Source organism: Helianthus annuus, chromosome 16, assembly GCF_002127325.2.
Source record: "Helianthus annuus cultivar XRQ/B chromosome 16, HanXRQr2.0-SUNRISE, whole genome shotgun sequence".
NCBI classification, from domain to species: domain Eukaryota; kingdom Viridiplantae; phylum Streptophyta; class Magnoliopsida; order Asterales; family Asteraceae; genus Helianthus; species Helianthus annuus.
In genome coordinates, this window is record NC_035448.2 from 160,868,661 (window position 1) to 160,940,749 (window position 72,089).

At 35.8% G+C, this 72,089-nt stretch overlaps 3 protein-coding genes across 3 annotated transcripts; 2 read left to right on the plus strand and 1 right to left on the minus strand.

Annotated features, from left to right (window-relative positions):
- The first annotated feature begins 20,627 nt into the window (after positions 1-20,627).
- LOC110919851 lies at positions 20,628-24,116 on the plus strand. The gene is made up of 7 exons (XM_035985611.1): positions 20,628-20,807; positions 20,953-21,363; positions 21,465-21,885; positions 21,940-22,283; positions 22,428-23,075; positions 23,293-23,372; positions 23,465-24,116. Exons 1-7 carry the CDS (start codon positions 20,628-20,630, stop codon positions 24,114-24,116), a joined length of 2,736 nt encoding a protein of 911 aa, XP_035841504.1.
- A 322-nt stretch (positions 24,117-24,438) lies between these two features.
- Positions 24,439-25,050, plus strand: LOC118488288 (ATP-dependent DNA helicase PIF1-like). The gene has a single exon (XM_035985612.1). The coding sequence runs from the start codon at positions 24,439-24,441 to the stop codon at positions 25,048-25,050; it is 612 nt and encodes a 203-aa protein (XP_035841505.1).
- Positions 25,051-32,661: 7,611 nt separating this feature from the next.
- LOC110918306 (GDSL esterase/lipase At1g29670) lies at positions 32,662-42,186 on the minus strand. Its single transcript, XM_022162641.2, has 5 exons — positions 41,918-42,186; positions 39,215-39,339; positions 36,149-36,394; positions 35,822-36,059; positions 32,662-33,069 (listed from the first exon to the last, which is right to left on the minus strand). The coding sequence occupies exons 1-5, from the start codon at positions 42,165-42,167 to the stop codon at positions 32,789-32,791; spliced, it is 1,140 nt and encodes a 379-aa protein (XP_022018333.1). The 5' UTR covers positions 42,168-42,186; the 3' UTR covers positions 32,662-32,788.
- Between the last annotated feature and the right edge of the window lie 29,903 nt (positions 42,187-72,089).

A 72,089-nucleotide genomic window follows, 5' to 3' on the forward strand; every position in this document is an offset into this window, starting at 1 on the left:
ATGTCATGTGTACATGTATCATGTATAACCAAATGTCATGCATAGCAAGTAGAAAGTGTCTACTCAAACTACGTGATATGTCAATGTGAAAACAAATGTCATGTATGGTGAATACCTAGTAGCTACTCAATGTCACACCCTGGCTTTGCGGAAGCGTGGTTATTTTGGTGTGACTTCTTAATACCATAGCTTAACCATAACAAAGCTATATGAAATAAAACCATGCAAGATCATCCATTTAATTAAGTTTTAAAAACCAAATACAACAACACTGTCTCAATGGAAACACATCCTAACGACATTGTTCAACAACACAAACATTAACATGACATAAACACAGTTTAAGGACTGTGACTTGTCCAGGAAAGAGTCACATTCCCCAAACCAGGATGACCTCGTAACTAGTGCAGCGGGAAAACGTGTCATACCGCGCCAGATCCTTTAATTCCCTGAAATACATGTAGGTTGAAAAATCAACAACAATGTTGAGCGAGTTCATGCGTTTAGTATGTGCGCGCGAATAAACCTTTATAATCATTGTAAGTGTGAATATTTTGTAAACTCTGGTATGAAAGCAAATAAGGAAACATATCAGTTAATGTGTAACCACATGGTCCAACCTGCGGGCGCATGGGAGGGGATAGGACAAGGTCACCACATGGTCCAACCTGCGGGCGCATGGGTGGTGTTACGACAAGGTCACCACATGGTCCAACCTGCGGGCGCATGGGTGGTGTTAAGACAAGGTCACCACATGGTCCAACCTTAGGGCGCATGGGTGGGGTTTTGTTATGCTCAAATAGGCCTATCACTTGTATCCCTCGATCGTACTACGAGGACTAATGTTCTTAAGGTTTCACCTACCCAAATCACATAACCTAACAGTTCCTTCCTTAGCTGACCATACCATGTAAGAAATATTCGTAATCATAGTAACATGTATTTCACCCCCGCAGTTTAGAAAACTGAAAACAGTTATGAGAAAAGGGGGACATGAACTCATAGTCGGTGCGTCTCTACCAAGTACTCCAAATCAGGCAGCTGTGCAACGACCTACATGTGCTAATTCTATTAGACGGACGGCCGTGCCTTAGCTTTATAGTTTAAGTTTTTGGGAAATAGTTAGACAACTATTTCGGGTTTACTTTTCGTATATACTTGGTAGTTAATCTCCTTCCCAAGGATGGGGGATTTAATACATGTGTGTTCGAATTATATCATTAAGTCTCACTTAATATATATTTATTTCTAATTCCAAAATATAAATATTTTTCTCAAAAATATTATATTTTCTTTTCACATAACTTTTCCCCAAAAATAATACGTTGATAAAATACGCGTTCGTAAATATTTCCGCATAATGCGTAAGTTACGTTTTATCATTCGGGTGGTAATAAATATTACCGGTGTAACTTATATGTTTATTGTGTAAGCGTTCGTATTATTTTGGATCTGTTAACGTTTGAAAATATTATTTTTACTCTAAAAATAATATTTATGTATTTTTCACAAAATAATCATAAACAATGTTGTGAAAATATATATTTACCAAATATATATTTATCGCGTTTAATTCTGTGAAAATCCCACCTCCGAATATTTGTAAATAAAGTCGTGGCGAAATATATATTTTGAAAACATGTCGAAAAGATAGTTCTAACACTTATAGTGAAAATAATTCTAAGTGTTAGGTTTTTAAGAAAATTTCGTCAGAGTTTCCTCTGTAACTGGAGGTGGCCACGCTTTCAAGCGTATCATTTTCTTTTACAAAATCAATTTCAACAACTTCTTTAGTCAATCAAACAATTTCCGACACAACAAACTAGTCGACAAGTATGTAAATCGCATAATTACATGAACTTGTAGTTTTTCCGAAACTGTAGTGTAAATCCCATTATATTTTGTGGATCTTTATATAAAGTAATTTGATCTCGTAAAAACCTTGGTTTTAAAGTAAATCCTTCTTTACAACTTCCCGTCATCTTTTTCAAAGATTGTTATTTTGTCGAAACTTTTCATTTCACAAGTGTTTACACACTTGTGGTTTATAAAAATCATGCTTGTTAATGTAAGATCTATTTTTAGAAAACATGATTTTCTTTGACGCTTGGTCCTTTGAAAATACCACTTGCAGATACGTAGATCGGCTAGTTTTAAACATTATTCCACAAGTAAAACATTTTTACACAAGTTCATGATTCGCGTGTGGTAGAGTTTCACCTTTTAACCCTTGTACCATTCAAAACAAGCTTATGTCAAGATCCATGACCTTAACCAAACCGGGTTAAATGATGATCCGAGCTACCACAACATAGATCGGGTCTAGATAATCACAAATTTCAATTACTACAACATTTACACAACTAGTGATCTTTTAACCATCATTTTTCATGTTTTTAGTAGACTTTAATGCTTCAAATTGTAAGATTCCGAGTTTTAACCGTTACACATTGCATTAACCACTTTAGATTAGTTCAAGAGAGTGTTTTAAGCATTATACCTCTAGCTCGAGGCTAGGGAAGAATCTAGACGTAAATCGGGTGGATAAAAGCTAGAGAGTGAGGTCCTTCGCCTTTCGTTTGCTCCGAGCTTCCTAATACGTGACCCTTGACACTTGTAGAGCTTGGAACTTGCAAGATAAAAATCGAAAATGGATGGTTGGGCCAAGGGGGTGTTCGGCCGTGATATGTAGAGAGGAGAGGGAGAGAGTTTGGTGGATGTTGTATGGAGTGTAAGTTCTAATGTGCCATCACTAGTACTTATAGACAATCTCAACATGTTTATCCAATGGACTTTGTGTCTAATTGATTTTAGACAAGTTAGATTATTATAATCTACAAAGTACAAGGGGTGTCCCCCTACATGGGGACGGTTTGTAATTGTGGGGGGGGGGGGGTACCTAGTTCGAATCCAACCATTTGTTAGGTTATCTAGTTAGGTTAAGTAGGTTAGTTAAGCACTTAACTTGGTTAGTGGTGTGTTGTGTTTTAACGCGGGTGTTAGGGTGTTCAGGGCCCCTAACTGGCTCAGAAAAAGATAAATAATGTTAATGTCAATATTTTTGTGTTCCGGGTAAAGTCCGGTTGTTCGGTTGGATAGCAATCCGTTAAAGCGCTTAACAAAGCTTTTAAGTGTCGTTAATACCATTTTTAGTGACACAACTTATTCCCGACACTTTGGAAAGTGTCTAGTAATATTTTTCTCATGTTTTGGCACTTTATTAGCCAGCTAGAAGCTGAATTGTAAATTAAAGTGCTGTGTTTTGTGCTCAGTGTACGTTTTAGGCACATCCAGTCATCGTAACTTTTTCCTAGAGACGCAGTTCTACAACCCTTGTATCCCTACACTCACTATGGGTGTAGTAAAATATTTCTGGCTCATACAGGCCTTAGAGGCAGTATCTGCCTGATGCTGGCTTTATCAGCATGTTCAATAGGTTATCCGTTCATAGTGCTACTGTGCTTTTGTGCATCATGTTTGTCACTAGAGTTCAGTATGTAAATAATGTCGTGACGGTATGTAAAGTATGATGCAGATATGTACAAGTATCAGAAGTCAAGTAGCAGTTCATCAGTAAATTCAGTTAAGCACAGTAATCAAGCAGTAATTAATTATTAATTAAGTTGTACGGATACCTGGTTTAGTGAGGGTTGTCACATTCTCCCCCCGTTAGAAAAATTTCGTCCCGAAATTTTATGTTCTGCTTGTAGAAGCAGGGTTCTTAGGAAATAAGTGAGGGTATTTCTCTTTCATTCGGTCCTCACGCTCCCAGGTGAATTCAGGACCATGCCGGGCATTCCAACGAACCTTGACGAGCTTGACTCTGCTCCGGCGGGTCTTGTTCACTTTCCAGTCCGTGACCTCAACAGGTTCTTCAACGAAGTGGAGCGTGTCGTCCAAATGAATTTCGTCGATGGGAATGGCAACGATATCTTGCGTTGGACTTCTCTTTAGGTTGGATACGTGAAATGTATCGTGAACTGAATGGAGTTCAGCAGGTAAGTCCAGCTTGTATGCTACTAGTCCTATTCTTTCCAAAACTCTGAAAGGACCAATGTAGCGCGGATTTAACTTTTCACGCTTTCCGAAGCGTGCCACACCCTTCCAGGGTGAAACCTTCAATAAAACCATATCACCAACCTCAAACTCTAGAGGTTTCCTGCTTCGATCCGCGTAGGCTTTCTGCCGGTCACGAGCCGCACTGATGCGATCTCGTATCTGTGCAATCTTGTCGGTGGTTTCCTGGACTACATCAGGCCCAACCAACTGTCTATCACTGGCGTCAGACCAACAGAGCGGTGATCTGCACTTGCGCCCATATAAAGCTTCGAATGGCGCGGCACCAATACTGGTATGGTAGCTGTTGTTGTATGAAAACTCAACTAGGGGTAAATGCTTATCCCAGTTACCGCCCAAATCCATACACACGCTCTCAGCATGTCCTCCCACGTCTGAATCGTCCGCTCGCTTTGACCGTCGGTCTGCGGGTGAAACGCGGTGCTCATATTTAGCTTTGAGCCAAAAGCTTCTTGGAAGGATTGCCATGTCCTTGAGACAAACCTACCATCTCTATCGGAGATGATTGAGAGGGGTACTCCATGGCGCGTAACAATCTCTCTTATGTATATTTCAGTCAGCTTGCTCGTATCATCCTTTTCTCGGATATGTAAAAAGTGTGCTGACTTTGTTAATCGATCCACTATTACCCAAATAGTGTCATGGCCTCTTGGCGTTCTTGGCAATTTTGTAACAAAATCCATGGAGATTTGTTCCCACTTCCACTTGGGAATCTCTAGTTGTTGCAGAAGTCCTGAAGGCTTCTGGTATTCGGCTTTAACCTTAGCGCATGTTAAACATTTGCTCACATAGACCGCCACATCGCCTTTCATCCTAGGCCACCAATAATAATCCTTAAGATCATGGTACATCTTATCCGCTCCAGGATGGATAGAGTACCATGATTTGTGGGCTTCAACGAAGATAACCTTCCTTAAACCTCCAAACAAAGGAACCCAAATCCTTTTCTCCAAACACAACGTTCCTTCCTTGTTTGGTACCAATAACTTCTCCATCCCACGGAGATACTCTTCTTCAAGGTTTCTTTCCTTGAGAGCTTCTTTCTGCGCGGCACGAATGCGCAGAGGAAAATCGGTTCGAATAACCATCTCCAAAGCCCTAACCCTTATGGGCTTGATCCTTTCCTTTCGACTTAGGGCATCGGCGACCACGTTCGCCTTCCCTGGATGATACTTTATCTCGCAGTCGTAGTCGTTCAACAACTCGACCCATCGTCTTTACCTCATATTCAACTCCTTCTGGTTGAATATATGTTGTAGGCTCTTGTGATCTGTGAAAATTGTACACTTCGTACCATAAAGGTAGTGTCTCCAGATCTTTAAAGCAAAAATTACTGCGCCAAGCTCCAAATCAGGTGTGGTATAGTTCTTTTCATGTATCTTCAGCTGACGTGACGCGTAAGCAATAACTTTTTGGCGTTGCATCAACACGCAACCCAATCCTTGACGCGAAGCATCGCAATATACCACAAAATCATCTGTACCTTCCGGTAGTGCTAAGATTGGCGCGTTGCAAAGCTTATCTTTCAATATCTGAAACGCTTCTTCCTGTTTGATTCCCCAATCAAACTTCTTATCCTTCTGTGTGAGTAGCGTTAATGGTTGAGCGATCTTTGAAAAATTCTCAATGAATCTTTGGTAATAGCCAGCCAAACCCAAGAATTGCCGAATCTCAGTTGGCGTCTTTGGCGTTTCCCAATCCTTGATCGCCTCGATCTTGGTTGGATCCACGTGGATTCCATCTCCATTTACCACGTGTCCAAGGAATTGCGCTTCTCGTAGCCAAAACTCGCACTTAGGGAACTTGGCATACAACTGTTCCTTCTTTAGCAGCTCCAGAATGGCTCTTAAACGCTGCTCGTGCTCAGCCTTCGTCTTTGAATAAATCAAAATATCATCAATGAATACAATCACGAACTTATCCAAGTACGACTTACAAACTCGATTCATTAGATCATGAATACTGCAGGTGCGTTTGTCAACCCAAACGGCATAACCAGAAACTCGTAGTGCCCATAACGAGTTCTGAAAGCTGTCTTTGGGATACTCTCCTCTTGTATCCTTAACTGATGGTTTCCAGATCGCAAGTCGATCTTTGAGTAAAAGCTTGAAGCTTGCAGTTGATCAAACAGATCATCAATTCTTGGCAGAGGGTATCTATTCTTGATCGTCAGCTTGTTCAGCTCCCGGTAGATGATGTTTATTTGAAAATCATCATCCTTCTTTTTGACGAGTAGTAATGGGGTTACCCCAAAAGGGAATTTTGGTCTGTTATCTTCCTTCTCTATTCACTGCTAAAACTTCTCTGTCAATCCTTGCATCTCCGAAAATGTAAGTTGCTACGATGCATTGACTACGGGTGCAGTGCCTGGAATTAAATTGACGCGGGATTCGACTAATCGTTGAGGAGACGATTCCGGCAAGTCTTCGAGGAAGACTTCGGGGTATTCTCCAATCACAGGGATATCTTCGGGTTTTGGTTCTTCGGCTTCTTTTTCCACGACATGAGCCAAGAATGCAACACATCCTTTGTGCGAAAATTTTTGTGTCTTCCTTGCCTGATAATCCGTAGGAGCGTATCCTGCTCCATGAATCACAATCATTTCTCCGTTCGTCGTCAGGGTGCGGATGACAATCTCCGCTGGGTTGTTCGACAACCAGTCCATCCCAATTATCACATCGAAGCTTCCTTTAGGCTTGTTCTATTGAGAACTGGGTATCTAGGTTACTTACTACTAAAACAACCATATTTTCTAAAGCTAAAATTTGACAATACTGTCAAATAGAGCGTAACATTGACTATTATGAGACGTACCGATATCCACGCTTGGATTCTATCCCCGCTGTTGAGCTTTCATCCACGTGCCTGAGTGTTCTTAGAGCAATACTTCCTGAAATGCCCCACATCACCGCAATTAAAACATGCTTGGCCACAGCCTTGATCGTCACCATCCCTGCCTTGATAGTTGTCGTCGTTGTTATTTCCTCTGCGATTTCCGTTACCATCTTGACCTCTATTTCCATGTTCAGTACCTTGCCGACATGTTTCCTTGACATGTCCCACCTTGCCACAGTTACCACATTTTCCATATCTACACCGCCCGTTATGGTGACGTCGACAGTTGTCGCACTTTGGTAGGATACCCGTGTACTCTTTTCTCTTTTTGGCCTTGTCGTCGCTACTCGACTGGGTACCCTGTTTGAAATTTGCCAACTTCCTCTTGTTTTCCCCAGATGACTCTACATGAGTCTCCTTCTTCTCCTCAGTGGCTGAAAATTTGTTCATCCTGATTGCCTCTTCTGTCAGGGCTACACTTAGATTGATGGCCTCAGAGAGTGTTGCAGGCTTTGATGCCGTTACCATGCTCATGATTTGGGGTGCCAATCCCCAAATGAAACGCTCAATCCTTTTAAACTCCGGATCTACCATGTAAGGAACGATACGCGATAGAACTTGGAACTTCTCCACATACTCAGCTATTTTTGGACCTTCCATCTTCAAGTTCCAGAACTCAGTTTCTACCTTCTGGCTTTCTGTTCTCGAACAGTACTTTTTATGCATTAGCTCTTTCAGCTCGTCCCATGATAGAGCATACGCAGCAGCCTCGCCAATTGTCTGAACCTGAAGTTTCCACCATGACAGAGCCCCATCTCGGAACATCCCGGAAATGTACGTGACCTGATCTCTTGGGGCGCATTTGCTTGCACGCAAAACAGTGTTCGTCTTCTCAATCCAGCGTACGAAGGCTACGGCACCCCCAGTGCCGTCGAAATGTAGGGGCTGGCAGCCTAAGAACTGCTTGTAGGTGCAGCCGTTGGGTGGGTTATTTCCTGAGATACCTCCGTTGCGCTCGGAGTGATGGGCCTCGTATTGTGCGATGACTGCAGCAATGATTCCCTGAAGTTCCGCCTCGTTGGTGGGTATGCGTACATCCCGTCTTGGAGGCATCTTCTAAATGATGATCGTATGGGTCAGGTCATAGTAAGTAAAGTGTATGTAAGTATACAACAATATCAACACATAACATCTCATGTTATAAATAAATCAATCACATAACATCTCATGTCATAGAACATAAACAATAGATTACTGCGATTGCATCGCCACAAATCGAGACCAGAATGTAAGGTTTACAGGTACCCAACTGTTTCATACAACATCAATGACTTAGTAGGTGACGACCCTAGGCAAGTCGTGCGATCGCTGGACATGTTCAGGAATCTCTGGTTCGTCCATTTTCAAATTCCAGGACTCCATCTCAAGCTTCTGTTATTCCAGTCTTAGAACCATATTTCTCCTTAATCATTTCCTTGAGCTCGTCCCAGCTCAGTGCATAGGCAGCATCTGTACCAAGGGTCTGAATCTGAAGATCCTATCATGAGAGTGTGCCACCTAGAAATGACCCCGAGGTAAAGGTAACACTCTGTTGGGGCGAACAGTTAGTCATTCTTAGAATGGAGTCAACCTTTTCGGACCAACGAACAATTGCAATGGCGCTTACTGTTTCGTCAAAGTTCCAAGGCTTGCAGTTCAGGAACTGCTTATAGGTGTGGTCAGTTGGGGGGGTTATTTCCAGTAGTGCCATCGCTGTGCCTAAAGCGGAGAGATTCATGTCGTGTAATTGCCTATGAGTTGCGTTTTCGCAGCTCGGCTTCTATCCTTGGGAACGTATTGGTGTTTGTGTCATGCCTGGGTAGCATTCTCTTCTGCCGAAATGGCATGAAGCGGGTTAGACAACATTCTAATTGTCTATGAGATACATGGCACCATAAGCCATCATGTAATCACCCAATTTTACACGTAAATGTACTCAATGTATGGGTGGGGAAAATAAATTTCTGAGCCTTCACATAGGCTTGCCAATTTGGCTTGATGCTTGTAATAGAATGAACTCGAGGCTACATCGCCTTGGTCATTAGTTATTTCCTGCTACATTGGTTTTCATTAGCTTGACTCGCAGAGTCCACCGGAATTTATGTGCACTACAATTCGTTATTACGTGGGCCCCCGTAATAATAAATTATCTTGCACAGTTACCCCACATTTTCTCTCGTCCAAGCAGATGATCAACCAAGGAGCAACAACAGGTGCATTGGCATGAATAGGGTCATGCTCCAATGCGGGGTCAAGAGCAACGCCTGGCTCAGGGCCACGGCTGGCTCCGGATCAACAAACTCCATCTCAAAAATCAGCTGGATCAACCACCACAGGGGGGTTGCAGGATCCTCCCAGGGCTGGTCTAAGTGTATGAACTCAAGGTCATGGTCTGGATCAAAACCATGTTGAAGAACAGGATCACCCTCAATACTGTGATCAAGCTCAAAGCTGTGTGCAGGAAACGGTGCAGCTAATGATGCCGTATCAGGGTCGGCGTCGTGTGAATGGTGCTGCACTCCCTGTATATGCGAAAATGCGGATGTCGGAAACTCAATGAGTCTGCGATAGGGGAATGGGCATGAGTTTCCCCCGCAGGAGCGTCCGCAAGCAGTAGGCTAATACCAGCAGCAATAGGGCCTCGCCCTCGAATGGGTCCTTCTCTAGTAGATCGTTATCGTCGTCAGAGGCCACGTCAGGGGGGGGATATCAACAACAAGATAAGCGGCAAGGGGCACAGGAGCAGGGATCACCGCGAGTGGCAAATTCCCAACAAGATGGCCATCAGTAGGCTCTGCTACGACTTCAGGCAGCGCAAAAGGGCTGAAAGTCGTCATTGTCTGTGCCGGTAGTATCGGAAATGTACACCTCGTGCTTCGATGAAACTATGTCGTCTGATACTATGGTCATGGGATTCGTAGTGCCCATCTTTCTAGTACATGATGAAAGCATAACGTTTGTAACACAAACACATATACGTATGATAATCAATCATATAATTATATAAACATGTTAGTCAATAAGCAATCAAATAATTCTCCTAGTCCCACTAGCCTTCCAGTCTTCCAGTCTCCTAGACTGATACTCCTAGTCCCACTAGCCAAATTCCTCCCAGTCTCTAAGACTGCTATATCATCCACATCGACCTCTTAGATCGAGCCTCGGCCTCCAAGACCGAGCCTCAGCCTCCAAGACTGAGCCTACTCTTCCTAGTCTCACTAGCCATCTACTTCGATCTCTTAGATCGAGCCTCGATCTCCAAGACCGAGCCTCAGCCTCCAAGACCGAGCCTAAAAATAAATAAATAAAATGTGCTCAACATTTGTTTATAAAAAGGTTTTGGATCTGGACTTAAGTGGTATGTAGTAAAAATGTTTTCGTGAGAGCCCTAGTGATCATAGTCTAGGCTCGAGAAGGAATCCTAGTTCGCTATGATCAGAGCTCTGATACCAAGCTGTCACACCCTGGCTTTGCGGAAGCGTGGTTATTTTGGTGTGACTTCTTAATACCATAGCTTAACCATAACAAAGCTATATGAAATAAAACCATGCAAGATCATCCATTTAATTAAGTTTTAAAAACCAAATACAACAACACTGTCTCAATGGAAACACATCCTAACGACATTGTTCTACAACACAAACATTAACATGACATAAACACAGTTTAAGGACTGTGACTTGTCCAGGAAAGAGTCACATTCCCCAAACCAGGATGACCTCGTAACTAGTGCAGCGGGAAAACGTGTCATACCGCGCCAGATCCTTTAATTCCCTGAAATACATGTAGGTTGAAAAATCAACAACAATGTTGAGCGAGTTCATGCGTTTAGTATGTGCGCGCGAATAAACCTTTATAATCATTGTAAGTGTGAATATTTTGTAAACTCTGGTATGAAAGCAAATAAGGAAACATATCAGTTAATGTGTAACCACATGGTCCAACCTGCGGGCGCATGGGAGGGGATAGGACAAGGTCACCACATGGTCCAACCTGCGGGCGCATGGGTGGTGTTACGACAAGGTCACCACATGGTCCAACCTGCGGGCGCATGGGTGGTGTTAAGACAAGGTCACCACATGGTCCAACCTTAGGGCGCATGGGTGGGGTTTTGTTATGCTCAAATAGGCCTATCACTTGTATCCCTCGATCGTACTACGAGGACTAATGTTCTTAAGGTTTCACCTACCCAAATCACATAACCTAACAGTTCCTTCCTTAGCTGACCATACCATGTAAGAAATATTCGTAATCATAGTAACATGTATTTCACCCCCGCAGTTTAGAAAACTGAAAACAGTTATGAGAAAAGGGGGATATGAACTCACAGTCGGTGCGTCTCTACCAAGTACTCCAAATCAGGCAGCTGTGCAACGACCTACATGTGCTAATTCTATTAGACGGACGGCCGTGCCTTAGCTTTATAGTTTAAGTTTTTGGGAAATAGTTAGACAACTATTTCGGGTTTACTTTTCGTATATACTTGGTAGTTAATCTCCTTCCCAAGGATGGGGGATTTAATACATGTGCGTTCGAATTATATCATTAAGTCTCACTTAATATATATTTATTTCTAATTCCAAAATATAAATATTTTTCTCAAAAATATTATATTTTCTTTTCACATAACTTTTCCCCAAAAATAATACGTTGATAAAATACGCGTTCGTAAATATTTCCGCATAATGCGTAAGTTACGTTTTATCATTCGGATGGTAATAAATATTACCGGTGTAACTTATATGTTTATTGTGTAAGCGTTCGTATTATTTTGGATCTGTTAACGTTTGAAAATATTATTTTTACTCTAAAAATAATATTTATGTATTTTTTCACAAAATAATCATAAACAATAAACAATGTTGTGAAAATATATATTTACCAAATATATATTTATCGCGTTTAATTCTGTGAAAATCCCACCTCCGAATATTTGTAAATAAAGTCGTGGCGAAATATATATTTTGAAAACATGTCGAAAAGATAGTTCTAACACTTATAGTGAAAATAATTCTAAGTGTTAGGTTTTTAAGAAAATTTCGCCAGAGTTTCCTCTGTAACTGGAGGTGGCCACGCTTTCAAGCGTATCATTTTCTTTTACAAAATCAATTTCAACAACTTCTTTAGTCAATCAAACAATTTCCGACACAACAAACTAGTCGACAAGTATGTAAATCGCATAATTACATGAACTTGTAGTTTTTCCGAAACTGTAGTGTAAATCCCATTATATTTTGTGGATCTTTATATAAAGTAATTTGATCTCGTAAAAACCTTGGTTTTAAAGTAAATCCGTCTTTACAACTTCCCGTCATCTTTTTCAAAGATTGTTATTTTGTCGAAACTTTTCATTTCACAAGTGTTTACACACTTGTGGTTTATAAAAATCATGCTTGTTAATGTAAGATCTATTTTTAGAAAACATGATTTTCTTTGACGCTTGGTCCTTTGAAAATACCACTTGCAGATACGTAGATCGGCTAGTTTTAAACATTATTCCACAAGTAAAACATTTTTACACAAGTTCATGATTCGCGTGTGGTAGAGTTTCACCTTTTAACCCTTGTACCATTCAAAACAAGCTTATGTCAAGATCCATGACCTTAACCAAACCGGGATAAATGATGATCCGAGCTACCACAACATAGATCGGGTCTAGATAATCACAAATTTCAATTACTACAACATTTACACAACTAGTGATCTTTTAACCATCATTTTTCAAGTTTTTAGTAGACTTTAATGCTTCAAATTGTAAGATTCCGAGTTTTAACCGTTACACATTGCATTAACCACTTTAGATTAGTTCAAGAGAGTGTTTTAAGCATTATACCTCTAGCTCGAGGCTAGGGAAGAATCTAGACGTAAATCGGGTGGATAAAAGCTAGAGAGTGAGGTCCTTCGCCTTTCCTTTGCTCCGAGCTTCCTAATACGTGACCCTTGACACTTGTAGAGCTTGGAACTTGCAAGATAAAAATCGAAAATGGATGGTTGGGCCAAGGGGGTGTTCGGCCGTGATATGTAGAGAGGAGAGGGAGAGAGTTTGGTGGATGTTGTATGGAGTGTAAGTTCTAATGTGCCATCACTAGTACTTATAGACAATCTCAACATGTTTATCCAATGGACTTTGTGTCTAATTGATTTTAGACAAGTTAGATTATTATAATCTACAAAGTACAAGGGGTGTCCCCCTACATGGGGACGGTTTGTAATTGTGGGGGGGGGGTACCTAGTTCGAATCCAACCATTTGTTAGGTTATCTAGTTAGGTTAAGTAGATTAGTTAAGCACTTAACTTGGTTAGTGGTGTGTTGTGTTTTAACGCGGGTGTTAGGGTGTTCAGGGCCCCTAACTGGCTCAGAAAAAGATAAATAATGTTAATGTCAATATTTTTGTGTTCCGGGTAAAGTCCGGTTGTTCGGTTGGATAGCAATCCGTTAAAGCGCTTAACAAAGCTTTTAAGTGTCGTTAATACCATTTTTAGTGACACAACTTATTCCCGACACTTTGGAAAGTGTCTAGTAATATTTTTCTCATGTTTTGGCACTTTATTAGCCAGCTAGAAGCTGAATTGTAAATTAAAGTGCTGTGTTTTGTGCTCAGTGTACGTTTTAGGCACATCCAGTCATCGTAACTTTTTCCTAGAGACGCAGCTCTACAACCCTTGTATCCCTACACTCACTATGGGTGTAGTAAAATATTTCTGGCTCATACAGGCCTTAGAGGCAGTATCTGCCTGATGCTGGCTTTATCAGCATGTTCAATAGGTTATCCGTTCATAGTGCTACTGTGCTTTTGTGCATCATGTTTGTCACTAGAGTTCAGTATGTAAATAATGTCGTGACGGTATGTAAAGTATGATGCAGATATGTACAAGTATCAGAAGTCAAGTAGCAGTTCATCAGTAAATTCAGTTAAGCACAGTAATCAAGCAGTAATTAATTATTAATTAAGTTGTACGGATACCTGGTTTAGTGAGGGTTGTCACATTCTCCCCCCGTTAGAAAAATTTCGTCCCGAAATTTTAAGTTCTGCTTGTAGAAGCAGGGTTCTTAGGAAATAAGTGAGGGTATTTCTCTTTCATTCGGTCCTCACGCTCCCAGGTGAATTCAGGACCATGCCGGGCATTCCAACGAACCTTGACGAGCTTGACTCTGCTCCGGCGGGTCTTGTTCACTTTCCAGTCCGTGACCTCAACAGGTTCTTCAACGAAGTGGAGCGTGTCGTCCACATGAATTTCGTCGATGGGAATGGCAACGATATCTTGCGTTGGACTTCTCTTTAGGTTGGATACGTGAAATGTATCGTGAACTGAATGGAGTTCAGCAGGTAAGTCCAGCTTATATGCTACTAGTCCTATTCTTTCCAAAACTCTGAAAGGACCAATGTAGCGCGGATTTAACTTTTCACGCTTTCTGAAGCGTGCCACACCCTTCCAGGGTGAAACCTTCAATAAAACCATATCACCAACCTCAAACTCTAGAGGTTTCCTGCTTCGATCCGCGTAGGCTTTCTGCCGGTCACGAGCTGCACTGATGCGATCTCGTATCTGTGCAATCTTGTCGGTGGTTTCCTGGACTACATCAGGACCAACCAACTGTCTATCACTGGCGTCAGACCAACAGAGCGGTGATCTGCACTTGCGCCCATATAAAGCTTCGAATGGCGCGGCACCAATACTGGTATGGTAGCTGTTGTTGTATGAAAACTCAACCAGGGGTAAATGCTTATCCCAGCTACCGCCCAAATCCATACACACGCTCTCAGCATGTCCTCCCACGTCTGAATCGTCCGCTCTCTTTGACCGTCGGTCTGCGGGTGAAACGCGGTGCTCATATTTAGCTTTGAGCCAAAAGCTTCTTGGAAGGATTGCCATGTCCTTGAGACAAACCTACCATCTCTATCGGAGATGATTGAGAGGGGTACTCCATGGCGCGTAACAATCTCTCTTATGTATATTTCAGTCAGCTTGCTCGTATCATCCTTTTCTCGGATATGTAAAAAGTGTGCTGACTTTGTTAATCGATCCACTATTACCCAAATAGTGTCATGGCCTCTTGGCGTTCTTGGCAATTTTGTAACAAAATCCATGGAGATTTGTTCCCACTTCCACTTGGGAATCTCTAGTTGTTGCAGAAGTCCTGAAGGCTTCTGGTATTCGGCTTTAACCTTAGCGCATGTTAAACATTTGCTCACATAGACCGACACATCGCCTTTCATCCTAGGCCACCAATAATAATCCTTAAGATCATGGTACATCTTATCCGCTCCAGGATGGATAGAGTACCGTGATTTGTTGGCTTCAACGAAGATAACCTTCCTTAAACCTCCAAACAAAGGAACCCAAATCCTTTTCTCCAAACACAACGTTCCTTCCTTGTTTGGTACCAATAACTTCTCCATCCCACGGAGATACTCTTCTTCAAGGTTTCTTTCCTTGAGAGCTTCTTTCTGCGCGGCACGAATGCGCAGAGGAAAATCGGTTCGAATAACCATCTCCAAAGCCCTAACCCTTATGGGCTTGATCCTTTCCTTTCGACTTAGGGCATCGGCGACCACGTTCGCCTTCCCTGGATGATACTTTATCTCGCAGTCGTAGTCGTTCAACAACTCGACCCATCGTCTTTGCCTCATATTCAACTCCTTCTGGTTGAATATATGTTGTAGGCTCTTGTGATCTGTGAAAATTGTACACTTCGGGTCTAGATAATCACAAATTTCAATTACTACAACATTTACACAACTAGTGATCTTTTAACCATCATTTTTCATGTTTTTAGTAGACTTTAATACTTCAAATTGTAAGATTCCGAGTTTTAACCATTACACATTGCATTAACCACTTTAGATTAGTTCAAGAGAGTGTTTTAAGCATTATACCTCTAGCTCGAGGCTAGGGAAGAATCTAGACGTAAATCGGGTGAATAAAAGCTAGAGAGTGAGGTCCTTCGCCTTTCGTTTGCTCCGAGCTTCCTAATACGTGACCCTTGACACTTGTAGAGCTTGGAACTTGCAAGATAAAAATTGAAAATGGATGGTTGGGCCAAGGGGGTGTTCGGCCGTGATATGTAGAGAGGAGAGGGAGAGAGTTTGGTGGATGTTGTATGGAGTGTAAGTTCTAATGTGCCATCACTAGTACTTATAGACAATCTCAACATGTTTATCCAATGGACTTTGTGTCTAATTGATTTTAGACAAGTTAGATTATTATAATCTACAAAGTACAAGGGGTGTCCCCCTACATGGGGACGGTTTATAATGGGGGGGGGTACCTAGTTCGAATCCAACCATTTGTTAGGTTATCTAGTTAGGTTAAGTAGGTTAGTTAAGCACTTAACTTAGTTAGTGGTGTGTTGTGTTTTAACGCGGGTGTTAGGGTGTTCAGGGCCCCTAACTGGCTCAGAAAAAGATAAATAATGTTAATGTCAATATTTTTGTGTTCCGGGTAAAGTCCGGTTGTTCGGTTGGATAGCAATCCGTTAAAGCGCTTAACAAAGCTTTTAAGTGTTGTTAATACCATTTTTAGTGACACAACTTATTCCCGACACTTTGGAAAATGTCTAGTAATATTTTTCTCATGTTTTGGCACTTTATTAGCCAGCTAGAAGCTGAATTGTAAATTAAAGTGCTGTGTTTTGTGCTCAGTGTACGTTTTAGGCACATCCAGTCATCGTAACTTTTTCCTAGAGACGCAGTTCTACAACCCTTGTATCCCTACACTCACTATGGGTGTAGTAAAATATTTCTGGCTCATACAGGCCTTAGAGGCAGTATCTGCCTGATGCTGGCTTTATCAGCATGTTCAATAGGTTATCCGTTCATAGTGCTACTGTGCTTTTGTGCATCATGTTTGTCACTAGAGTTCAGTATGTAAATAATGTCGTGACGGTATGTAAAGTATGATGCAGATATGTACAAGTATCAGAAGTCAAGTAGCAGTTCATCAGTAAATTCAGTTAAGCACAGTAATCAAGCAGTAATTAATTATTAATTAAGTCGTACGGATACCTGGTTTAGTGAGGGTTGTCACACTCAACCCCATAGAAAAATGTACAAAACAAGGTTTTTGAGTAAACCTAAGTTTAAATCAAATGTTATGTTTTGCAAAAAACAATGCTTTATGATTACAAACATTTAGGCAGTGATGTTAATCGCATACATTCAAGCCTCGCGACTGTGGCAACAAACCTTTAAACAAATTAAAGGTTTATCTAAGTTATGTAGTCGGATTCTGTCATTCCCAACTTCCAAACAAACCTAGGAAGTCGGAAACGGGAGTTGTCAATTCCTATGGTACCATTACATACTACCGAGCGGCGTGATCAATGTTAATGAATGTATTATTGTCCCGATTAAACACACCAAATGTCATAACCAATGTAGCATGTGAAAACCATGTACTAGGAATGCTAAGTAAACATGCCTAGTAGAAATGTTCATGTAAAACAATGTGCTAGCATGCTCAGTAAACATACATAGCAGAAATGTCATGTAAAACAATGTGTACATATTCTAAGTAAACATATGCAGCAAATGTGTAAATAAATCAATGTGCTAGCATGCTTAACATACATAGCAAAACACAATTGAAAGCATGTACTATAAGTGTAGTAGGTGAAACTAGCATGTTTATGTCATAAAAGCATGAACTGCACGAAAGTAACACGTATGTACATGTGTATCACCCCAAAATATTTGAAAACGGTAAAAGAGGGGAACTATGTACTCACTTGGGATTGCCTAATAGTCTTGAGAATAAGACCAAACAAGGCTCCAAGGATCACGAATCAACCGACACCTAGTATAGGTAACTATGTTAATAATCGGTTCCTAAGTCAGGAGATAGGATAAAATGAGGTTCTATAAATCAAATGAGTATATGAACTCAAATGGTATGATTTAATAGGCCCTACATTCTTATTGGAAAGTCTAACTAAGTGCTTTTGACCCGTTTCGACCCATTATGGTAGTATAAGCTACTAAAATGCGTCGTTTGCGTAAAACTATGTTCGGATGGTTAACTATGTGCTATGCCAAGTCTTACATGCCCAATTATCCCTAAACATGTTACTAAATCAGATTATATGTCAAAAATATGTTCACATAGGCAAAATACGGATTTATGTTTCAAAAGGGCGTTTTGGTCATTTCATATGGGCATACAAGCTAACTAGCAAATGACTAACCAATCCTATGTGATCATGAAGTATAACCTCAAAGGTTATTCCCTATGCAACTATGATCACTAAACAAGCTTGGTCGGATCCTAATGATCGACCAAACGGGTCGGGTTCGAAAGTCTAAGCGGTTGTCTAGACCGCTTAACTTACGACCCTAAACAAGCACTAAACTAATAGTGACGAGTTAAACATATCAAAACATGTTTAACCTCCTTAGAAAACTGATTTGGTATCAAAACAAAATGTTTTGATACCTAAAAGTAGTTTAGTGGCAAAATGCGTGCTCAAACGCATTTTGACTGAAACATTGACTCGTTACTAAACCTACTTAACGTGGTAATCAATAGGTATAATCGCTAAGGATTATAACCATCATGATTACAATCACGTTACAAAGTTCAACCGAACTTTGCGTTGACCATTGACTGGCCAAACTGAAAGTCAAACACTGTTTGACTTTTTAAGCTAGGAAAGCAATAAAAGAATGAAGGAAGCTTACAAAGGGTCCTAGCTATCTTTTCTACCAAGAATAAATTTCTAATCAGATTAGAAAGCTCCCCAAATCAGATGTAGAGGGGAAATGAGAAGAATGAGCAATGAATGAATGAAAGGTGATGGCTATTTATAGTTATGGTGAGTTCATGAGATCATGCCAAGTTTTTGTGTAACTTCCAAGCAATAAATCTCCACCATACAAGTGTTGTAAGCAGGTTAAAAGCCTTGGAGAAAGGATAACTTGGTTACCACACAAAGATCTTACAAGAACAGCCCCTGAATTATCAAACAACAGCTGAAATCAACTTTCTGGTCACTGGGCCTGCTTTACGGACCGCAAAGGGTCCCTTACGGTCCGTAAGGACCATGCTGTAGATCAGCAACTTTCAGAAAATGACAGTTTTGGCTCCTGAGCTTATTTTGATGCATATTGGCACTTCTAACACCCGTCAAGCCCATTTTTAAGCTTCATAATGAAGTTAAAGTATAGGGAACATGAAACATGCTTAAAAATATGACGGATGTTGGTTCGTTTGGCTGTACGGTTGCGTTGTTCGGCTAATTACGACGGAAATCGTAACAGGCGCGAAAACGATCCAAATTGCGAAACGAACGAATTTTTTGCATGCCGATCACTAAAATAAAAATATTTTAGTGTGTACAAAAATTTTGGATGTCCATATGTGGTCAGAACGTAAGATATGCGCAAAAATGCAAACTTACGCCATTTTTGACACTTTTAGTCCATGTAAGATCATATAAGCATGTTTTCACACACCGAACCTATAAAAGCTTATTTCTAAGCCATGTTTAGGTTATTTATGGTATGTTTAGCTTATGATCAAGTTTCGGACTATACGTTGCCTTACGAAAAGGCAGACTTTTGCAAGTTGACGCAAATAGTCCCTAAGAGTGAATAAACTTGTTTTTGCCATACCAAAGCCTTTTAAAACTTATTTCTAAGTTATGTAAAGGTTATTTAAGGTATGTTAAGTTTATATTGCTGTCCCGGAGTGTTTGTCGCTTTAAACTGATCGTGTTTACGCACCAGTTTGCGTATAACTCTCCAAAAAGCAATATAGAGTTCAAAATCGATCAAAAATCAACATGTGCATAACATCAACCATAAAATGACAAACATTGGGATCAAAACACACTGTTTTATTAATATTTTATTGTTTAGAGTTTGTACAATGATTACACAAGCACAGATGTCACACAAGCTTCAACAACCAATGTCGAAAGAAGGAATGTGTATCACCTTCCTACTTATGCTACCCCAGATATTAGTAGTAATGTGTGTCACTCATCTACAAAAGAAAAAGGTAAACTTACTGCAGACATTTTTTTCTAATTTAATTATGAATTGTAGTTTTGTTCATTTATTTTATATACTTTTGTCTTATAAGATTCATCAAGAAAAAGCTCATCAAGGAATGTACATCACACTCCCTTTGGAAGTACTAAGCAAACATCCTATTTTGTTGAGAGGACTCTATTATCAGATATTACGTTTTAAATTTTTGAAACAAAATATTTGTTTAGTCTTAGTTTTTATGAATTGTTATATATGTCTTATTTTACAAGCTTCAATATAGGTGTAATATCTAAAATTGAATTACCAATGAGTGAAGAGATGTTAGCAGATTCTGTAGTTAAGAAGATTCATGGAATTTCTAAAGGTATAAGATAAGAATGTAAATTCCTGTTAAGTTTTCAATATGTAGATAACTTATGTTGACTTATAAATTTGCTAAGTCTGTAGATTATATTGATCATGGAGATGCCATCTTTGTGTGTTCTAAATGTGATGCAATGTTATGGGAAGATGAAATGCTTATGGGAAATCAAAAACGTAAGAAAACATCCTATTCTCTTTGTTGTTCAAATGGAGATGTTGAGCTACCACCACCGCCTACACCTCCTCCATTACTATGTCATTTTATATAAAAGTCATACCTCACAGTCTTGAAATTTCATGGATAATATTCGAGCATATAACATGATGTTTTCCTTCACATCTCTTGGTGGGAAGGTTGACAAAAGTTATCAGAGAGGTAAAGGTCCTTATGTATTTAGACTACAAGGTCAAAATTATCATAGAATGGGTAGTCTACTTCCGGACGATGGGGAAGTACCCAAATTCTCACAGCTTTACATATATGATTCACAAAACGAAGTGGTAAATCGTCAAAAAGCAGTAAGATAATTTCTTTATGATAATTGTGGTATTTATGAATATATATTTTTCTTCTCAATATATTTACATTCATTATCGTTTGAAATGAATGTAAATTTTAACATTTTATATTTCTGGTAGTTCTCAGATAGAATCCAAAACTACAAGAAACAACCAGCTTGATAGCACAACCATCAAGGGTCTTAAAGATATGTTGGATTCTTGCAATCCTCTTGTCCAGTCCTTCGGAATAGTAAGAGATTGTTTTCAAGAAAATGAGTTTCAAGATGTAGGCTTGAAGCTTATTGGAACAAGAGATAAGGATGGAAGAGTTCACAATTTGCCAACAACATCAGAAATTGCTGCGTTAATAACTTGTGATTTTGATGGAGCATTTGATAGACGGGACGTTGTTGTTCGAAAGAAGTCTGGTGGTCTTCAAAGAATTAGTGAGCTTCACCCCTCTTACCTTGCTTTGCAATATCCACTTATTTTCCCATATGCAGAAGATGGTTATAGAGTTGGTATTAAACATAGAGGGATTGTGATTGATAATGAGGTACTTAGAACCAATCATACAATTAGAGAATTCTTTTGTTACAAAATTCAAGATAGACAGAATCAGTTTTCGTTGTTACTTAATGCGAAAAACTATTTCAGCAGTTTTTGGTTGATGGATACACGATGATCGAATCTTCCAGGTTGAATTATATAAGGACACAACAACCTAAACTTAGAACACAAAGTCTTAAGAACTTGAATGCTACTATTGAAAGTGGAGAGAATGATGCCTCAAGTTGTGGTAAACCTATACTTTTACCTTCATCATTTACTGGTGGTTCTAGAGATATGATGCAAAAGTACTTGGATGCTATGGCAATTTGCAAGTCTGTTGGATACCCCGATTTATTTATAACGGTGACTTGTAATCCAAACTGGCCTAATATTTACAGGTGTTTGCACGATAAAACTCTTAACGCTGAAGAGAGACCGGATATTATCTCTAGATTATTCAACTGTAAATTGGATCATCTTATAAAATACTTCAAGAAAGATAAATTCTTTGGTGATATACAAGCATGTACCCTTTAGTTATATTTTTTACTTTGAACATCTAATTATATTTATCTGACAGCTCACTGTTTAAAGATTTCAGTTATGTATATAGTGGAATTTCAGAAGCGTGGACTCCCACATGCTCACATATGTTTGTTCTTGAGTGCTGAAAGCAAATTTCCAACTGCATCTGATATTGATCGTGTTATTAGTGCTGAGATACCAGATAAAGAAAGAGATCCTGAATTATATGAGCTTGTCAAGAAATTTATGATTCATGGACCATGTGGTACAGACAACCCACTTTGTCCATGTATGGTTCAGCAAAAATGTTCTAAAAAGTTTCCCAAAAAATATGTAGATGAGACTTATGTTGATTCTGAAGGATATCTTGTCTATCTTCGTCGTAAAACAAGTAATACAGTAATAAAGAATAGTGTGACACTTGATAATAGATTTGTAGTTCCTTACAATGCTCTCCTGCTCAGAAAGTATCACTGCCACGTTAACGTTGAATGGTGCAACTAGTCAGGTTCTATCAAATATTTGTTTAAATATATTAATAAGGGGCCTGATAGAGTCACGACTTCTGTTTTTCAAGCCAATAGCACCAAGAATAATACGGAACAGAATGTAGCTGTAGATGAGATAAAAGCATACCTTGATTGTAGATATATCTCTACTTGTGAAGCTGCTTGGAGAATATTCATGTATGATATACATTATAGATCTCTAGCTATTGAAGTATTACCTTTTCATTGTGAAGATGGTCAGAGTATTGTGTATAACGATCATGATAATTTGTGTGATATTGTTACTGATCCAACTGTGAAAATGACAATGTTCACAGAGTGGATGGCTTGTAATAAAGTCAATGAATTTGCCAGGACATTGAGGTATGTTCAGTTTCCGGGATATTATGTATGGAATGCTAAAAATCGCAAATGGAATCGAAGAAAGCATCCATATGGATCAATTGGGAGGATATATTATGTTCCACCATCACTTGGTGATTGTTATTACCTAAGGATTTTACTGAATCATATTAAGGGACCAACCTGTTTTGAAGATATAAAAACAGTTGATGGGCAGGTTTTTCAAACATTTAAAGATGCATGTTTTGCACGGGGACTGTTGGATGATGATAAGGAATATGTTAATGCTGTCAAAGAAGCTAGCACATGGTCAACCGGAGATTTCTTGAGGACTTTTTTTGTAATGTTGTTGCTATCAAATTCGATATCTCGTCCTTGTGTTTTTTGGTCGGAAACGAAGTCCCTGTTATGTGAAGACATTCTGTATCATCAATGAAACATAACTGGTATTGCAGGTATTGTGATTATTTTATTAAAGTTATATACAACTACATTAAAATTATGCAATAGCTCTGTTATTGGCAAAAAACTAATACTTTTTTCAACATTTGTTTTAGATTTGGATCTTCAACAAGAAGAACTTGAAAATATCTGTCTATTTGAAATTGAAAAGTTGCTACTTACCAATGGAAGTACAGTGAGAAATTTTGATGATATGCCAAGTGTTCCAGACAATTATGTTTCATCGTCGAACAATTTATTGATAATGAAAGAATTATTGTATAACAGACTAGCTCTTCAAAGGGAACATGATGGTTATGTAAAGTGTTTAACTGCCGAACAGGAAAGGATATATAAAATTGTTATGGAAGCGACTGAAAAAGGTAATGGAGGTGTGTTTTTTGTATATGGTTATGGTGGAACTGGAAAGACGTTTCTTTGGAAGACATTCTCAGCTGCATTACGATCAAAAGGTGAAGTTGTATTGAATGTTGCATCCAGTGGAATTGCTTCACTTTTGCTGGATGGTGGTAGAACTGCTCATTCAAGGTTTGTAATTCCAATCAATATTAATGAGAATTCAATATGTTCGATAGAGCCTAATACTGAGTTAGGTGATTTAATTAAAAGAGCAACATTGATTATTTGGGATGAAGCACATATGACTCACAAGCATTGTTTCGAGGCTCTTGATAGAACAATGAGAGACATATCACGTTCCAGTCAACCAAACATGCAATCCAAGCCGTTTGGGGGAAAGGTCATTCTATTTGGTGGTGATTTTAGACAAATTCTTCTGGTCATCCCTAAAGGTACCATAACAATGATAGTCAATGCTTCTTTGAATTCTTCTTATATATGGCGACACTGTCAAGTACTAAAGCTAACTGAGAATATGAGATTAAGAGTTGGTTGTCAGGAAGCAGATTTGAAAGAATAAAGGAATTTGGAGAATGGATTTTAAAGATTGGTGATGGTCTGCTTGGTGAAGAAAATGATGGTGAGATTGATATTTAAATACTAGATGATTTACTTATTCATGACCAAGTCAATCCTATTTCTTCTCTCATTTCATTTATATATTCGGACATGAATAAGTTTTTGTGGGATTTAACGTATTTCCAACAAAGACCGATTCTTGCTCCAACTAATGAAGTGGTGGATTCAATAAATAAAGAGTTGTTAGAGAGTCTGCTTGGTAAAGAAAAGTTTTATTTTAGTTCAGATAGTTTATGCCAACAGAGGAAGAATAAGAGCTTAATATGGCATTGTTTCCTCCTGATGTGTTAAACAATCTTCGTTTATCTAGTTTACCTAACCATAAATTAGTATTGAAACTTGGTGCTCCAGTGATGTTACTCAGAAACATTGATCAGGCAAATGGATTGTGTAATGGTACACGTTTACAAGTCACGAAGCTCGGAAAAGTTGTGATTGAAGCAAAAATAATCACAGGGACTAATATAGATCATCATACTTTGATTTCAAGACTGAAGATGCCACCTTCTGATAAAAGAATACCAGTGAAGATTTCTCGAAGACAATTCCCACTTTCACTGTGTTTTGCTATGACAATAAATAAAAGTCAAGGACAATCATTGGAGCATGTTGGTTTATATCTTCCACGTCCAGTGTTTAGTCATGGCCAGCTCTATGTTGCTGTATCTAGAGTAAAAAGTAGGAAGGGGTTGAAAATTTTGATTTGTGATAAAGAGAAACGAGTCTGTATAACCACTACTAATGTGGTTTACAAAGAAGTTTTACAAAATCTATATAAACATTTGTCAACCTGGCAACGTCTGTTGGATATAATGGAGGAACTGTTGTTAGGAAATGTTTGTTGGAAAGGAATACAACTTTTTGAAAGCATCTGATACTTGCTCTGCATTAAGCCTATCCTGAGAACACATGTGATGAAAAATGTTTATATCTGGCATTGTAGTAACAGGTTTGCAGCTCTCATTTTTAATGAGAGTACTAAATTCTTTATTAATAACATTATTCTCTTAACATCTGTTTACTAACCTTTGTAATTTCTGTTGACCGACCTTTTTAACATGGGTTGACTAAGATCTGATAGTTACTATCTATCCATCTGGCAAGCTCTGTTGGAGATAATGGATGACAGTTCTTAGGAAAGTCTGTTGGAAAGCAACAGAAGTTTTTAGCAGTTAATAGATAACAATGGTTTGCTATCAACATAATGGAATTGCTGTTGAATAAACCTATTGATCATTAATTTATATCAATTTTGTAAGTCTGCACTAATTATTTTTTTACTCTCTGTCAATATATCTTATGCATGGTTTTCTAAGAATCGACCCGTGTTTGCACACGTGTAAGATCGTATTCGGACCCGAACGAGTCGATCAGAAGAGTTTATACTCAGTTTGAAAGGCGGAAACAGACAAACTGAGGTCAATTCAGCAAGATATACACTTTAAACTGTCGTTCTATTGATTTTGATGACAAATACAGCGAGACGACACTTCGGCAGCACTTCGTTGCACAAACCGGAAAGGATTTAAGTAATATCGCATAGACAGGTATTTATAGGGCTGTGATTCCGTGTGAAAGTGTTTTCAAGCGAAATTAAAGTTCCATGCGGAACTTAATTCCGTACGGAATTACACCCACACACTTTCATGCGGAATTAGCTACTCATGCGAAATTACCTAATTTCTCGAACCACGTGCCCTGTTTTATCTATCTACATACAAGACTCGATACAAGACGAAGTCGACAGACGCATGCACTAACAGACTCCCCCTCGAATGTTGACGAGTCTTCAGTGTCGAGTCTCCGCATCTTCAGCCTTTGTCAGTCTTCGGGCTTTTCTTTGAAGTATCTTACACTGTAAATCATCCTCAATATCTATCTCTATCTCTTAGCACTAGCAGACTCTTCTCGAATAAACTCCCCTAAAATGTTGATTTCTTTTCTTCTCTTTCAAACAATCCCAATATCGCAATCTGATTCTATCTTCTTTTGATCAGATCTGTTGATTCCTTAAGTTCTCAGCAGCTTGCGTGAAACACAAGTTTCTAGAAACATAACATGGCTCTTACAGACTCCCCCTTTCAATCAGCTGGGATCGCAGTCTGAATTTCACAGGTTTAAGATTGTCATCTGGCTCTCTCTTAATCACAGAATCTACAGGTATCGGAACCTGGCTAACCTACACAGTCTCTACATCCAACATAAGTTTTATAATACTTAAGATTTATCAATTTCAGACAATACTCGTAAATTTCTGATGAACCACTATCAAGATAGATTTCAAAACCTTTTTATACAAACTCCCCCTCAAAAGATGCTCATCATGCTCAGCACTAGGAATTTTGAAAGTCAACTTTCCAAAAACAGTTGTCGAAAATCTTTTTGGATTTTTCAAAAAATTAATGCTAAAATACACACAAAATCTTTTTGGATTTTTCTATAAATGAAATGCAGAAAAGAAATATTTACAGACAATATTTTTGTGAGTTTGTGTAAGAGGATCATATCAGTTTTTGAGACAAATCACTAACACCGTTAAGCTTTATTTCATTTAAAGTTCTAAACAATTCACTTAGATTGTCAGTATACTTATCCACTAAAATTTTCACACAAAGTTCAACTGTTTCAAGATACGAGATTAATGTCTTAAGCACTTAAACTTATTCGCGTGTCCCACCTCTTGAATATACTCCCGTATCCAGATCCCAATATTCAGTCTTACAGGTGAGTATACCTAGATGATATCTGTTAAATGGTTAAATGCGAAACCGTGAGAGCTCAGGTCAGAACTTCCGTTCAGCAGAGAGATGGCGACTCGACTTTTGTTGTATCCCCTTTAGAGGATCTTTTCTTCAACAACACATGATTAACATTTTTCAATGTTTTATCATTTTTTGTACTGAGGGATGCGCTATGTTTCAAGCATTTTGCAAAGTATTATACGGAGACTAGGCCATTGCTTTCGCAATATCAGAAGTCTCAGGATAATACCCCAGATATCACTGAGTATAAAGACCTAGTATCTCAGAAAGAGGGACCTTTCAAACAAGATTTTGGGGGTTACCCATATATCCAAGAAATGTTCCCCACGATATCCGCAGTGAGATTGTTTGTCACATTTTACTATCCATTTCTTTAGCATGTTGTGATAGTCCACTGATGTACTATCATGTCCTCTTTTATACAACAAAACTCATTTTTGAATTTTATCATGTTTTTGGCTTTTCAAATTTTCTAATGATTTTGGATTTTCTAAAATTTTTACTCCCCCTAAAATGCAAACACTATTAAAGAAATTTGAAAACAAACTATTGTGAATTGCTTCATTTCCTCATCCCCTTGGCATAAACAATCAGAACTCCCCCTTTCAACAAACTATTTTCCCATTAAGATTTCAAAACACTTAAGTTTGTTTAAATCGAAATGGTTTTTCCTGAAAATAAGTTTTGTTAATTTTACAAACCACTTGTAGGTTCGGGGTTCATCATATTGTTTTTCAACCACTTGTAATAGGATTTCATCAAGTTCAAACTAATGACCTTGACTAATCACTTTGTATGACCAAACCTCTGTACTACTTGTAAATTTAACCAAAATACTTGAACAACGAAATCACTTTTCGTGAATTTCTCAAGAAAAATACCACCTGTAGGAAATACAGGTACAACTTAATGTCCCTGATTTACCACTTGTAGGTATTCACAATCAAACCTGTTTATAAAGAATGATGCCGATTCCTGCTTCACTCTTACCAACCTGGAAGCTCCGGCAAGTCAGGTTTTTCATTCAAAGAAAGTATCCACCCAAGCCTGACCAGCCTTGGGTGATATCGAGTTACCAACCCTCGGTTTCTTACCTTCTAACTTCTTTTCGTAGAACTCTTTAACCCCTTTGACTTTTCTGTCTATCATTTTTCCAAAGATGTGTTTCACTTTGGGGTTAAAGGCCTTCTCAACATCAAATTCCTTTTTATCAGAATAAAATTGATTTGAAATTTCAACTTTTCAAATTTTCTTCTTAAAATTTTCAGCCCGAAGTGGTGGAAAATTCTCATCATCCACAGTCAGCACTGATTTTTCACCTTTTACCTCAACATGTGGCTCCTCTGATTTTGTGGAATCAGATTCATCGCCAGAAGATAGCTCCTCTGATTTTGACGAATCAGAATCATTGCTAGAACTATTACTTGATTTCTTAACAACCCACCTTTGGTTGTTAGAAGCCTTTCTCTTGTAAAATCTATTTGAACATTCACCAATTTCAAATTTTGAATTTTTTAAGAGTTTTGTTCTGTCAATTGGTGGTTCAAACTCAATCACTTTTTCTTTCAGTTTACGAGATACTCCCTGTTTTGATTGTATTGCCTTAGAACACTCTCTGGCAATATGTCCAACTGTGTTGCATTGGAAACAGGTTCTCGTTTCCTTCTTTTGTTCAGCAAACTTCATTTCTTCTTGCTTCTTCGCAAGGAATTCCCTATTTGATTGTTTCCAGAAAGGGCTTTTCATCTCTTCCTCTAAGCTTATTCTTGAAACAAAATTCATTTTTGATTTAAAATCTCGAACATATTTTTCATTTTTATAATTTTCTGGTGGAGTAAAACCTAATCCTTTCTTTTTGAAATTACCGTTATGGTTTGGTTTCTTTTGATAACCAGAACCAGAACTGTAACCCTTTTTCTTGTTTAGACGTTGCTGAACTCTTGAGGTGTATTTTTTAGGTTTTTGATTAAGATTTACATCTTTTATTTCAGAAATATTAATTTCTGTTAGTTTGAAAACCTTTTTGATCATTTCAGGTTTAACACCTCTTATTGGAAATTCCTCATCAGAATATAATTTGTCAGAATCATTCAAAGTATATGCAACTTTAAACGTTTCGTCATCCAAATTAGATTTTGATAACAGGAATTCTTTGTTGTAAATTTTTTTGCCCTGTTTTTTGTTTTGACCCGGAGTGCTGGACTCAGACTTTGACTCCTCTGTTTCATCGTTATCTAACACATGATCCACTACTTTCTTCATCAATTGAGATTGTTGATAAGTGTCAGACGATGTGAAAATAACATCAATATTTTCTGGAAAATTGACCGAGGATTTTGACTCCCACTGTAAGTTTGTTGCCTTTTGAACTCTTTCAGAATTTGGATTTCTGGGCAAATATCCATTTTCCAGCGGGGGTGGACACTTGTTATAACTAACACCTTATTTCTTACCAGAATTCTTCTTGTCAGTCTTTTTCTTTGTGTCATTTTTCTTTTCTGGAATCTTTTCAGGAGTCTTTACATCAAATACCGTCTTTTCTTCAGGTACTTCATCTTCTTCAAACACCTTCATTCCTTCAACAGTCAGATAAATCCTATCAATGACATAAGAAGTACATGAGTAACTTTTCAACAAACGATTAACTCTTTCAGTTTCAATTCTTTGTGCTTCCAGTTTTTGTTCAAGAGCAGCACATTTTCAATGTAATTGTTCACAACTTTTTGCTTTATCATGAAAGCTCCTTGAAGTGTCTTCATTGCTGTTGCCTGCTCTTCACTTGTGTCATTGTACATATTCATGGCTTTGTTCAGCACATCATAAGACTCCTTCAATCTGTTCATGTTGTGAATCAACGAACTATTTTGTTTCTTCACTGCTTCATAATTTTCACAAATTACTAGACTTTTCTTTGCAATAAATTCTTCATCAATTTTAAAAGCTGGAACTTCTTTTACTTTTCTTCTCACCACTGGAACATCCTCATCATCACTGCTGACCGGTGTTTTGATCTTTTTCTTTTTCTTTTTAGCTTTTTCATCTTCACTGTCACTTTCTGCCATCATTTTCAAATGTTGTGCCATCCTTTTTGCATAATACTCAGTACCATCATCACTGTCTTCTTCAATTCTAGCAACAAAAGCTTTGTGACTTGATGCTTTGTTAGGATCATAATCATCCCAATTGAAACCTTCCCAGTTAAAACCTTCAGGTAACTTTTCATCATCTTGATCTATCAAACATGCTTTACCATCAGCTGAAACATATTTGTCCCAACTGAAATCTGCTGATGATTTCTTCTCATCCTGATTTACCATACATGCTCTCTTTGAAGATTCTTCAATTACCTTTCTCCCATGTGCAACTTGTGGTTCGTGTTGATTTGGTTGTTGAGCAACTTGATGGTATATGGCTTTCCGGTAGTAATCATTGTTGTTAAACGGATTTTGAGCTCCACTTGCTTCGCGATTAGTGCACCCCCTCTTGAAGTGTCCTTTTTCCCTGCAACGAAAACAAGTGACTTTAGATTTATCAAAGCCTAAAGTAGAAATATTAGCCTCACGGAGATCATCTCTTCCTGTGATCTGCTTAAATTTCTCAGCTCGTCTCAATACACTAGCCAAACACCATTTGATATCCATTAATTCCATCTCTTCAGCATCGATCTGATCGTAATCCTCCTTAGTCAGCATTGGATTCCCGATCCGACCTGCAACAAAACTTCCATATGATTCTAGAACAGTTCCTAACAAAGACATATGGCTTTTTGAAATTTCTTCTGTATAATCTTGATCATCCTCAAGATTTAAAACAATGTTGCACTGAAGCTTCTTTCCATTTTTCTTTGTTGAAATGTTTGGATCAAAAAATGGATATGATGAAAAACTTGTGTTGCTGTTTGACCCTTTTGAGGAACTTCCTGATGAACTCTTTGCATTGAATGCAGTTTCAACCTTTGGAGATAAGTTGGTGGTTTTGTCATTTAACCCTGCTTTGTAATAAAGCCCAATGTCTTGTTCACCATCGAAATCTTTCATTCTTGAGATCTTTCTCTGTTCCATCTCCTGAGCCTCAATCTTTTCAATGAATTTGCTAAGTGTTAGATTGCTAAACCCTTTCTTGTTTCTTAGCATCATGAGATATGTGCCCCAAGTTTCATGTGGCAATGCATCAGCTAGCTTCTCTATCAGCTCTTCATTGTCTTTGTTGATGCTCACTCTCTTCAAGTTAACCAGCAAATTGCAGTATCTTTCGATTATCTGCTTTGTGCTTTCATTTTTCAAACCATGAAATAGATCAAACTCTTTCTTCAGAAGCGATTTTTTTGTTCTCTATCATTTCTTGACTTCCAACAAACTTTGATCTTAAAGCTTTCCAAATCGAATAAAAACTTCCATTATGTTGCAATAAGACCATGATGTCTTCTTTCACAGCTTGTTGTAGAAGACTTAGCATCATTTTTTCATTCTTGTATTTCTTTTTATCATCAGCACTCATATCCTTGATAGCAATCTCCTCTTCATCATCATTTATCGGTCTAACGTATTTTGTCTCAACACATTCCCAAGCATCCAAATAATTTGCTTGAACCCAGTTTTCGAAACGTCCTTCCCAACCCTTATACTCCTCGATGTTCATGAGTTTGGGCGATTTTTGCATAGTGCCCATTTCGTTTTCTAACATTGTCTGCTGAATTATAGAAATCGGAGTAGCGAACGCGTTGTAGAATTCCTCTTCCATGATTCGGTTTTCAAAATTACACAAACTGACTGTTCAAACGAAATTACCCTTCACACGGAATCACTTTCAAACGAAAATACACTGATGCAGAATTACTTGGTTCAAACGAGATCACCTTCAAACGAAATTAACCTCTTGGTGCGGGATTACTAATTCCGCGTGAACCAACCCAAGCAAAATTACCAGCTGATGCGGAATTAGGGAATATCGCGTGAACTTTCAAACGGAATTATCAATCTGGTGCGAAGTTACACCCTAATCTCGTGCGGAATATGCTGATGTCATCATTCTCGATGCGAAATTTGTCAAATTGATCTAGTTCTAGGCCGATTTTAGTTCTGAAACTTTCTAGGGTTTGTTAAAACATAAAAGCGCACATAATGTGTAAAAATCAAGGCATATTGACCGTAAAAATAGTTTCAAATTGAAAAAGAAGGTGTAGAAATCAGAATTCGTAGCTGAATTGGTATGAACTCTTCCTCCTGAGCTCTGATACCACTTGTAGGATCGTATTCGGACCCGAACGAGTCGATCAGAAGAGTTTATACTCAGTTTGAAAGGCAGAAACAGACAAACTGAGGTCAATTCAGCAAGATATACACTTTAAACTGTCGTTCTATTGATTTTGATGACAAATACAGCGAGACGACACTTCAGCAGCACTTCGTTGCACAAACCGGTAAGGATTTAAGTAATATCGCATGGACAGGTATTTATAGGGCTATGATTCCGGTGAAAGTGTTTTCAAGTGAAATTAAAGTTCCATGCGGAACTTAATTCCGTAGGAATTACACCCACACACTTTCATGCGGAATTAGCTACTCATGCGAAATTACCTAATTTCTCGAACTATGTGCCCTGTTCTATCTATCTACATACAAGACTCGATACAAGAAGAAGTCGACTGACGCATGCACTAACAACACGGGTCTTACCGCTAGTAAGCATTATATATGTAAAGTTTCGATCTTACTAACATGCATGTTATTGAAATAAGGGCAATGCATAGTTTCATATTCATGCATAGGCAATACCCAATCGACTTATACCATCTCTTACATAAACAAAAATGCATTTATATCACTTGGTTGTGCTAATTTGGTAGTCTTTCTTAGAGTTTAACTTGAGTTAACCGATGTATATCATATGGGTAAACATCCGTGGGTAAAAGGGCTTTATATGATCTTGTTGCTATGGCAATATTGTTAGGTTCTGTAGGGTGGACTGTATCAAAGTAAGTAGACGATGTCCGAGTAGCGCAAGGAGTTGAGTTCAGAATGCATTGCCAATCATCTGTTACTGGACAACAAGGCCGAGCTTTATATTTATTATAATCAGGTAATTTCTTTTTCTTAGTCGGGATTGGCAAGGAGGGAGGCGTCACAGGGGCACCTACACATAAGTAAAGAGGCAAAATGAGTTTGTAGCCAAAACATAATTGTTTTTCAATCTTGTGAGTGTCATAAGTTTATTGCTATATGGTGATGTTTATTATAACATAGCAATGCATTATTGAAAGAAAAACAAGAAAAATCTAAATCATTTAATAATATTACAAATGTTCCTTTTTAATTTTTTTTTAAATTAAAAAACCATTACACTAGTTTATTTATGTCTTTTTAAATTTTAAACGTTTACCTATGTGTGTGTATATATATATATATATGTGTGTGTATAGTAGAGCGTTGAAGTGAGACTAAATTCTTGGTAACGTTAAAAAAGAAGAAATTTCAACCAACAAAAATGCTTCATTTTGCTTTATTTAATATTTATGTTTAATGTTATTGTAAGAGTATATTGGTAAATTTACACAGATCATTAATCTGTAGTCTTTCCCAACACCATCTCTTAGGCATTATAGTGCCATAAAGAAGGAGAGACATTTCTAGAATAATGCTTAAAAGGAGAAAAAAATGGAAAGTATTCGATGAAAAGGGCATTAAGAGACATTAACTGTTACACATTTTTTGAAGGGGTGTTGTAATGCTATAATGTTGATGTGGCGAAAAATGTATCTTGTGGGGCACTAACCATTACGTATGGTCTAATAGCTAGTTACATTTTGTAGTCTTCCTTTTTAATAGCTAATTACATTAAATTTATAACTTATATTCAAAACATATTTAAAAAAAAAATTAAATTAGAGTGTAGGATAAATTATAATGTGTGTAAGATAAATTACAAGGTGCGTAGGATAAATTTCCACATGTTTGGTATAAAATTCGATAATGTGTAGGATATATGTAGAACAAATTTTATGTGTAGGATAAAATGAAATTGACAAATTAATTAGAGAGAGAAAAATTAATGTAATAAAAAGATATAAACTATTTAACGTAAAAAGTATAAGGGGGTAGGGGCGCTCCACTAGTGATGGAGTTCCATCACTCACAACATCCAATCAAGTTCCGCCACGTTATCGAGATTTATTCCATCACTAGTGATGGATTTTAGTGGAAATGTCTATCACTCACCACACAAACATCTACCTTTGAAAAACAATCGAACATGTGCAGCACCACAAACATCTTCACGCGTAATCATGGCAACGCGTTACCACATCCACGCGTGAACTTTAGGACCGACGGTGGTGTATAACGACATTCAACGTGTGATCATTTCTTCACCACGGGGCGCCCCGAATGACCTAAACTATTTAATATTTTGCCGTTATACCATTACATTTTATTTTTACTTAAATTGATTTATTCTCATTTAATCTCTGCCTATGTTATGTTATATGTATATATAAAAAGATTATTTTAGAAGAGATAAATAATCATTGAATTCTATGTAAACTTAATAAGTTGGCCTTACTGGCCTAAGCTATAATGGGCTCCATACTCGCCCCTTTCTATTGGCTAAAATTTTTTAAACTTAATAATTTCAATGGGGTGTACTTCAAATCTTAGATATAGGTTCTTTTATGGGTGTGTTAGACTACTCGGTGTGGAGGCAAGTCCTTGGAGGATGCCTCTTCACGTCATCACCACGTCAACATCCAAGGATGATGCCCCTCCAAGGATGACCAAGGGAAATGGGGGATGGACCTCATCCCATTTATTTATTTTTTCTTCCCACTTTTGTGAAATCCAACTCTACAACATCCACCGCCTTTGCTCTTGCTCCCCCGTTTATTTAATTTTTCTTCCCCTGCCCTTGCTCCCTTTTTCTGCCCTTGCTCCCCCTTTTTCTTCCTCCAACTCCACCGCAGCCGCCACCACCACCACCGGAAAATCCAACTCATCGGCATCACCTGTTACTCATCCCCTTACCTTCATTTTCTTGTTCTAAAACCATTCTCTCACACCTAATTTTTGCAGGTTCTAGAGAGAGAAACTGAAGAACAGGTTCTAGAGAGAGAAACACCTATTTTTTTTTTTTTAAAAAGTAGCCATTGAACGGCTAAAAGTGATGAGGTGGAGGGCCGGCTGGAACGGCTGGGAGAAGATGCTGAGGAGGACGACGTCCCTGTGGAAATGGTGTTGAGGTCCGGCGATGGGGCTAGACGGTCCAGGGACGTCCCTGTACCGAGTATGTTGAAATATATGTATATTTCCTATTCAATTTCAAACATATGTTGAACTTTAATATTTTCGCTTCTAATATTTTGTGTTTTTTGTTTTGTATGTTGGTCCGTCCCGAGCTTATGAGACCTGGAACAGAGTTGGGCTTGTTTAAGGAGCCTGGAGCTGATATTGGGCTTTAAGATGATGGGCTGGATGTATTGTACTTGGGCTCAGGGCTTGGAATGCGTATAACTGGAGCTGCGTCTAGAAGATTTAGTTTTTTTTGATACACACACCTCTCACTTTCCTCTCTCTTGGGGTTCAGTTTTGAAACTTGATTTAGGGCGTCAAGATCTTGTTACTGTTGGTTAGATCTGTTCATGCCTGTTAAATCGATTGAGAGTCTCGGGTTGTCAGATGATCTGCTGCTAGATTAAGTGTTATGCTTCATTTGTTTCAGTTTAATTTTTGTATAGAATTTGAAGATTTTAGTGAGTTTTGAATCTCTGATTACCAAAAATTGACAGAGTAGCCTTAGTGACAACACTACTTTAAACATAGACCCCCTCATGAGTACAACCATGGCATGAAAAACACAAACTCTTAAATATATATCATGACCTTTTATAGTTTACCTTCTTTTTTCTGTAAAATGCTTGTTGTGTTGATGAAAGTGAATCTAGCATCTGGTTTAAGTTTGTTGAGTCCATCAACAAGAGTTTTTAGCCTATTGTTGAATACATATTCGGCATCATTGACGAGAACTGAGCATGGTTTTCCTACAGCTGACCAACTTTTAACAATAAACGGAGTGCAACCCAATTGAGCTAGACCGAACAAAGCAAACTTCCTACCTCCCAAGTTATACAAAGCCTGTCATACACCAAAAGTTAAAAAAAAAAAACTACAAAAGTGTACGTAAAAGCTAGTGAACAAAGATGTGAGTAACAAGGTGTGTGTACCTTTAGTTGCCGATAATATTGTATAATAAGGATAGTTGCGTAATTTATCTTTGAATATAACAATGATGAGTTGTAGATACGATCAAACCCTGTCCAATAATAGTAGTTGTAGATGTAATCGCTCATGCCAATGTTTACAACATAAATGCATTCTTTAAGGAATGTTGTGTTCTTTTGTATGCGTGAAATGCGTGAAACTGTCGAATTGTGATGAACTATTTGTTGGTGAAAGCTGAATCGGTCACCCTGTGATGAAAATCACAATATAATATAAACTTGTGGTCTATTTGCTAATCAAAACTTAGAAATTGAATGTAACATATTCTATCATTAAAATCTGATGACTGGAACACTAATCACGAAGATTATTATAACATGTTAACATGACCATTTACTATTATAATATCTTAACATGACCAGTTACTATTATGATATGCATATCATGTTTCTAATTTTTGGCCTATTTGAAAGAAGGAGATAGTTAGGGTATACATGGATCTGTAAATTCGTCGTTCAATTCTTTATGATGAAATTTTAAGAACATGTGATGAAAATGTTGATCCAAAGATTAGAGTAAAGCCAAGTAGGGCTAACTCACTTGGTAAAGGCTCTTGCTTTTTAGTGGGAAGTCTTGGGTTCAATTCCAAGTAAGGGTGATTTAGTTGTAAATATAGGAGTTTGGGAGAGTAACATTAGCCATTCAAAAAAAAAAAAAAAGGATTAGAGTAAAACTTGTGAAACAAATTAAACCAGATAGAGCATGCACTTGTCTAACTACCTGAAACGTTTATCCCAATATCAACCTAAGTTAAGAGTCGACGAATCCAAGTTAAATATCAAGCAACAAAGCTCATGAATAGTAAACGCCAAATGCTATATGTTGATCTTTTGAAAAAAATTACAATATCTAAACAAAGTCTTACAAAAGAAATTTTATAAACAAACTTTAACTAAACTCATTCCAGCGACGGTAAAATTGGCTCAGCGAACAATATAATGACACTTCCTTGTATGTCTCCGACTACATTATACTTTTTCTTACAGGTAGTTTGTAGTTTTTTCGAAGATCTCTTTGGATTGCTTATTTGTAGATGTTTTTAATGTTCTTGATATTCTTTTCTATAATTGATTAGACTATGTGAAGTGCATTAACTAAAAATTGTAAAAGTAACTATCACATAGGCGGTAAAAATTTAACTAAATTACACATTCACAAGCGTGTAGCGGGTTAGCCACAAACACAATAACTTTTATTGCTTTCTTTTATTATAAAAATGGGAAGGAGGCTTTGATAGGATAGATTGTGATACCCCAAGCCCTCGTGCTTGTTAATGTGACTAGAGGGGTGCTCGCGTGATATGGCGAGAACACAAACACTAGTAATCACGTAACATGTTAAATTTTTTTAATTTAAAAAACTATAGCAATGTCACACTAAAATTAAAGAGAACAAAGTATATGTTTTTATAATATAATTGACCTATATATTAAAAAGGAAAGCAAATGAACAGCAATCATAAATAAATATTAAAAAGAGTATTAAAAGAAAAGTAAAAAAGTATAAATGAATGAATAGTATTGGGTACTGGTACCGGTATTAAATTTACTAAACTGAGTATATTTTCGGTATTCGCTTGGCATTGGTACTCATCGGGTTTTACTCTCAAATACCGGTGCCGTACCAGTACCGACTGTATCAAGCCGTACTGTACCAGGTATACTCGGTACCGGTACCTATTTCTAGGGATTTCGGTAATGGTATTTTCGGTACCGGTTGGTACCGAGCTCATCAAATCTAGTAGCAACATACCAATGCAAGTAATTGCACAGTTTAGATTACTTTTCATACACACATTAAGTATTAAGTCAACTGTATTTCGTTTGAATGAGGTTTTATATGCACAACAACTTATTTTGCTTTATTTTTTTGTCTTTTTACGTAATGAAAGAATTGTAGCATGTAAAATTAAATTGGATATTTAGATTATTGATGAGCAAATAGTATCAAATCCTGTAATCAAACCGGTATCGTATCGGTATCAAATTTATTATACGAAATCATTTTTGGTACCAATTTGGTACCCACCTTTTCGTGTTTTAAAAATCGTTACTTTCGGTTCGACAACGGTCTAGCACCATACCTATATTTATTGATTTTTACATTCAAATACCATACCATATTGTACCGAACATTTTCGGTGCCGATACCTAATTTCGATGATTTTCCGGATCGGCATTTTCGGTGCCGTTACAGGTACCGAGCTCATCCATATTTTAACGTGTTAGCACCGTAATAACTGAACTGAAAACAACCGAATTTCCAACGTGTATGATGTGTGGGTCCTATTATTATATATTAGGTTATTTAAAATCGTTTTTTAGGACGGATTAACTATCCTTTTCACGACATTTTTATTTATGTCTTGATATTCGGTATCTGCATGTCGTTACTGACACACGTTTTGCAGTCATTGGGTCCCCGCCGCAACGCGCAGACGGAAATTTAACTAGTTAGAAAGAAAAATTAAGTATGAAAAAGTTATGACCGCTTAAAATCATATGGGGCAGTTGGTCTAAGTGTCAACGATATCTTTTAAAGGATTATATTGTATAATTTAAAAATTGTAATTAGCAAAATTAGTAGATATAACTTTTTGTCATCCTTATATAGATAACGAAACCCGGGGTGGGGGGAGGCATTGGCGCCCCTCTGTTTGGTGCTTACAATGGGTTAACGGTGAAATGGTGGTGACGTGGAAGAGGCGTTCACCCCTACTATGGTCAGTCTTATATGTAAAAGTTCTATCATGTTAACTTAATAGAATTTAAATAATGCCCATTTTAGTAAGAAAACCCTAGCTTTATTAATTATTTGCTAATTAGTCTGTTTAAAATATCAAGTTTTATTAGGTTATCAAATTTAGTCTTGTTGTTTCTTCAGGTTTTATCTTTTTAGTTTAACATGAAACCCATATGTTTAGTATATTGCAATGATTCCTTAGTTATGCCTTATCTATCTATAACATTAAGATAAATGATACCAATGTAGTGACAAATGGTGATTACATTATGAAATCCAGTTCTGTCTAGAATACCAGCTCCACCACTAGCGTAGTTTACGCCTTTGCTGATCTGGTCATCGGTTGCGGTAACATACGTTGGAATGAATCCATCAAAGCCAAGATTTTGACCTAAAATCACACAAACGGTATGTTAAGCTGAATGATATAGATGTCCATATTAATGTTAATCGGATGTATAAATTCATATGCAAAAAAATATTAACTAAAATGTTAATCGGATGGTATTAATGGTAAGTTATCCTACAAAGTCTCCTAAATCTAAGAAGTGTACAAAGACAGAATGAATCGCAAAATATAACACAATGTCGAGAAAAACCGACGCAATGAGTCGCACAAAAAAAAACCACAATAATGCAAATATAGAAAAGACACAATGTTAAATAAAAAGACACAATGAGAAAACAAAAATTCTAAAATCTACAAACTATAAATTCAAAAGTGAAAACCTAAAATTTCATATCTTAGAGTTCGAGGAGACGGTTCTAATGCCGCTTGAATGAGGTCAATCGGAATCCATTTGATACCCTTCTTACAACTTCTTGTTTTTAGAAAACTTTATATTCGATCCTAACCGATGATATTAAAATAAGCTTCAACCATATACAAATTCGATAACCCTAGTTGGATACAGAGAGTTAGGGGCTCTTTGTTTACCTCTTAATGGTTTAGACTGTTTGTTTCACGAGTAGATGTCTGAATAGTTCAGACATTTGCCTCTGAATGGTTAAGATTTATACAGAGTCTAAATGGTTAAGATTTATACAGAGTCTAAATGGTTAAGACCTTTAATCTGAATTGGTCAGACATTTGCCTCTGAATGGTTAACCATTATACAAGCTCTTAATAGTTCAGACCTCACCTCTTACTAGTTCAACGCTTAATGGTTCAGACCTCAGACCTCTTATTGGTTCAACACTTAACCATTCAGATGTTACCAAACAACCCCTTAATTTACCAAAGGTGAGAAGATAAAACTAATAAAATTATCAAATCACCTTTATTTATTATTATTATTATTTTGTTTTTGTAAAATACCAATTTAATTAGGGCCTTACATCAGAGTTAATGGAAGGCTTGGTATGTTTACATGGTTCGTTTTTTATCATTAACTATAACCATAACTGCTAACTTCGGTTATGAAGTCAGTTATGGTTCGGTTTCCATTATTTCCAGTTAATTAACCAAGAAAGGTTTGAAAGAAATAGGGATGTTATTAGGGGCGTGCACTGTTAGGACTTAGCTTTGGTCTTTCTTATAGAATAACCAAGACCATACTATTTGGTTAAACTACCGATGTAGGATTCCATTTTAAGTTAAATTTTCAACAAAAAATTATGATCATAATACCTTTGTTCTTCATTAAAATAAAAGGGCCTCTACAACAAGATTATTCTGTTACTTACATACTTTTATCTTATTTCGGTTAACCAAAGCAAGATCATAATACCTTTGTTCTTCATTATAATTATATTTTCGGTTCGGTTTTGGTTATTTCGGTTAACCAAGCATCATAACCGTAATCATAATTGATTAGTCAGTTATACAAAGTTTCATAACCATAACCATCGGTTATCGGTTATTAGTGGTTCGGTTATATCGGTTATGGTTTGGTTATCGGTTATGATGGTTATTTTGCTCACCCAATTTACTTATTCCCTATTTTTTATGGTGATGTGGGAGGATCTTTGGGCCCTAATTCTCTTAGCGGACTGAGTCGAGTTGGGCCAGGGAAGAGTCTATAGGTTGGGTCATGAGATAGGGTCGAAGTCACATTTAGGAGACCATGTCTACGGCGACAAAAAGTTGGTCGAGAGGAGGGAACTAGATTCAAGGGTTGAGTATTAGTTCTATCTTTTAATTATTTGCATTATTATTTTAGTATTTATAAGTAGTTTATTTTCATTTTCCTAGAATTGTGATCCACCATTATTTAAGTGGGAATCAAGATTATGATTATTTTCTTAAACATGATTATTATTTGATACTGAAAACTACTTGTCAAATCATCTGACATTGGAGCTTTCCGTTAACATCGTTTGCCTATCGTTCGTCTGTTCTTGATTACCATTTATTTGTGTTTTCGTTTGCATCATGCGTATAATGAGCTGTTAAAAATATGTAGGGCCCAACAGGATATGGAGGTCCCCTGGCCCTGATGCCTCATGGCTTAAGTCCGGAAAATGCCAAAAAAGAAAGGTAATAGTGAGATTCATACGAAGGTCTCTAGAGGAACATAACTTGTAGTTAAAAGCAGCATATGCCAGTCATTATTTATTCACAAAAGAAGAAGGACCTCACATACATTTAACAAAGGTTTGTGTAACTTTTTTTAAATGGGCTCCAAAAAATTTGAGGCCCAAACCAATAGCTTTACGCCTTTACCTTGTTACACTGACACATATGGGCCGGCCCTACCGTCTTATGTATTTCACATATTAGGATGCATAAGTATTTGTACGTAATGGTTTAAAGATATGTGAAGGAGAAAAAAGAAGAGATAACGGATTATTTATATATGATAATACCTTTCAAACAATACTTTTTTTATATTGTTGATAAAAAGTTAAGGCGTTTTGTTTTCTTTTCAAAATGTTCACTAAAAACACATATACAATGCCATTTTCCGTATATCAGTGATACTTGATCATTAACGTAAAAGCAAGTAAAGCCAAAAGAGACAACATACCGATAATATCAGCAGCGGTTCGACCATTGGTGAACCTGCCTGTGTGACCTTTAGGAAAATCGATTCCATACGGTGGATAATTTGCTTTCCACTTAGTATCAAGTTGATTGTTATTACCGGTATCAAAAAGCGAGTCTCCAAATATAAAGTAACATGGGACTTGTGGTTTACCGGATACAACAAAATTTGGAAAGTACAAAAGCATTATTAAACAAGTGAAATAGTTTAATAAGCCAAAATGGCTACCCATATTTGTTTGTGTATAGAGAATGGTTTGTTGATTGATTATGAATGGGAATTTTCACAAACTTTAAACAGACAATGAGATGTTGGCAAGAGTGTTACGCAAAATGATAGAAAACTAGTAGAATTGTTTCGGTGTAGCGAGAAACACGTATGTAATACAAAGTAAAAAAAATATTTATATTGGTTGTCTCATACATGTGTTTTAAATTGATGAAAAAAACCATAAAATCGAATACTGATGTTCGACCGATATCATTGTAGTTTATTAAAGTACCGGTACTTAATATAGTTTATACCCATGGCATTATAGCCTAATGGTATCTTGATGGTGGGATAAGGCTTATGACCATTAGGTCATGGGTTCGATTCCCACAAAGGGGGTTTTTCCCAGATTTATTGGGTTTCCTCCTGAATTGGTGTATAGGTATTATTGCCTAGTGGAGATGGATATGATTGGGTGGTTCTGCTGGTGGCACGATGATACTCCAATGGTCCGTCAGTGATCCAAATTTACCGTTCAAAAAAAAAAAAAACTTAATATAGTTTATACCTGAACATTAACAAAACAAAAAAAAATATATTCAGTACAAAACCGAAAATAAGTAAAACCAAAAATTATTCCATATATAACTTTGCAACTTTTTTGTGCATAACAACTTGTAAATTGTGCTTTATGAGTTTTTCAAAAAAAAAGTTGAATTTTTACTTTTAACCAAAATGTTTTTACCTTTTTCAATTTTAACCCTACATAATTTGTTTTTTTAACTTTAACCCAAAACTTTTCATTATTTGCAATTTAACTTCGCAACTTTTGTCACTTATACTTTTCATCTTTCGCAAATTTTCGTTTTACGTATAGTTCTAAAATTTTCGAGTTAATATGACGCAACGTGCATGTGTGGTTCAATGTTTTTACCTCTATTTTTCCATGTTTGACAGGTTCGTCGCAACACGCATATCCTACATCGAGTCAGTGTTGGTCGTCGATGACGGTTGTGTGACATTAGTACTATTTGACACACCGTTTTACGCCCCGCCGCAACGCGCGGTGTGCTTTGGGGGTTTTCAAAGAAAAAAATGGTTATGCTTATAGTTGTCGTAACGTTGGCTTGGGAGGGTTTTCCAAAAAAAAAATGATTTTTTTTTTACTTTTCACCCAAAAGTACGTTATAAATTACTTTTAACCAAAAACTATTTGTTTTTTTTACTTTTAACCCAAAACTTTTTATCTTTTATAATCTATTCTCATAACTTTTTGTACTTTCAACTTTGATCCTTTATAGTTTTCATTTTCCGCAAATTTTTCGCTTTATGCTTGGTTCTAAATTTTGTGACTTAACACATCGCAACGTGCGTCTTTGGTTTAACGTTTTTACGTTTCGTTCTAAATTTTGCGAGTTAACACGATGCAACGTGCGTGTGTGCCGTGTGGGTGAACGTTTTTACATCGTCTGTTTTTTCCCCGTTTGACAGGTTTAACATAACGTGTGGGTCCTAGATTGACTTAGTTATAACTAAAGAATCCCCGCCACATTGCGGCGGGTCGCAATCCTAGTTATACCAAATTATGAGAATAAGTACAGGTGTGAAAAAATACGTAAAGTACTCAAACCGATCAGTTCGCTGACAAATATTTTATTTTGAATATAACTTAGTTTAAATTCAATAAAATTAATATTATAATTTTGAGAAAAAAACATAAATGTGTACTAAGATTAAGCTACTAAAGAAATATCAAAAAATAATATCGATATTAATGTTGTTTAGTTGGTATCGAAACGGTCCGATACGTTACCAGTAATCGATATAATTTACCATACAAAAGATCCTTTATTTTGAATAAATTATGTTTGCAATTTAATCTACATAGATTGATGAATAAAATAAAATACAGTTGCGTATTCATTTTTCTTAGAATTTAATGAACCTCCAAGTTATGAAAGAAAAACCAAATTATATAATAAATAAAATATTATTAAATAAACAATTTGGTTACCGCATGTAACAAACAACTTGTAGAATTTCCTCTGTGTTGTCGCAAAAATTCAGTGGATTCAAGTCATTATGGTATTGGTATGGTATAATCACTCTATACAGCAACCAAAACGAAAACAAAAGATAGAGTTGTGATATGACCAAAGATATGGATATGTGTTTTATATAAAAATGAATATTAGCCACGTTTCTAATAATAAAAATACTCTGTTTTATTTAGTCGGGATCGGATTGTTTTGTTACGATAGTATGTTACCAGCACTCGTTATAGCCTACGATACAAAAAAAGTTATAATTTAAATACGAATCTGCTTTCAACATTATTTGGCCGGTCACAACGCGACAGGAACTCGATTGGTTATGGTACCTGCGCTGGTTGTAACAACCGAAAGAGAAAGTAAAGAAAAATAAAGAAAAATAAAGTCGATTGAAAAAACAATACCTGATAATATCGATACTTGTACAGATGTTATTTGACTAAGATCGGTTCATTTTGTCACATTACACGTTCGACACCATCACTCGTATAGCTCATGATACCAAAAAATACTATATTTTGAATACACATCCGTTCAACGAAATATATACTAATATTTTGAGGGAAACATAAACCATATGTTATTGGTAGGTGTCGGTTCGATTGTTACGGTACTTGTACGAGTAGTTACCCGTACTCGATATAACAACCAACAGAGAAAAAAAAACACTTTGTTGGGACAACATCATATATTCGGAATTTTATTATGTATTACATTATATTATTAGAATAATGAAAAGGGTAACAACATCAATTTATAAAGAAAAACAACTAAATGTTTGATAACATGTACCTTTATGTTTTATTTACATGTAAATTACTATTCACAGACCGTTTTAAAAAAAAATTATATCTATTTGTTGATAGAATTAGACACAACACAACACATACTCGAAGTTTTATAGATATTGTATATTAGAAGTTATAAGAGGAAAATCAAAATATGTTTAGATCTACTTTTTATGAACAAGACACTTTAGTGTGTGTTTATAGATATATATTACATGGGTTGATAAATGCAATATATATTAATAATAAAAAAAAATTATGTTATATTATACGATTGAATAAACCCATGTATTATACTAATAGAATAAAACATAATATAATTTGTTAACACATATAATTTTCAAGATATGTGTTTTTTTAAATGAACATTGGCGTGATAGTTATAATTTATGTAAAAGTTATTTTTAAAACGTTAGTATAGTCAACTGTGTATTAACTTTGAGTTTTTAGTACAACATATTTTTTGTTATTTAACATAATATATTTTAACCGTTCTTACCATTCAGCCACATTAAATGTTTGAAATTTTTAAAAAATCACTCATGAAAACGATATCATCATTATTTTTCATTTTGTTAAATATTTACTTAACATAATTTTGAACTTAGTGAAACTTTTATATAAAAATATATGTATATTTAAAAAAACTATTAATTAATTTCATATTAAAATCATCTGAATATAATGATATAATAACTATATATAAAAATAAGTATCCGTAATTAAGTATGAGACAAAGACAAAAAAAAAAAAAAAAAACCAAAAAATAGATGACTCCATTGGATGATATGTGTCTCCATGGTTTTCTTTTATTATATAATATAAATATAAATATAAATATAGATATTTTTAGATATAAATGTGGCTTATTGAATTGTTTTAACATTCATAATAACAATTATGTAGTATAGATTCAAAATTTTAAACAAAGAAAGTTTAAACCTATAAATCTTATTAATTTAACCGGTTGCAATTAGAAAAGGAAACTATTGGCCAGACAAAATTCAACTTAAATTTAATATTAAAAAGTAAAGAAAAAAAACAAAAACAAATATGGAAACAATTAAATTGTATTTAATCAATATTTTAGACGGAAAAAAAAAAGATGACTTTAATGAATAAGACGTGTTCATTAGAGGTGGTTTGAGTATGGAATCTAAAAATTTTGGGTAACTAGAGAGCTATACATTTAACATTTAAAATATTTTTTTTATTTTATTTTTAATTTCTAAACTTTTGCATATAAATACTTGTAAATGTTTTTTTTTATAAAACTTAATTGTACAACTACTATTCTATAGCAAAAATGGTGAAACTTTATATTTGGGTTAATTACAACTCGTTATTTGGGTATTTCACCGGAAATTTGGTCCCAATCGATTAATCTACGATCAGTGTTCTCAGACCCAGACTGGACTAGCCGGTCGGACCGGGAACCGGAGATGGAGCCGGTTCGGGTCATGGTATCGGGGCCGGAAATGCATTGAACCGCTGTTGAACTGGTGACCCGGCAGTTGGACCGGGAAACCGGCCGGTCAGACCGGTTTTTGGAAGGGTTGGACCGGTTTTTTATATATTTTTTTCAGATTTAACCCTATTAATTTTTGTAATATTTACGATACCTTCCGGTTCTTACGTTTGGTCGGACCGCTCAGACTATTGAACCAGTAAGAAGACCGATTCGACGTCCGGTTCTAAAAACATTGTGTAGGATTGAATTTGCAGTCAAAGCCTCTATGGGTAATCTCACTTTTGCGAGTAAGGATTATTTTGTGAACGAATACATGACCACTTTGTTAATAATTTTACTAAGATTTTAATAATTTTATTTGCGACGTAAAGATTTAATTTTCTTCACTCTTTATGTAAGAAGCTTGAAACAACTACGTTTAAATATTGGTAATATTCACATCATGGATGATTGGTAAGACCACATGGTGTGGTCTGCCAAATCAGACAAGATAGCGTCCTATAGCGCCCTTCCCCTATGTTCTAGGCGTCAAAGGGGGGACAATATGGAGGGAGCTTCCAGTAACAAGCATTAATGAAGTGTGCAGGTGAGATCCAATGCTTTCAACCAATCAGATTTTTTCCTCTTTAATTTCCCTTTTTTCGTATTTTGTTTAATAGCGGGCTTTAAAAGGGCATTATCCAACATTGTGCAAGTTAACGATAACGCCCCTCGCTTATGTGGTGCATACGTGGCTCTGACGTGACACTATAAAACTCCTAGGGGCTTTATACCACACGACTCAGCCTAATAATATTTTTGTAGCTAAATTACTTTTGATCAAATTATATTGTATACAATCTTAACAGACAAAGTTGGTGGATTTTCCACCGGCTTTGCCTTCCAGCCCCTATACTTTAATGATATTGTAATTTTAGTCTCTTGATTTTGGTACCTTTAATGTTTCATCAAATGGTAAATTTAGTCCCTAAACTTTCTACTTTGAATTTTCAAAACCACAACATCATCTTTCAAACTTTGTCAGCACCAACCCTCTACTTTGGTTTTCCACCATCACCCCCTTAGCTCTTACACAGTTATGCCAATAACCCCCTTCTTTTATATTTCCACTAGCACCCCCTCATCTTTTACACATTTTCGCCACCACCCCTATACTTTACACTGTCTTTTTTAGACTTTGCTTTTTTACCCCTTGCACTATTACTCCATTTTACACCCGCCCAACTTTAAAAAAAATTGCAATTGTAAACCCTAGACTACAACTCCTACTTTTCCAAATGCCAATGCATTGTGTTTTACGAAATGTATTAGGCATTGTGGTTTACACTTTGTGTCTACCTTTGTGTTTTACGCTTTTTTTGTAATTGTCTTTTACGCACTACGTTTTACAAATTGTGTTTTGTCTTACTATATGTTTCCACCCGTCGCGAGCCGCCTCAACGCGCGGAGGCAAAATACTAGTAACATCTTAAAGGAGAAAGTCGGTGCTACAGTGCACCGACAAAATTACACAAATGCCCTTTGTAACTTTCGATGGATGTGCATGCTTACTGCTGGCCTGATAGAATAAAACTTGACATGTGAATTGTTGTTTGACCACATTTTTGCCAATTCAAAACCCCAAGTACATTGTGACTCAACTAAGCAACAATGGAGGTAGAAGAATCTGGTCCACCGGTTCCGTCGTCTACCGCCGTTAGCTTCTTCCAACACCACCGACCAACGGTGGTCGATTCGCCATACCGGAGGTTTCTTCAAAAGAAAGTAAACCTTTAAAGACGGTGGTGGTGGTTTCAATCTGAACAAAGGAACCCACTTCAAGAAAACCGGTGATCAGCAAGGATTCCGTTTACAGCCAGTGGCATCTAGCGACAATTTTAGGAACTCCAACTACTAGGTGGTGTGGGTCTCTGAATGTCGAACCAGATCTGTGGTGGTGGTGTTATGGGAAGGAGATGTCACATGGAACCATGGATGTGCAGAGAGAGATAAAAGTTGAGAAATTGTGAGATAAAAGTTGAGAAATAATGGTGTAACACCTCGAAAATGGGTTTGTTAATCAAATCACGTTAATAGTAAAAGATGGGTAAAATACCGTTAGTGGTAAAATTTACCCGATGAATATTAGGGCTTAAATAAATAATCCTAATATCAATTAAAAAGGAGAATAAATGCTTTGAGAAAACAAAGTTATAAGAAGCCCGAGTTAACGGGACTTAATTAAGATGGGTCATAACCCCCGGAACCTACTAAGATAACTAGGAATAATTAACTTAGTTACTAATGGGTAATTAAGTGAATGAATAAAAATAAAAATCAAGACTTTTAACCCTCTTCATAAAACCTCTAACATGAGGGACCAAATGTGGCAACTAGAGAAGTGTTTTAACTAAAACACTTATATAAAAAAAAAGAAATCAAACACATACACATGTGTGTGTACGTATGAAGACCAGGAGAAGCTCTAAGGAGCTCAAAACCCTAGTTCAACAAATTCATCAAATTGAAGCTTGATTCAAGCCCAAAATCGATGCATGGATACATAGAAACGATCACCTAGTCATGGGGATCACAAGGTATGTTGAATTTTGTTATTTGGTGATACCTTGAAATTATGATGAACAATCATAATCGAAATTTTGGAATGAATGATGAATCTATGAGCATTGTTGTGATGAAATTCATGTTTAGAGACAAACCCTAGATGGAAACTTGATGAATTAGTGTTAAAAACTAGGGATTTGATGATTACCCTTGTATGTGCTAAGTGGGTTTTGACTAAATAATGAAGATGATGATATATTTGTGCTAGAAATCATCATAATTGATAGTTAATGGGAGATACTTAGACAATTTGCAAGTTTGAGTATTTGATCATACATGATTGAGATGGGTTTTTGAATGTTGTAATAAAATTGGTAAATTATTTCATGAATATGGATGTTTGAAATCATGATATCTACTAGTTGATATGTAAAACTTGGTTTTATTAAGTGTTCGGATGAATGCTTGCGATATGATGAAACGGGTTTCAATTATAGATGAGAACCCTTAATTCTTGAGAAATAAATAAATAAGTTAGCTTTGATAATCGCTTGAACTAGTTGAAGTGTTAAAAATATAAGGAACGGGGTTAAAAGATTAGTTAAAATGGTGGCTTAAAAGATCGCCTACCGGGTCATTTGAAAATGCCTAAACTAGTTGATGAACTTGAATGTGCAATTCATGTATTAATGGCCATTTGACTTTAGAAAAGTCAAACTGACCTACAATGCGACGAATGATAATTTTTGGATATAAAATGCGTAAGGTGGAATAATCGTATTAATTTATGATTAAACTAACCACCTCGTGAATGATGAGTGATAGTTGGCGCTTAACAAGCTAGGTGAAGCTTGGGGAGAAAGCGGGTCAAACGAATCAAGTATGAGAAGAAAGGCGTAATCTGGATACGAGGTAAGTAAAGCTTACGCCCCTTTATATTATTTACAAAATACTTAATTGCAAGTATTTTATATGAATTCTATTAAGTGATTGGAATATGATGTTCCAGCACGATTTAATGCGAGTCGGAACAAGGGAGAATGGTAAGAAACCATGAATTATGGAAAAAGGGTAAAATGGTAAATTAGTCATGTGATGATGAACAAATAAGATATTTTGAAACCATACATTATGATGTAAACCATGACGGGTAAAAGTGGTAAAATAGTAGTCCGGACATGAGTGGGCGGAAGGGAAAAGAGATTCAAATAGACATATGGCGTAAGTCATAACGGGTCAAACAAACAAGAAACGGTTTTTAAGTAAAAACGAGTTCAAGGAGAAAACAGGGATAGGTTTAAAGGGTGAAATGGTAACTAAATACCATCTCATATGGATAAATGGCCATTTAGACTAAATGGGTCAAATGGTGTTGTTAACACCATTTGACAATGACATCTGATAATCACTTGTTGAGTTTTGTGTTCACAGGAATTAACATAAGGTTCACGTTATTATTAACTAGTGATTAATAGTGAAAGGTGTTGATGTGACAACTGTCAAAAATCCAAGTATCCGTACAATTAATTAATCTTGTTTAGTGCTTAATGACTGTGCTGAATTACAGTTAATTGTTTTCTGATTACTGCATCATACTTATATGTGCATCACATTTCATATGTCACATCCTTTTTACATACAAACTTTAGTGACATAAACGATGCATAAAGCACGGTTAGTACAGTTAGCGGATAACTCAGAAAAATGCTGACGATGTTCAGTACATAGATGAACAGTGTTTTGAGACCCCGTATGGGCCAGAGACAAGGTACTACACTAGTATAGTGTGTAGGAAAGTGAGGATCACAAAACTGCTTCACTAGGTGATAGTTTAAGTGCCGGAAAGTGCCTAAAACCCACTTAAAGTGTTGAATTCAACATTTTTTTTTAGCAAAAATCAGCATTTTAACAAGTTAGTAACATGTAAAAATATGACTAAATGGTCCTGAATGCTTTCCTAAGTGTCGGGAATTAAAAGTGTCACAAAAGGGTACTTAAAGATCACTAAACGGAATAGCTTGACACTTTAACGAACCGGTATCTAACCGAACAACCGGACACTACCCGAAACACCAAAATTATACTAGAAACATTGTTTTAGTGTTTCTAAGCTAGTTATGATCCCCGAACACCCTAACACACTATAGACCACATAATACACATGAACACTAATCAATACACTTAAGATCTAACTATTTAATCTAACTTACCATTTAATCACAACCAGTACACCCCCCCCCCTTAAGTGGACGGTCACCATGTGGACCCCACCCTTGATTTCCCTAATCTTGTGAGATTTGGCTAAAGATCATGTAGTGTACTTTGAAGACACATGAACCATTGGGTAAAAGGTTAACATGAATTATAAGAAGGTCATTAGCTCTCATTATCACCTACACTTCTCACCACCACTCTCCTCCTTTCCTCTCTTCCCCTCTCGGTCGTGAGCAACAACAACAACATCATCATCATTCATCCATTGATCATCCATTCCATATACTCACTAAGGTGTAAGAAGGTCTACAAGCAAGCTTGGTGGTCTTGGATCTTCAAGGACCTCTCCCGATTGCTTTTATCCATCACATTTGCCATCATCAACTTCTTGTGTTCATACCTAGCCATAGAGCTAGTAGTAAGGCCCTTCTGATCTCTTGTTACTTCATATTTTGATGATTAATAGTTGATGAACATTGATAATTATGAAGAACACTAAAGAACATAATTAAAAAACATGAATATAAGCTCAACATATGATGAAATCTTGATGAAACTATGTTATTTAGTGTATGTATGATACTTTATTGTTATTTTCTTGAGATTATGATGTTGATCATCGTAAGGAGCTTGCTAGATTGTGATTAAACACATGATCTAGCAAGTAGGAGGATGATTATGTGATAAAACAAGATGATCATCCTCATGTGTAAGCATGGACTTGAAGAATAAAATGATTTCTTGAAAAATAATAATCAAAGTGAGTTAATAATCTCATGGATCTAAGAATTATGAATGGTTTTCCAAAAGAACCAAGTTCAAAATATGATTTTTAGAAGATCTTAGCTCTTACTTAAACATACACTATTTTTGGTGGTAAAACAAGTGTATAAACACTTGTGAAACAAGAAGATGTCATAAGAAAATGTTTTTGTAAAACATGTTTACAAGTTGTAAACACCTAAATCCTTTAAGAATGAGATTTTTAAAGAAATAAACACACTTTAAAGGGTAACTAAACCTACTAAACACACTACCAAGTTACTACAAGTTTTTATGAAAGTTCAAGTTCATGATTATTATGTAGATAGCATTGTTTTGGCACTCGGTAAGTGTACATTGATTGTTGATTGTTTGTGTTGATTTTGAAAAGAAAATGATATGCTTTGATAGCATGGACACCTCCATTTTAGGGGAAACTATGGCAAAATTTTCTAAAAATATAAACACTTAGAAAAATATTTTCTAAACAAATATTTACAAGTGTGTTTTAACTATGGTTTTCAATATAAACTTTGCCATAGACTTTGTTACAAAAATACAAGTATTGGAGGTTGGTTTTTATAAATAAAAATGGATAAATATGTATTTAGAATATATCTTTACATTAAAGACACATTGTGTGTGATTACTTGTATACTTTGTGTATTAGTTATATTATTTTAGGATTTAAAGTAATATAACTTAACCAAATACCAATAATTTACAATCCAAAATAATACCAAAAATCACAAGGAATAAATATATAAGTTACACACATAATATTGTGGAACCGAACGATAGAACGTAACTTACAAAATATTCCGAAAAATACCGTTATAAATATATTTTTGGTAAATATTATTTTGGATACGAAAGAAATGAGATTATGAATTTTGTTATTCTTACAAAGTATATCATATTTTTGACAAGGAGAAAATATAATATTTTTGGAAGTAAAAATATATTTTCTTAGAATATTTAGAAGATATATGATTTTTGAGAAAAATATATATATTTTCTTGAAATACATTATTTTTGGACAAAATGAGTTTATATATATTTTCTAAAATGAGACTTGAAAATATATTATTTTGAGACTACAAATACAAGAATACAAAAATACACGTATGAGATACCCCCATCCTTGGGAAGGAAATACGAAAATAAATACTTGAGAAGTATTATTACAAAAATATTGTTTAAACAATTATTCTGTCACACCCTGGCTTTTGCGGAAGCGTGGATTTATTTGGTGTGACTTCTTAATACCATAGCAACAATCATAACAATGCTATATGAAAATAAAACACATGATAGTCATCCATTCATCAAGTTTAAAGTTACCACAACATCATAGTTTAAAATGTCGACACATAAAAACAAGTTACAAACATGACATGAATTTAAAACGTGTTCACATGACACAACAAAAGGTTTTAATAAAAACACGGTTTAAGACTTGTAACCCGTCCAGGCAAGGGTCACACCTCCTAAACCTGGATGACATCATTATTCCCTACACAGCTTGACACGATTGCACACTTCGCCAGATCCATTAATGTCCTGAAATACATGTAGTTTGAAAAATCAACAAAAGTTGAGCGAGTTCATGTAAAAGTGAGTATGTATAAACCTTTCATGTATGAATAAAAGTCCCTGGTATGTAGCAATAAGGAAAAAGAGATCACCAATGGGTTGCAAAGCCACTGGTATGTGTGAAAAGGTGCAGGAAAACTCAAACCTAGCAAATTTGTTACCGGGCTTCGGCTGTAAGACACAGTCACTTCTATGGGCCGCCCCGGCCTCACGGGTGTGGGCTCGCTACACCCAAATAGATCTATCACTCTTGTGTCCCACGGTCCTAACAACGAGGATTAATGGCCTTAAGTGTTGTACCCACCCTTCACATGATCTAGTAGTAAAACCCTCCCTACGCTAACCATACCATGTAAGTAAAAGTTTGTAATAATTGTCGCATGTATTTCACCCCCGAAGTATAAAACTGAAAACAGTAAGGAGAAAAGGGGGACATGAACTCACAGAAGTGCGTATCCTGTAACGTCAACCTCAAACTCGATCTGCTGCGCGACGACCTACACGTACTAATGTCTATTAGACGAACGGGTCGTGCCTTGGCTTAGGGTTTAGTGTTTTGAGTTGCGTTACTTTGATATTATATCAAGTTTGGCTACTTGTTAAAATAATATTAATTATTTTAACTTAACTTTTGTATTTAGGAAAAATAGTTAGGCAACTATTTCGTATCCACATTTCTCAAGTATTTATATGTGTATTTCCTTCCCAAGGACGGGGGTATTTATACATGTACACTTGTAATTTCTGAAAGATATATTTTAAGTCTCACCTAGAAAAAGTATATTTAAATTATTTGTCTAAAACATCTTAATTCAAAATATACATATTTTTCCCAAAAATATTATATTTTACTTCATAAATTTTCCAAAATAATATTTTATCAAAAATATACGCATAAGAGTATTTTTCTGAAATATTACATAAGTGACGTTTTAGCGTTTCGTATTGCAACAATACTGGCGTAACTTAAATATTTATTTTGTAAGAGTTTTGGTATTATTTTGGAGTCGTAGTTTCATGGTATATACAAGTTATATTATTTTATCCTAAAAATAATATAACTAATTCACAAAATAAATAAACAATCACACAAACGTTTTAGTATAAAATATATATTCTACATCTATATTTATCAAATTTTATTATGAAAATCAACCTCCGGCACTTAGTATTTTGTAATAAAAATCATGGCGAAGTTTATTTTGAAAACCAAGTTAAAAATATATGGGTAACACTTGTTAGAAAAATATTTTCTAAGTGTTGAGCTTTTAGAAAGATTTCGCCAGAGTTTCCTTTGTAAATGGAGGCGTCCATGCTTACTAGCATATCATTTTCTTTTGTAAAATCATTCAATCAATTCTCAATCATCAACATACAACCTCTATTTATCAAACTTTGTCAAAACAAGCATAAACTATAAACTCATGAACTTGAATATTTATGAAAATATGTAGTAACTTACTAGCACACTTAGTAAGTCTTGTTACCTTCCAAAATGTGATTAGTTCCTTTAAAACTTCATTTTTAAAGAGTTTGGTGTCTCACAACTTCTAGTCATATTTTCTAAAAATATTTCTTTGTGAAATTTTCTTATTACACAAGTGTTTCTACACTTGTTTATCCACCAAAAATGTGTTAAGTTTATGTAAGATCCAAGTTTTATCAAAACTCATACTTTTCACTTGGTTCTTTCGAAAAACCACTCATGGATCTTTAGATCTACAAGATTATAACCTACTTTGATCTTTATTTTTCAAGAAAACATTTATTCATTCAAGTTCATAGTTTATGTGTGGATGTTTCCATCATCCTACACATCTCTAACTTCCACATCTTGCTAGTTCATGTTTTTAATCATGATCTAGCAAGTCCACATGATGATCCATACCATTTTTACTAGCCAACAATAAACAACAAGCATAACAACACAAGAATAACATGATTTCTTCATCATTATAACACTACTTCATCACAAAGTTAGTTTATGTCAAGACTTTGTTTATGGTTCTTTAGAGTTCTTATCTTTTTGATCTTTAAACATCATTAACCACTTAAACAACATGTAAAATGCAAGGATCTAAGTGCTTACCACTGGCACAAGGCTAGGGGAGTTCAAGAGTGTAAAAGTGGTGGATAAAAGAAGATGAGAGTGGTCCTTGAGCTTCCGAACACACCAAGCTTATTTGTATGATCTCTAACACCTTTGGATGTCCTTGGATTGCTTGAAAGAAACTTGAAGGTGGTGATGGTGGGTGTGGTGGTCTTCGTCCGAACAAGAGAAGAGAAGGGAGGAGAGTGGAGTTTGTTGATTGTGAGTGATGAAGAAATGTGTGATCCCTTGTGCCTTCTTATAAACCAATGTCACCTTTTATCCTTTGTGCAATGTGTTTCTTAATCCACTAACATAATCTATTATAATAATCAAAGAAATCAATGGGTGGGTCACCCATGGTGACCGTCCCAGGGGGGGGGGGGGTATAGGGTTGGGTTTCAATGGTATAGTTACTAATCTAGTTAGATTTCAAATGTTTAGTTAGTGTGTTATGATGTGTTATATAATATATAGTGTGTTAGGGTGTTCGGGGACCCTAACTAGCTTAGAAAAATAAAAACAATGTGTTTGACAATATTTTTATGTTCCGGTTAAAGTCCGGTTGTTCAGTTGGGTGTTGTCCGTTAAAGTGCTAAATTAATCCATAAAGTGTCTTTTATAATGCTTTTAGTGACACTTTTTATTCCCAACACTTTGGAAAGTCTCTAGGACTACTTTATCAAGTTTTTGCACATTACTAGCAACATTAAATGCTGAATTTTGTTATTAAGTGTAGAATTCTGCATTTAAAATGTGTTTTAGGCACTTCCCGGCACTATAACTATCACCCGGTGACGCAGTTTTATGGTCCTCACCTCCCTACACTCCCTACTAGTGTAGTATTCTATCTCTGGCTCATACTGGCCTCAAAAACATTGTCTGTCTAGGTGCTGGCATTGTCAGCATGTTTTCTGGGTTATCCGTTGAGTGTGCTAACTGTGCTTTGTGCATCATGTTTGTCACTAATGTTTGTATGAAATAAATGAAATGACGGTATGAAATGTGATGCATATGTATGTATGTAACAGAAAACAGAAAGCAGTTTAATCACAGTTGTAATCAAGCACAGTCATTAAGCACAAATTAAGAATTAATTAATTGTACGGATACCTGAAATTGTGAGGGTTGTCACATATTCCAAAATTAAATATAAACTAAAGTTAAAATAATCATTATTTTAACAAGAAATTATACCTTGGGATAATATTAAAGGAAACGTAACTCAAAAACGTTAATACTAAGGCAAGGCACGGCCTGTTCGTCTAATAGACCCTAGTACATTGTAGGGAGTCGTGTCTGCTGAGGAGATTTGAGTTACGAGTACCGAAGACGCAAAACTGTGAGTTCATGTCCCCCTTTTCTTTTAACTGTTTTAAGTTTTATAACTTCGGGGGTGAAATACATGTTACAATTGTTTACAAACATTTTATACATGGTATGGTTAGCTAAGGAGGGTTAATGCTTGATCATGTGAAAGGTGGGTACAACACTTAAGGCCATTAATCCTCGTCGTAGGACCGAGGGATATGAGTGATAGATCTATTTGGGTGTAGCGAGCCCACACCCATGAAGACCAGGGTGGCCCATGTGGTGACTATGTCCACATACTAATGTCGTGGCAAATTCCGCTAGATTTGAGTTTTCCTGCACCATTTCACACATTCCATTGGCCTTGCAAACCATTGGTGATCTGTTTTTCCTTATTCATACATACATACATACATACATACATACATACATACATACATACATACATACATACATACATACATACATACATACATACATACATACATACATACATACATACATACATACATACATACATACATACATACATACATACATACATACATACATACATACATACATACATACATACATACATACATACATACATACATACATACATACATACATACATACATACATACATACATACATACATACATACATACATACATACATACATACATACATACATACATACATACATACATACATACATACATACATACATACATACATACATACATACATACATACATACATACATACATACATACATACATACATACATACATACATACATACATACATACATACATACATACATACATACATACATACATACATACATACATACATACATACATACATACATACATACATACATACATACATACATACATACATACATACATACATACATATATACATACATACATACATACATACATACATACATACATACATACATACATACATACATACATACATACATACATACATACATACATACATACTTTAAAGGTTTATTCATACACAAACACATGAACTCGCTCAACTTTTGTTGATGTTTTTCAAATTACATGTATTTCAGGGAACTAAGTGGATCTGGCAGGTGTTGCATGTTTGTCAAGCTGCGTTATAAATAAAAGATGTCATCCAAGTCTTCAGAGTTTAGGAGATGTATCTTATTCCTGGACGGGATACATATTTCTAAACTCGGTTTTAGTTAAGGTCTTTTGTTGAGTCTTCGTGAACTCATTTAAATATGTTGTGGTTGTAACTTAAAGTTTGGTGTCGATGTTTCAGACAATTATGTTATGCTATTTTCAAACTTAATTAATGGATGAACATCTTATGGTTTTTATCATATAGCGTTGTTATGATTGAATGCTATGGTATTAAGAAAGTCACACCGATAATCACGCTTCCGCAAAAGTAAGGGTGTGACAATTGAAATGGGTCGATATTATGATCCGAGCCAGGTACGCATGAATAAGCTATAGTTAAAAGTGAGATTTTGGTCAAATAATTAGTGAAAGCCCTTCATCGTAAAATGAGGGACTTAAATTGACCAAAAAGCCTTGATGGATAAACCGGGCAAACGACCCTTATGGGTTGTTTAGAAATTTGCATTATGATTATGAAATCCTTAAACACGTATAAAAGTAATAGGCATAAACTTTCGTGGGTCAAATGCCTAAGAATGGGTCATTAGTTAAAATGACCAATCGAAGGGTAAAAAGTCGGGATAAGGGGTTCATTATGTTAAATCCACCACAAAAAGTGTGGTGGAATATAAGTGGTTATTTAAATATGGGAATGTGAAGTGCGAAAAGAAAAGAACGAGTTTGATGATTACATGCTTAAAAGTCCTCTAAACGGGTCAAAAAAATGTTATCATTGAATTTCAAGCCGAGAGCTTGAAATCTAAAATTTTGTGAATTTAGATGTTGGGTTTTTACTCCATGAGATGGAGCATTAAATTACGAACGCGTAGGAAAAAGAATCGCGTAAAACGGACAAACGGATAAAAAGTTATGAAGGTTTTCGTAATAAAAACAAAAACAAGCCAAAACCCACAGCAGACCGTAAGCTACGGTCCTGGACCGTAGCCTACGGTTCGGAAATTCTAGTTGAAGTATTAAAGGTGAACCGTAAGCTACGGTCTGAGAACCGTAGGCTACGGTCGACTTCTAACAAAAATCCTGATTTTGATTGATGGTTTTGAGCTTTCGGGTCCGTTTTGACGGGTTCTAGGGTCTCATATACTAACGTTTGTGATAAATTTACCATGTAGGTGTGTTTGAACTTAGGATGGGTGAATATCAAGCGTCGAACATGAACCGAACACACGTTAAATGAAGCTTCCGCGTTAAACCTTGTTTTGTTTTGATAAAAGTGAATTATGTAAACACTTAGCACTATATTTTGAATACTTTAAACATGTATGAATGTTAATATGACAAAGTTTTTGTAAAGTCGAATTTTTAGTATAAAATGCGTAACTTAATGTTAAAATCGTGTTATTTAAAGATGGGTGTTACAGATGGAGTGACAGGGCACATGGAGAGGTGCAATGTCAGCTTTTTTAGTATATTCATGTTTTAATTTTACTTCTTTCAAAACATAATAATAAAATATAGTAAATTAACATTTCTTTAGGCTACTCGATGTGGAGGAGCCAAGTCCTTGGAGGATGCCCCTCTACGTCAGCGTCACGTCAAAATCCAAGGAGGATGCCCCTTCAAGGATGAAATCAAAGAAATTGACGATGGGCCTATATGTGTATATATATGTGTTGTATGTATATGTGTGTGTGAGAAGGGGTGGAGCGTCTTGAGTGGCTCGATTAAGACGAAGAGGACGCCGACGAAGCAAGGGAAATGGGAGGATGGGCCGGCGCCGGGCCTGGACATGGCAGGGACGTCCCCCACACCGAGTGCCCTTATATAAATTATAATATTGGGATGAATCAAATGGTAAGAGTATGAGCCGTATAATATAACTATGTATGACAATAAAAGCGAAATAAAATATTAAAAACAGAAAAAAGAAATAGTATTGTGGTACCTATATGTGGTGTTACAGCCTAAAATACTAAAGAGTACCAGAAAATTATATTTTAATATTATTTATTATAGTGGCGAGGGTGGGGTTACAAGAATATGATAGAATGGGTTAAACATTAAAAGTTTAAACCTAGATAGGAAGTCATGATCCTCTTTTTTTAAATTGTGTTTTTAGCAATGAGAAAATAAAATCATTCAAATCTTCCTTTTTTGAATTATTGTTTACCTTAAAAAAATTAAAAATAAAAATTAGATGATTGCATAACAAGCCTTAAAAACAAAAACAAGTTGCTTTCCTTTTTTAATGGGTCGAATATAATATACGCTCTTAAGCTTTTAAGTTTTTTACTAACTTAATTTTCCTTGATAACTTTCGTTCGCTAATATCGTTTTAGAAAAAGCTAATTTGTCGCGTTGCATATATAGGTTACATTGAATTCGATCAGATACATCTAAACGACGCTTTCATATGATTAACGCATCACAAAACGCTTAGATTAATTCATTCAATGTTTGCAATGTACTCGCGCCGCAACGTACACGGGTCTCATTACTAGTTATATTGAAAAAAGTATTCATGAATCTTTTTTAATATAAATTGAAATATATATGTTTAGCTAAATATAAAGTGAAATACATGATATATATATTTTCTAAACATAAAATCAGTTAACTTTTTTTTACTAAATTCATTTTTACGAATTAGAAATAAATGGTTATAGGGTAACAAGGTATTGTTCTTTTTTGAAGTTGGTTTGAGTTTGTTGGATAGAACTATGACTTGCCATATAACCGAAATCCATTTGATACGTGATAAACATCTCTACAGATTTAGTTAATGAATATGACATGGACCCAATCATTCTGTTCATGTTGGTAAACGTCGACCTTTTCGTCAGGTGATATGTTAGATTAGTCGTTTCAATAGCTTTTCACTTGAGAGATCAGTGATTCAATTTTTATTGTTATTAACAAATATCAATTTTCAATCAAGTTTTTGGTGGGTCATGGTTTATTTTATATTGATCACTTATGAATACTACAAGAACCCAATCATTCTTGTTAGAGTATGTGTAATGAAGCGTTTTATAATGGGGAAGAAGGCTATGGCGCCCCTGAACATCATTACAGTGGGCGCTATGGGGGTGGAAAATCTTGGAGCCGCAATAGACATAGCGGTGTGAACATTTGCACCATCTTTCCCCCACTCACACACGCATATATATACATACATATGTATGTATAATTGAAGGGGTTATATAACCCCCTTACCACTACACCCTCTTGTATAAAGCCCTATAAAGCCCCTCTCTTACGCATTTCGCCACTTGTCGCATGACGCCCCCAAGGGGGTTTTATAACTACGCATGGCCTTAGAAGGATTATTCTTGGTACTTTATTTAGTCATCATAATCTATAATCTTACTGGTACACTCTAAAATCTTATTCAGACACTCTAAAATCTTATTCAGACACCCTTTTTCACTCTATTTCTCTGTATATGTATATTCGGCCTTTAAAAAAAATTATAACTTTTTAAACCCATATGGTTTAACAAAAATCATCACTTCAATCCTAAAGTTTATTTTTCTTTTTGGTCCGTGGGACATTGTATTTTACAATTCTATTGTTTGCTCCCTTTCCCACTCTGTCTCTCTTTCTCTATATATAAGGAGTTATGTTTATTTATTGGAATAACGGATTTTAATAATCCCAACAATTAACCGTTAGTCGGCAATAATTCCAACTTAAAAAATAATCAAGTGGTAGTCTCATATTTTCACATATTGTATACCAACGGACCTTTACTAACAAAAAAAATAATAATAATAAGGAGACAAAAAGAAATTAATGTTTAGCTAGTAAGAGGGTGTTTTGGGTTAAGTTTTGAAGGAGATTTTTACATTATTGAGTTTTGAAATTGTAAATAATCGGTTTTGAGTGTTTGGCTAAAAAAAATTAAAAAATCGATTATTTGCGTTTAGAAAGTTACAAAACACAGTTTTCCAAAAGCAGCTCCCCCCCCCCCCCCCCCCCCCCCCACTGCAACAAAACGCATTTTTCCAAAAATTGATTATTTGCGTTTAGAAAAGGATTTTCACTTGTTTGTTATATATTTGCCAAACACTCAAATAATTGATTATCTGAATATTGTGATATCAAGCAACATAATCAAATCCAAACACTATCTTTCAACATCATGCTTTGTTACAATTAATTATCTGATTCTGATTATTCAAAACGTATAATCTATTTTCAAAACTCAACCTCAAACACCCTCTAAAAGTCCATTGGTTTATAATATGTGAAATGTGGGACCACTACCAGATATTTTTAAGTTGAGAGTGTTGCCGACCAACGCCTAAAAGTTGAGATTATTATAATCCATTATTCCTTATTTATTTAACCCATATGGTTTAACAAAAAATCATCACTTCAATCCTGAAGTTTTTTTTTTCATTTTTGTCTGTAGAACATTGTGGTTTACAAGTTTTTTATTCTCTTTCCCACTCTATCTATCTCTATATAAAACGATATGTTTATCATTTTTTAACCCATGTGGTTTTACAAAAATCTATCACTTCAATCCTAAAGGTTTTTTTATTTTTATTTTTATTTTTTTTATCCGTGAAACATTGTGGTTTACAATAGTTTTTTTTTCTTTTATGGGAGATTGTGGTTCACAATTTTTTTGTGTGTGTTATTTTAGTTGAACTCACTAACACCATTAGAAAGTTGGAAAATTGGTTTTTAATAAACCAACCTTTGTCCTGTTGGTAAATAATAATCTTACCTACGTAATTGGTATACAATAATCCTACCTATCAACATCATGGTACTCAATGAACTTCCGTTAATTTTTTTTTAACTGAAGTTAATTTTTAAATTTTATTTATTACACAAAAAGTCCCTGTAGTTGTAATTTACTAGTTTTAACTATTTCATAAAACAAAAAACCTCAAGGGACTGTAATTTACTAGTTTTAAAATAGTTAGAACTAGTAAATTACAAATACAGGGACTGTTTGTGTAATAAATAAAGCTTAAAAACTAACTTCAGTTAAAAAAAATTAACGGAAGTTCATTGAGTACCAACATGTTTATAGGTAGGATTATTGTATACCAATTACGTAGATAAGATTATTATTTACCAACGGGACAAAGGTTGGTTTATTAAAAACCAATTTTCCTAGAAAGTTTTGTTATCTTAAAGGTATTTAAACTAATTCAGCTTAGGTACAATCTATAAACACAAAGGGTACAGGGTCTTAATACACATGGTAAATAAATTTTTTAGTATATTTGTTTAAATAAAAAGACAGTTAAAACCTGGCTCTGTTACCTATATAGTAGAATACAATAAAAGTTCTATAAATTAATATTTAATAAATAAATAATCTCGATAAAATTAATAATTTGTCCAGTCCTAACTTGAGACCAGTACCAAATTGGAACCCAATCTATAAAGTATGATAATAACTTTTTTTGAAATCCATGTGTATATATATGTAACAACCATAAATAAATTTAGCGATTTCCGTAAATAATCACAATTTGCTGAGTATTTATATTTAAACATTCATGCTAAAATACGGATTTATTAAAACTTTTCTAAACTTGAAGCAAAACAACATAGTGTAATCTAATTCATCGTTTTAGAATAACGACGAAACAACTTGCGGAAGCTTTATTTAACGTGTGTTCGATTCTTGCTTGACGCTTAATCTTCATCCGGGACTCTCGACATTCACCTACGATCAATACCAGCTTAAATGTTAGTATTGATAGTTTAAATAACAGTACAAGACAAGATATTGATAATGGAAGGAAATCCAAACGTTAATTTCTTGATCCAAAAACAAGGTCTACAAACTGGCCTCCACCGTAACTTACGGTGGACAACGTAAGTTACGGTGGCTCCTGTATGAAAATTCCCCCACCGTAACTCGGTAGGCAATTACCGTAACAGTTTCATCCCCACCGTAACTTACGGTGGGCAGCATAAGTTACGGTGGCCCCTGTATCAGTCCCTTTCTTTCTTTCTTTCTTTTTTTTTTGTCGTTTTTGACACGAAAACTTTCGTATCTTTCAATCCGTGTATCCGTTTGATCTCCCGTTTCTTCCTACATGATCGCAATTTGATTCTCCATCTCATGGAGTTTATATCTGACATTCAAACCAATAAAATTCTGTATTTTTTTAGCATTCGACTTATTATCAAAAATCCACATTTTGAACCGTTTGTATTTAAGACCTCCAAACTTGATTCTAGTTAATCAAAATTCTTAGACCAAGGTATTTAACTCAAAATATCTATCTTGGATTCATAAGTTTTGTGGAATACGCGGCAAACACCCAAGCTACGCGCGTAATTCATTTTGACCCGTTTAGGGGATCTTTTATGCATTTAGGTCTAAAACTAGCTCTTTTCTTTTAAATACTTCGTAATGTCACACCTAAATGTCTGCTTATGTTCCACCACAATTAATTTTTGTGGTGGATTTAACATAACCAACCTATTATCCCAAATTTACTCATCGGTTGGTCATTTTACGCAAATGACCATTTTTGTACATTTGACCCGCAAATGTGTATTCCTATAACTTTTATTCCTATTTAATGATTCTGTGATCTTAATGCAAGTTCCAAAATAACCCCTATGTGTCGTTTGCCCCATTATACCCTTCAAGGGTGTTTTGGTCAACTTTACTCCCTCACTTTACGACGAAGGACTTTCGCTAAATATTTGCACAAGATTTGTATGTTTAACTAAAAGCTTATTTTTGCGTACCTAGCTCGGGTCAAGGTATTGACCCGTTTACATAACTTTTGCTTTAAATATTTCTAGTTATAGCAACGCATACTTATGTTATTTCCTGTGATTACAAAACTCAACAAGCGATTGTCAAATGTAACAACACCATTTGACCCATTTAGTCTAATTTGGCCATTTATCCATATGAGATGGTATTTAGTTACCATTTCATCCTTTTAAACCTATCCCGGTTTTCCCTTAAACTTGTTTTACTTAAAACTGTTTTTTAATTTGTTCGTCATTACATGTCTAATTTACCTTTTTACCCCTTTTACCATAATTCATGATTTCTTACCATTTTCCCTTGTTCCGACTCTCATTGAATCGTGTCGGAACATCGTATACCAACCACTTAGTAGCATTCATATACAACACTTGAAATTAAGTAATTTTGCAAATAATGTAAAGGGGTGTAAGCTCTACTTACCTCGCATCCGAATACGCTTTTCTTCTCGTGCTTGATTCGTTTGACCGCTTCTTTCCCAAACCTCCACCTAGCTCGTTAGGCGACAAACTATCATCATTCACAAGGTGGTTAGATTAGTCATTTCAATTCACGACTATTCCACCTTACGTATTTTCTGTGTCGAAACTACTATTCGACTTTATCATTGGTTAGTTTGACTTTTAAAGGTCAACTATCTTAAATCATACAATAGGCACAATTAAGTTAAATCAACATTATGATTAGAACCCGTTTTAACCCATATTTCACGTAATTAGTCAAACAAGGCAATTACGCGTTTCATTCGTAATTTCAACATATAAACATTCACTTAGGCATTTTAACAAACACCTTGTGGGCATATTCTATAAAATCAATCAATCAATTTTCATAACTAGTTATTTACCCAAGTTTTAAAATCATTCACAAGTTCTTATGTCTAGCATGCATAACCACACCTAGACTTACTTTATGGAAATCGAATAACATCAAATTGATGATCATAAATCTAGTGTTCATCATCTTCCCACAAAACCCATTTCAGTTCTTGTATGAACATACACTAAATCTTACAATTTTTGTTCAAGTACTTTGCTTCTACTATCCAATATGATGATTTTAAGTATGTGTATTTCATCATCTTCATTACATAATCGAAACCCACTTGTCTAAGTGTAGCAAATCATCAAATTATTCAAATCATAGCAACCTATGTAAACTTTTCACTTAGGGTTTTGTTTCTAAGCAATCATACAACACTCATTTAGCCATAGCCTCTCTAATCCATACATAATTCGCGATTATGAAGATTACTCAAATTTTACAACTTCACAAATCATCAAATTTTTACATACCTTATGATCCCCTAGCTCGGGTGATCATTAATCCGTGTTCATGCATTGATTTAGGACTGAAATCGACCTTCAATTTGCTGAATTGGATTGAGTTAGGGTTTTGGCTCCTTGGAGCTTCTCCTGGCTTCTCACGTACGCACACACCATTTGTGTGTATGTTTAATTTTTTTTATAAATCTATTTTCAAGATATCCAATTTGGTCCCTCATGTTTGGTTAGTTATTAAGTAGACACAACCTAACTATTTCTAACACTGTTCTCACTTATTAACTAGGTTAAATATTCCTAGTTAATTTAGTGGGTTCGGGGAAATTTACGACTGAGTTTGTTTTAGGTCCCGTTAATTCGGGCCTTTTATAAACTTTATTTATCCATAAGCCTTTATTTAACTTTTTTTTTAAATATTAGCTTTATTTATTTAAAAACCCTAATTACTCACCGGGTAAATTTTACCACTAACGGTACTTTACCCGTCTTTTAGTATTAACGGGGTTTGATTACCAAACCCGTTTTCGGGGTGTTACAAGTCTACCCCCTTAAAGAGGTTTCGTCCCCGAAACCTTTTCTTATATAATTCATCGAGTTTAAACTCAATGCATTTGTTCCGAAAAATCTTTTGAACATTACTTATACTTTTAACCAATTGTTAGTACAACCAGAAAAGTATGGTAACATCTTTTTGGTTACTAATTGTCTACGTATCTCATATGACATAGTGCAAATTGAAATAACGTAATCTCGTTATTCCCACTAGTTTAGTTAACTTAGCGATATCCATCGCTTTCATATACTATCAAATTCTTTATGAATCCGTTGCTTTGACCCGTTTAAAGGTCTTTAGTGAAATCCTTCACTTTTAATAACAGTTTCTTTTGTTTTTCAAATTCATTTAGTTGACCTTAACCGGTCTCACTAACTAGATTTATTAGTCTAGTTACTTTTTACCGCTCGCTTGGTTGTAATGTGATTTTACTTCACATTGCATTTCTTGACCGTGATTGTGTCGTATCATGTTTAATTTATATCAATCTTTCATTTTCGAAAATATCACTTTTCGAATATATCGTCTTGCGCCTATCAGTGTCAAGACTTGTATCTTTCATGCTTACTATTTAAATTTCTATCAGAATTTATATTTGTAAAAACGTTATTTCTTACTAAAACCGAAGTTTTAGTTTAGCGTCTTCTCTTTAACTTTTGTCAAGTATCTATACCGGGATATTGACAGTCCAAAATTTATTCCCTTACAGTCTTTGTTTTATGCAAGGATTCTCAATTTATTCCCTCGCTTTATCTAATTCACCCGTATGCGCTATTTTATTAGGCTTTCACCCCTTTAAGGCGAGGTCTTTATAATCTATTTCTTTCTAGTCATGACCCGTGGGTCGTTTTAGTCTCGTAGACCTTTCCATTGTTTATAACTCTAGAGGTTATGTTGATCCCGTAGATCGTTCTTTATTCATGTCATTCTTAAATTACATGTTTTGTGTCAAGGCATCATGTTTTCGTTTAAAATCATTTATTTTCGCCTTGGTATTTTCTTTGACCTTGACCGTAGTCTAAGGCTACATTCGTTTTCTTTTGGACAAATTTTCCGACTTTATGACTTCTCACGTCATTTATGCGTCGGTTTATCTTATGCTCACCCTTATCCAGTTCGCATACATTCGAATTTGATTGTGTCCCATTACCGGGCTCACTATTCTTTTGCTTTTAACGCTCTCATGCTGTCCGGCATGATACTATATTCGACCCGTTCAACTTTAAAATAGTTGAACATAATTTATTCAAAATTTCTAATTACTTCATCTCGTAGTCTTTTAGTTATGACTCAAAACCCGAGTCTTTTAACTTCCCATCCGCGTTCCCGTTTCTCGGTCTACGCTTGTGTTTTAATTCTTACCCATCAACCCGGTGTTTTACCGAAGTCGTTATGATTGCAACCCTCCCGGTATGCATTAAGACCTCGCTTCATTCATTTCATTTTTTTTATAATCCGACTTTGTCCTCAAGTTTGACGTTTTACAAAAACGGCCCGTTAAGAGGGACATTTGTATATTCCGGGTTCGAGTGTAAGTACACCCCCTCCCAGTGCGTACCTTAGTCGTTTTACACGTTTCTTTGTCCCTTCCATCGGGCTCATTATCCTAATATAATACGCTCCCATCACTCGGCTGTGTGTTTACATTATGGTCAAATATTTTGCTTATCTGATTCATTTGGGTACTTTTTAATTTGTCCCACTCACCCCATCCTTACTACATCGGGTGTAAGCATGTCAATCATAAAAAGTTCATGGTATCATGTGTTCACTACCTACTTGGCCAGAGTAGGCGATCAACACATGACATACATGACCCTTTTATAACTTTCACATCACGCCCCATGTAAGTAACACTTCTATTTATTTCTCTTGGAAACAATATCCCGGATAGATTTTCTATCCAGGTTTTTCCAAGTTTTTTTTTTTTAATCTACATATGCAACTTTCAATCTCTACGTATTTGTTGCATATTACTATTTGTGCAATTAAATTTGAAATGTGCACCTGGTAATGCTTGCCCTAACGGGCTTCTCTTGCCATTAGCCTTGTTCGCGATCGCTACGTGATTTAGGTCCTTGGTGAGTATGTTCTACTTGTCGTACTTGGACCGTTCCTCCGTCAAGTCTGCAATTTGTTAGACTCCCACTATCTTTAGATGCGAGTGTCCTTCAACTAAAACATTTACAAGAGTTAATAATATCAACTTCAATAATCGCCCGTATTATAATACAAGGCTTTTTCTACTATACGCGTCAACGCGCGTATTTTCATCAACTATATCAATCATTTTAGTTAGGGTAAAGTGTATTACACGATAACCCTATGTGTTGTTTACAACACTTTAACACGCTAAACCATTAACATACTTGTACTTACCGGATTTGCGATCAAGCCTCGAACCGAACACCGATCTTTGTCAAGAGCATAAGGTTTAAGTCCAAGCATGGTTTTCCCCACCATACTTGAATCTCTTAAACCAAGGCTCTGATACCAACTTGTAACAACCATAAATAAATTTAGCGATTTCCGTAAATAATCACAATTTACTGAGTATTTATATTTAAACATTCATGCTAAAATACGGATTTATTAAAACTTTTCTAAACTTGAAGCAAAACAACATAGTGTAATCTAATTCATCGTTCTAGAATAACGACGAAACAACTTGCGGAAGCTTTATTTAACGTGTGTTCGGTTCTTGCTCGACGCTTAATCTTCATCCGGGACTCTCGACATTCACCTACGATCAATACCAGCTTAAATGTTAGTATTGATAGTTTAAATAACAGTACAAGACAAGATATTGATAATGGAAGGAAATCCAAACGTTAATTTCTTGATCCAAAAACAAGGTCTACAAACTGGCCTCCACCGTAACCTACGGTGGACAACGTAAGTTACGGTGGCTCCTGTATGAAAATTCCCCCACCGTAACTCAGTAGGCAACTACCGTAACAGTTTCATCCCCACCGTAACTTACGGTGGGCACCGTAAGTTACGGTGGCCCCTTTATCAGTCCCTTTCTTTCTTTTTTTTTTTGTCGCTTTTGACACAAAAACTTCCGTATCTTTCAATCCGTGTATCCGTTTGATCTCCCGTTTCTTCCTACATGATCGCAATTTGATTCTCCATCTCATGGAGTTTATATCCGACATTCAAACTAATAAAATTCTGTAATTTTTTTAGCATTCGACTTATTATCAAAAATCCACATTTTGACCCGTTTGTATTTAAGACCTCCAAACTTGATTCTAGTTAATCAAAATTCTTAGACCAAGATATCTAACTCAAAATATCTATCTTGGATTCATAAGTTTTGTGGATTACGCGGCAAACACCCAAGCTACACGCGTAATTCATTTTGACCCGTTTAGGGGATCTTTTATGCATTTAGGTCTAAAACAAGATCTTTTCTTTTCAATACTTCGTAATGTCACACCTAAATGTCTGCTTATGTTCCACCATAATTATTTTTGTGGTGGATTTAACATAACTAACCTATTATCCCAAATTTACTCATCGGTTGGTCATTTTACGCAAATGACCATTTTTGTACATTTGACCCGCAAATGTGTATTCCTATAACTTTTATTCCTATGATCTTAATGCAAGTTCCAAAATAACCCCTATGTGTCGTTTGCCCCATTATACCCTTCAAGGGTGTTTTGGTCAACTTTAGTCCCTCACTTTACGACGAAAGACTTTCGCTAAATATTTGCCCAAGATTTGTATGTTTAACTAAAAGCTTATTTATGCGTACCTGGCTCGGGTCAAGGTATTGACCCGTTTACATAACTTTTGCTTTAAATCTTTCTAGTTAAAGCAACGCATACTTATGTTATTTCCTGTGATTACAAAACTCAACAAGCGATTGTCAAATGTAATTGTCAAATGGTATTAACAACACCATTTGACCCATTTAGTCTAATTTGGCCATTTATCCATATGAGATGGAATTTAGTTACCATTTCATCCTTTTAAACCTATCCCGGTTTTCCCTTAAACTTGTTTTACTTAAAACCGTTTTTTTTAATTTGTTCGTCATTACATGACTAATTTACCTTTTTACCCCTTTTACCATAATTCATGATTTCTTACCATTTTCCCTTGTTCCGACTCTCATTGAATCGTGTCGGAACATCGTATACCAACCACTTAGTAGCGTTCATATACAACACTTGAAATTAAGTAATTTTGCAAATAATGTAAAGGGGTGTAAGCTCTACTTACCTCGCATCCGAATACGCTTTTCTTCTCGTGCTTGATTCATTTGACTGCTTCTTTCCCAAGCCTCCACCTAGCTCGTTAGGCGACAAACTATCATCATTCACAAGGTGATTAGATTAGTCATTTCAAGACTATTCCACCTTACGTATTTTCTGTGTCGAAACTACTATTCGACTTTATCATTGGTTAGTTTGACTTTTAAAGGTCAACTATCTTAAATCATACAATAGGCACAATTAAGTTAAATCAACATTATGATTAGAACCCGTTTTAACCCATATTTCACGTAATTAGTCAAACAAGGCAATTACGCGTTTCATTCGTAATTTCAACATATAAACATTCACTTAGGCATTTTAACAAACACCTTGTGGGCATATTCTATAAAATCAATCAATCAATTTTCATAACTAGTTATTTACCCAAGTTTTAACATCATTCACAAGTTCTTATGTCTAGCATGCATAACCACACCTAGACTTACTTTATGGAAATCGAATAACATCAAATTGATGATCATAAATCTAGTGTTCATCATCTTCCCACAAAACCCATTTCAATTCTTGTATGAACATACACTAAATCTTACAATTTTTGTTCAAGTACTTTGCTTCTACTATCCAATATGATGATTTTAAGTATGTGTATTTCATCATCTTCATTACATAATCGAAACCCACTTGTCTAAGTGTAGCAAATCATCAAATTATTCAAATCATAGCAACCTATGTAAACTTTTCACTTAGGGTTTTGTTTCTAAGCAATCATACAACACTCATTTAGCCATAGCCTCTCTAATCCATACATAATTCGCGATTATGAAGATTACTCAAATTTTACAACTTCACAAATCATCAAATTTTTACATACCTTATGATCCCCTAGCTCGGGTGATCATTAATCCGTATTCATGCATTGATTTAGGACTGAAATCGACCTTCAATTTGCTGAATTGGATTGAGTTAGGGTTTTGGCTCCTTGGAGCTTCTCCTGGCTTCTCACGTACGCACACACCATTTGTGTGTGTGTTTAATTTTTTTTTTTTATAAATCTATTTTCAAGATATCCAATTTGGTCCCTCATGTTTGGTTAGTTATTAAGTAGACCACAACCTAACTATTTCTAACACTGTTCTCACTTATTAACTAGGTTAAATATTCCTAGTTAATTTAGTGGGTTC

Bases quoted from the DNA above. Each gene is read 5' to 3' on its own strand.
- LOC110919851 (XM_035985611.1), top strand. From the start codon at position 20,628: ATGATGTTTTCCTTCACATCTCTTGGTGGGAAGGTTGACAAAAGTTAT. The intron at 21,364-21,464 runs GTACTTAGAACC...AAACTATTTCAG, and splicing joins GGATTGTGATTGATAATGAG to CAGTTTTTGGTTGATGGATA. The intron at 21,886-21,939 runs GTACCCTTTAGT...TTTATCTGACAG, and splicing joins CTTTGGTGATATACAAGCAT to CTCACTGTTTAAAGATTTCA.
- LOC118488288 (XM_035985612.1), top strand. From the start codon at position 24,439: ATGGCATTGTTTCCTCCTGATGTGTTAAACAATCTTCGTTTATCTAGT.
- LOC110918306 (XM_022162641.2), bottom strand. From the start codon at position 42,167: ATGGGTAGCCATTTTGGCTTATTAAACTATTTCACTTGTTTAATAATG. The intron at 36,395-39,214 runs GTAATCACCATT...TTTTCATCACAG, and splicing joins ACAGAACTGGATTTCATAAT to GGTGACCGATTCAGCTTTCA. The intron at 33,070-35,821 runs GTAAACTATAAA...ACTTATGTGTAG, and splicing joins CATTTTACAGAAAAAAGAAG to GTGCCCCTGTGACGCCTCCC.